We start from the raw sequence: 72,089 nt of genomic DNA on the forward strand, positions 1-72,089 counted from the left end.
TTTTCATCCTGAAAAATCAATCAAATGTTAGAAACTAGACCACTAGGCCAAGCCTAGGGTCCAAAAGCAACAAAAATGTCTAAACAGCAAGGGATCTCTAACCAAAGTCAAATTAATGTCAAACAAAAGCCAACACAATTAGTCCCATGCTTATATCATTCACCATATTCATTCCATGCACAAATTAAGCCAAACTAGTTCAAATGGAACATCAAACATCCAAACAGAACTATTGCATTCAATTCCATATCAAAACAATTCCAAAAATCCTCAAATAATTTACACCTAAACAGGACATATTCAAGGTATAGCATGTCAATTTTCAGCTCAATTGGACAAAAGGAACTATGTCAATGAAAACCAAGAAAAACAGACACAATTACATGAGCCAAATCACAACATCAACACATGCATTCACTTCAAAAATTCATAAGTCCATGAAAACAATAAAGAAATGAATGGGACCAACACAGGGATGTCCTATCATGTGTCTACAATCACCATACTAAATTTCATGGCCATTCAATATCATATGAGCATTTCACAAGGATATTCCCAACCTATGTCACACAAGCTTGCACATTTGACCACCAGAGATGAAAAATACCAATCAATTTGAAAATGCCACATAAAATTCCACAAAAATTCACCTAGCTTCTCAACATATCAATGAACACTCATGCAAAATTTCATCCCATTCTAACAAGCCTAGGCCATGAAAATAAATCCAGCAAGTTGACATAATGAGGTGTGACACAAATTGTCACACCTAGGTTCAAAAATTCATAACTCAATCACCAGGAATCCAAAATTCACAAAATGTGCATGTAAATCACCATTAGCCAGTCCACAATCATCACAAAATTTTTCAAGCATTTCTTTGTAAGCATGAGGATTTCACAATCAAAATGGCACAATGTATCAAAATGGCATGCATGTTAAACAACCCTAAGTCAAACTTAATTTCCACCAAACACAACTTCCAAAAATAGGTCAATAAAATTCTAGAGTCAATTAGGAAGTCAACAAAAAAATCCACACATTTTTTTGACTTTTAAAACATTTTTTATGAATTTTTTAAGGTGTTGGTGAATTTTTTAATAATTATTAAGATGTTATTATTTAATTAAGTGTTTAATGGCATTCCTGTAAATAATGTGAACAATACCGCGGGAAACGTCCTATTCAAATTTTCAAACAGGATTTCGGATCAAACAGCTTACATTTCCAGAAATCATCTCCTTCTTCCCCAGAATTGCTATGAACACGAAGAACATCGAACCATTACCAAAATCAACAAACGAGCATCCGTTGGAACCGTCTTAATACGTAGATCTCAAATATGACACTAATTTCACCTAAATGTTCCTAAATCTCACGGATCGAAGGAGTTAGGGTTTGGTTTCATACTTTCAAATCAAGATATCTTAACTTACGTTTCATCATAATCAAAACTAAGCATAGCATTAGACTCTACATTGAATGACCTTTCAAACGCATATAACAATTAAGCATATCTTGGAATTCGATTTTTACACACCTTGAAATTGCAGTGACGTTCTTGATGGAATTCGCGCGATTTCTCCTCAAACAGATGCAGTAGAGGGCTCAAGGTGTTAGATGAAATGCTCAGGTTCAGTTGAAGTCACTTCCAATGCACGAAAATTCAATTCACCATTGATGGAGCTTGTATGTACAGTCGCGAATGGTAGCTCCTTTTGATCCACTTTCCAAAAACAGTTGCAAATGATGATGAATGGAGATCAACACAACAAGAATCTTCGAATTTGATCAAGAATTCAAAGAGTTTTGGTCAATTGAAGTGTTATGTGGTTCTTGAGAATTTGAGAGAATGTGATGAATTTGAGATCTGATTTTGGGGAATTGTGTTTTCTGTTATGATTTAGATGTGATTAGGATTATATACTCAAGCTTAACCCATGTTTAATCACACTAATTAATCAAATGCCAATGATTAGTGAAATGGTTATTTTTCAAGCAAGGGGCAAAAGTGTACTTTCACATATAAGCCAATGCCAGCTCATTGACAGCTCACACACTCTCAAAATGACATGTGTGAGCTGTTGCAACTTGTCTCATGTTGATTGGATGCATATTTCTCATTTTCACTATGTGATGGCTTATGTGTTCATTTTCAAGTCCATTTCAAAAGCCAATTTCCAAACCATGAAGCCTTGGCATGTTATGAATATTCCAACAAGTTTCAAATGCCATTTGTGAAGTGTTGCAAAAATCCCCATCCAAAAATTCCAATTATTTCACAAGTTGGACAATTTTGCCCCTGGTTCATTTAACTGTACAGTTGAAATTTGACTTTTTGCATTGACCACTTTTGAAGAAATCCAATTATGCACCATGAAAGTACATGTCAAATGGAGTTTGTGCATATAAAGAACATCCAATTTGGACAATCCATGTGGAAGTTATGGCCTCCTGATTATGGGTCAATTTTGGAATTCACTGGACCATAACTTGACAACCATACATGGGATTTTCAAGTTCTTGGACTTTCTGGAAAGGTGAGAACAAGATCTACAACTTTCATGTTGAACAAATTTTCATTTGAAGCTTCCTTGGACACGTGGTCTTGAGGTCAAAAACTTTCCATTTTTGGAAACTTCCATTACAAGTCACTTTCTATTTTTGGCAATTTTTGTCCTGACTTGATTTTCTCCATTCTTAAGCTTTGAGATGTCAAATAACACTTGTTCCAACATGAATGAAATGTATCCAACTCATTTCCACCTCCAAATCCATCAGATCATGTACAGTTGACCACAGTTGACTTTTTCAACTGATAGATGAAGTTGGCCATGTACTGATCCAATTGAACCCCAATCTTCTGATGAAATGGCTCAAGGGTGAAACCCTAGCCTCAATAAGCTCCATATAACCACATTATGATCCCCATGTACATCATAGACCCCATCTCCTGATCATGCCCTGATTGGCCCAATGCAACTGATTAGGGTTGACCAATGGTCAAAACCCTAATCTCAAGGAATGTGCTTCAACACTTGATGAAATCCAACCATGATGATGATGATGTATCATTGTAAAACAAGATGAAGACCAATATCCTTGAGAATCACAAAACCCTAATTTGGACCTCCACATCCTCAGATGATCAATGACCAGTCCAATGAAACCCTAGGCTTGCACTTTGACTTCCTCAGATTCTGACCAAGACTTGAGAATGACTTGCACAATGTAACCACATGATATGCAATATGCAATGCCTAATGACCTAAAAATGTATGCAATATGTTAATGCTAGTCCCAAGAGAGGAGGGCAAATTTTGAGGTGTTATAGATATTATTCCTCATTGCAAAATCTTTATTATTGGATTAAGATAAGGATTTAAGAATTTATTAAATAAAAATATATATTTAGAAATCTATTTTCACCATCAAACACTCTTTCTTATTTCTAGAAGCAAAATCCAAAATTTCATTAACTACATTAACTACCACGGCTCTATCTTAAATGTGCCTCCCAAATAAGAATGTGGATCGAGTGTTGGATACCAAACTATCCATGACTTGATTGAGCATTGGGGATAATAATTTGTCTAAAATCCTATAAATGCCTGAGATCAAACAAGGCCTATAATCGCCTAGACTTTGAGGATTGTCCTATTTCGGAATGAGAGTAAGAAACGAAACGGTCACCTCCCTAAAATAGTTGGAATTAATAAAAAATTCACTCAAAAAATTCATAACATCTTGCTTGATGATTACCCAACAAGTTTTGAAGAAATTCAGATTAAAAGTGTCGGGTATTAAGCTTTTATCACATGTACTAAGCCAAATCACCTCTTTAACCTCTTCTTATCTAAAGGGAGCTTCCAACAAAGACAAAGATTCCTTCCTAATCTTAAAATCATATTAATTTTAGTTTTTAAAATTAAAATCCGTAGGAAAAAGTTTCAGATTTTTTTACTTTAGAGATTAAAACCAAATAAAATCCAACATTTAAAGACTTTATTAAAAAAAAAATAAAGAAACCAAAACAAAAACACGCCAACTTATCTAAATCAATTAGTTTTAACCTTTATGAAATTTAATAAGAATAAATGTGGGCACAATTTACTATTTGGAATTAAGCCAATCATCTTTAACCTTCATTATTTTTTAATCACCGAGTGGAATTCCTCAATTAGTACAAGAGTATTTTTTTGTTGGATACCTTTTCTTTTTCTTTTTTTTTCTTTCACTTTTTCAACATTTTTGTTGGATATCTTTTTCTTTCACTTTTTCAACATTATTCAAAGTTTCTATCTATGAAGAAAATAATCACCACCCCAAATTTAAAAGTATGTTGTCCATGAGAAACCCCAAATTTATAATTTTTTTAAGATTATATAAAATTTCTCATACCTAACTCTAAGTAAGATGTGTGAATTTCATTTTAAAACGTAGACTTGTAATGTGGTTATAAAACACAAAGAAATGAATACAGACTCAAAGTAGGTTGATAAAGATAAATTATTATTGCAAGAGTGATAAAAAAGACATTGGATACCAAACAACATGCCTTAGTGTATATAAAAGTTAAGAGTCAAACTATTCGCGTGACCGACTTCCTCATCCCTTAATCTTTAGGGACCAGAAGTGGATCTCTAAAGCTACATATGTCTATGTTTTTTGTTAGAACATGTCATATCCTTACCTCATCCCATAGATCTTTCCTTCTTTTGCCACAATGTTACTAGTCTTGGGTTTATAAGACCTAGGATGAGGCACACAATTAATTATTTCTACAAAATTTTAGGTGTAATGATTATTTAGGGAGACATGGAACTCCTTCAATTGTTACGTTGGATATAGTATGTTTGTATTCTCAATTTGATTGGCTAGCCTTATAAAAGGGAAAACCATTCCTTCTCAGTCTCATTTTACTTATAAAGTTTCTTTCATCCATCATATTTATTCACCTCATGCATTTATTTTCATGAAGTGCTTTCTTGGAGCTTCATTTCTACATTGGTTTGCTACGTAGTGAACTCCATTGGTCATCAATCATCCCTTCAACTTCTAATTCTTATTTCTATAATTTTGCTTTTCTATTCATGGCGAATATGCCCATGTTAATTCTTTGCATGAGCGTCTTCTGGTGTCTTTTCCCTGAGTCATGCTTCATTCATCTTCAATCATGGTGGTTATGGGTGATGCTACGCCCTGTCAACATTTTCAATCATATGCTTCAATCATATGCTCGATGGTTATCTCTCTTGTTTTTCTTTGCTTTAGTGGTGACACAATCCTATACATTGATGCCCCCTCCAAATTTGGTGAACGAGGATGGTAGTTGGACAAAGCTTGAAAGACAAAAACCCTTAGAGATTTGAAGTTCAACCCTAATTATTCTATAAGAGAGAAACTAGGTTATGGAGCCCGGAAGGGTGGGTAGGCAGAGTGTTTCTTAGTTACTCATGATCAAACATAGAAGATAAATAAAATAGAGTGCAGAAGAAGCTCCAACTCCATAGTTGAAGGGTGCATTATGTTCGTCTTCAACAATCCTGTTATATTTACTATCATATTCTTCTCTTCAAAATATGGTGATTTAGTTTCACACTTGGCATTTGCTTAAATAATAGTGCAATCGATTCTTTTATGGACAATGTTTATTGTAATTTTTATTGAGGAATTTCCGATCTCACATAAACACATTGCATTTTGAGTGATCACGCCACACCTAAAAACAGGGAAATGCACTGCATCTTTCTAGAGCACAATGCATTCTCAGGTTGACGTGCCTCCACTAGGTTGGGCCTAACTCGTCATGACCTTCAAATTTTTGTTGAATCAGAATTTTCCCAATTTATTATGTTTCACTTCCTTAAATCCATCGAACTCGATCTTGGCTTCCTTGACGTTTAGTCATATTTTAACATCATTCGGATAATATGTAATTTAACAAAAAATATTAAGCAAATATGAATAAATTCATTAGAAAATCACTTTCAATACACTAATTGCATTAAATGTAGTTACAAACAGTTATTAGTCAAAAAAGTAATAAAAATACACAACAAATTCTATAAAAATTATACAAAATACGCTATATGATAGGAGTCATCACAATCACAAATTTAAATTGTTATTGATCCTCTAGTAACAAAAACTACAATTTTTTAAAGTCAGACAAACAAACTCTTTTGTAGTCTGCAATGTCTTCTTATTCACTACCATTATCAAGTTTGAATCCTTCTTTCATTCTTGAAGTTGTCAAATACTAGTTTTCTTTAAGAAAAATTTCTTTTAGCCATTTTAAGAACGCCAACTTTCTTTCATTTTTTCATTCTTGAAGTGAGAATCCTTCTTCCATTCTTGAATCCTTCTCACATTCTCATATTCACTCAAGAGTTTATAGGCAATCGCTCAATCACATAAACTACCATTTAACAATAATCTTGTAATAATTTTCAATAGTTAAAGTCAATATAATAATAATATACACTTTTTGAGTACTTTATAGGTTATAACGTGGGTAGGGGGGAGACTGTCCATTTTTGAAAGAGTAGGCTGACAATTGGAGTAAGGTGTCTCCTATTTGGTATCCACAATTTCATTTTCTTTTGTTGTCACTTCTTACTATAAGCATTTAAGACGTCATTTTTTAAATGTTCCAATTTATCAATAATTTTTGTGTTCTTTTTTTTTTAATTTAAAATTTTCTTGAATGGATACCTTTTTAACAATTTTTCTAATCTCTTTTCTTTTTTATGACATCAATTACTATCATTCTAAAATTAAAAGGTTGCTATCCCAAGAGGCACTCGAAACTTACCACTTACAACAAATATGAGATAAATTTCTCTTACCTCACCCTAATAAAGGTTGGTTAAATTTATTTTTTTCACTCAAGAAATTTTCTTATAACGCAGTTAAAACAAAGAAAGGGTTAAAGACTCAAATGGAATTAGTTAGTAATGAATAAAAAATATTACATGGAATGGTGGTTAGAAAAGTCTTTGGGTACCAAACAACATACATTAATGTATATTATGTTATAAAATACATACAACTTATAAAGAATAAATAAAAACATGAAACTCTCTTTAATGCACAAGGAAATAAAATTGCGTTGCTGAAAATTCTTATCAATTTTGGATGTTTAGAGAGTTTAAGTTGGTAATATGCCAAAGATATCTCTTTGATTTTTTTTTACCTATCAAACTGCTTAAATTTTTATTAGACTTAAACTATCAAATAAAGCTCCAAAAGTTTATTGAGACAGTGATAAAATGAGTAAATTATTTGACTTACTGACTATTAACATATCGAAAATAATTTTTTGACAAGAAACTGTTAGAACAAGATTTAATTATACATATATATCTTGAGTTTCGAGGATAACAATGTTGTATTTATGTGAAAATAATTTTGATATCCTAATGATTTGTTATTGTGTAGCTTTAACAACCAGTTCTGATTCTGAGTATATGACGTGCAACATCATCAGTTTCTTAACTTTGTGCTCTAAATTTCGCTTTTACGTTAATCATGAGAAATTCTGAAAGATATCAAGTTGGTGTTGCAACGTTCTTTCTGCTTATGTGCTGATTCACTCCTGAGAAGTTTCTAAAGAGACGTCAGGTTGCTGTTGCAATATTCTCTCCACTTTTGCTTCTGGACGTGACTCTGATAGTCAAGTTCATGAATAATGGCAAGCTTCTAAAGTTTTGTTACTAAGCTAAAGATTATGGAGATCTCAAGTCATACGTTGAGGTTATCAAGGTTTTGACGGTAGATTTTGAAGACTTTGAAGATCTCAAACCAGACTGACGACACTGTCAATGTTCTGACCGAAGATCTTGAAGTTTCTGAATCCAACTGTATGTTTCTTTATTTCATACTTTATCAACTTTCATCAAAAGCTAATGAACTTGAAGATAGAATTAAATGGGTAAGTGATCAAATAGTATATAGTAAAAATCAAATATTCTTTCCACTATCTGATATCATGGGCAAGGACAATATTATTCATCACACCAGTCATTGAATTTGTGGGCGAAAGACAATATGTAGTATCACTCCTTTCACTTATCCAACAAAGGACAATTGCTCTATTTGGTTTCCCCATTTTCCCTCCAACGCTCTCTTTTCTTATGCTATATAAGTGTGACTTGGAGACTTGAAGAAAATGTTGAATGCTGAAGCACTATAACATTTGACAAGTCTATTTCTTTGTGAAAAGCTATCAATTTTGCACACAATTTTTCTTTAAGTGTTTGTAATTCATTTGTGTAGAAGCAACTTGTAATACACAAAATATTATTCAAATTGTTTGTTTGATTTTCCTTAAGGAGAGTGGGGTATGATCAGATTCTTGATAAGACAAATACGATTATTCTTTGTGATTCCTCAAGGAGACTAGGGTATAATTGGATCCTTGAGAAGACAAAGAAGGTCGTTCTTTATGATTATTGTAATAAGTTGATTATAGTGGATTAAGTCCTTGTGTATAAGCGAAATCACATTGGCGGGTGGACTGGAGTAGCTTTGAGTTTCAAGCAAATCAGAATAAAAATACTTATGTTTTTGTATCCATATATACTGTAGAAAAATGTTATTTATGAGAATATAGGTTTAAAATCACCCTTTTATAACACTAAGACCCTATATTTATACTGGATTGGGATAACCGTTTCTGATGGTTCTTCAATCACGTCAAGACACGTGGCGCCTTGCATGTATGTAACTATCCATTATGCTCCACGTGTCTTCTCAACAGTTTCCGATAAGGGCGAAGTTCCCTCCCTTATTTGAATTTGAATCTTTGATTGAAAACCATTTTCAACCGTTAAGAGATCTTTCTGGAGTCTCAACTGTATGCTGATTCTTATTACCCGTGTCCAGTCGAATCACCCCCAGCTGGTCGAATATCACCTCTTGGTCGAAAAATAGCTATACATATGATTTCCTTTTTTTATAATTCTTAGTGGACATCGAAAGTATGAGCTAACAAATTGCCCCCAAAAAATGTTATTTTCGACACTTTTTAGAAAAAGACATTTTTTGAGACCTTGTTTCGACGCCTTGACAACTCTGACATTATGCCAAGTGTCCCAATATTAGCAAAACTGTTTAGTTTCTCCAATTTGTATGGTGACGTCGGAGTCATCATTATCTTTTCCTAACCACGTCCTTTCAGCCCACAACCGAATATTTTCACTCATCAAGTTTCCTAGACTCTAGGAAATCATGGGCTAAAGCATTAATTGATATTTCCATCACACTGCCCAAGGAAGACACGTGTCCCACTAACTTGTCCACCATTGATACTGATTTGAAACGCTATCTCTTCTAAGCACGCATATAAAACCCACAAACTTACCCATTTCACATTTTTACGCCTTCTTAATTTTCAAATACTCTAGCTTTTCTTTCTTCAAACATCCTTCAACTAAACCCATATTTCTTTCAATCTCTAACAATGACAACCTCAAGCAAAGCTCTTAAGGAAACCGGTGTATCCATCAAAACCACCGCCACCAAGACAAAAGCTCCGAAGAAGATCTTAAAGCTTCCTCTGTTCACCACATTGTCTGCTCCACTCGCGGTTGGCAACCGATAATATATACTAGAGCCCCAAACAGAAGAATAACGCAGAATGTACGCTTCTCAAGTACTCATTCCTGTCTCTGTTTCTGAAAAGAACTATGCATTATCTGGACCTTTAGCTGATTTAGATGCTGATTCTAGTAAGCTTAGAGAATTTTTTCCTTCTTATCACAAATGTAAACTCATAGGGCAAGCAAGAAACCCTAGAACGGAAATCACCTCAATTGAAAACCCTAAGGCTGGTGATATTATAGATCTAAGATTTATGAATAATGGTTTTAGAGCTTTCTGTGCTACTCCCACCTTTAAAGTTCCTACTGATTATCTAGACTGGTTAAATAAGGTAGAGAAAGCTAAGGCACAGGCTTGGAAAGACATAGGAATTTATGACCTGATTATGCTGTCGAAGTTGAATTTAGAGTACAACACTCCTATATTGATTTCCTCATTGTACTTCTGGGACAGTACACACTACACTTTCCACCTTCCATGTGGTATGGCCACGCCAACCCTTTTCGACCTGACCGCTATCACAGGGCTAAAGCCTACTGGACACATTTATGATCCCGACATCAACGCTATGGATACCATCGCCTTTTCGACCACCAGAGCAACATATTCGATGCACATTGCTCATTATCATGATAAAGACACTGACGTCGTCTCTGACATGGAGCATATAGCCTTTTTGGCCTTGTGGTTATCCCACTCTGTTTTTTGTTCGAAATCCATGCAAGTTGCCAAGAAATACCTCACTTTGGCCTTGTGGTCATCACACCAGTCATTGAATTTGTGGGCGAAAGACAATATGTAGTATCACTCGTATCACTTATCCAACAAAGGACAGTTGCTCTATTTGGAATCACAAAGAATAATAGGTTCCTTAAGGAGACTAGGGTATAATAGGTTCAGCATTCACGGAATGTGGCCTGCTAACGAAACAGGTTCTGAGCCACGTCGGTGCTCTGAAGATCAAGCGAAGAAAACATTAACCCGGAAAATGGTGAGTTTACTTAGTTATAAAGATAAAGCTTTTTTGTTCTCTCGTCTACTCTACTTTACTTGACATGATTTATTTGTTTTTTCATCAGATTTCTACAACCCTACTTCATGGCCAAATTTAAGAGGAGACAATTTTAAATTTTGGGAAAATGAGTGGTACGAGCATGGAACCTGCTCATACTCGACACTTAACCGAACCCAGTATTTTGATCTAGCAAATAATATTTGGAAGGGGTTACAACTTTTTGATATATTTCAAAAAGAAAGTATTTCCCCAAGTACCACTACTAATCAGAAAAGAGTAGACTTTGAAAATGCCATAGCTAAGCACATTGGTACTACTTATAAGATTGCATTTTATTGCTCCAACAACTCCCCTGAGCTATTAGAGATTAGGTTGTGCAGAAATCATGCTGGGAATGACTACACAAACCGTGTAATACTGGGCAATTGCGGAAGTTCATTTAAATGGAAGCCATGATATTTTATTTGTAATCCGAATGTTATATTAAATGATAAATAAAGGAAATGAATTTCATGATTAGCATATGATATATATATATATATATATATATATATATATATATATATATATATATATATATATATATATATATATATATATATATATATATATATATATATATATATATATATATATATATATATTATTGGTGACACAAAAGTCAATGATAAATGTTATACCTAGGATGAATGAATACATAAAAGATAGAAAATCAATATTGTTACACTGTGAATGAATAAATGTTAAAGAGAAATTAGTACTAGGATTCTTACTATATCAGCCATTAAAATTTCTCTAGAAGTTTTTAAATTAATTCAGATTACACAAAAGAGAGCATAGGGAGAAGCACAACATTAAGTCATGAAGAAAACATTTGTATCAGTATTGACAAACATACACCCAATGTCTTTAAACACATGAACTTCTAGATTAAAATATTTTTCTGGTATGTAACAGAAGGATTTACAGAGGATAACACCCTAAATCTGCCAGAGTTAGGCTCCTATATGATGTTAAAGCCTCCTACTTAACTGAATTCACAATATTCAGAACACCCTCTCTCTAAGTAACTATACTCCATATATTCAGGAAAGGGTTAGCCGTCTAACTTCTCACTGCAATGTCATTGTGCTTCCCTCGTGATATTAGGAGTTCCCATCTCACCCTTTCTAGAATAAACCGGCCAAAACTTAGGCCCATTATTCCCTTGATGGATCAGTTGTTCACTTGGAAGCCCCTCGACTCATCGGCTTATCAATACTCCCTCCTGAAGCTTGAGCCTTGTCCTTAAGGCTAAATTACAGAAACTGACTTTTAATGGTTAATATATCCTCCCAAGTGGCCTTTTCAGCTAATTTCCCTTTCCAATGGATTAAAAAACTTGCATAATTTCTTCACCTTTGCCCTGCACCTGTCGTGTGGCTAGCACGGCCGCGGGTTCGAACAACTTTGGATCGTCCTCGACCATGTTTGCTAGTAGCTCTTCTTTTGCCCTGGAACTCTCCTACAACCCTCTTCAACAACACCACATGGAACACCGGATGCACCGTCCAACAAGAAATTTGAGTTTATATGTTACTGCTCACACCCTTTCCAAAAACGGATACAAGCCATAATATCTTGCTGTCAATTTAGCATTAGTGAGAGCCACCACAGATTGATGACGATGGGGCGTAAGTTAACAAACACCCATTCCCCCACCTTGAAGCTTCTCTCCACTCTTTTCTTGTCAGCTTCGGTACTATCTGTAAATGGACCCACGATTGTTTGTGGACCTCGTTACAGTCTTTCAATTCCTGCATGCCTCCACCCTTGTTTCCCCCTGCCCCCATCGTGTGATAGCATGAGCTTTGCGCACATACACGACTTCAAAAGGCATGTTGTACGTGGATGCATGATAGGTAGTATTGAACCAATACACAGCCTAATGGACCCTCAAAACCAATGACTTTGGCTGGTCTGTTATGAAGTACCTTAAATATGTTTTAAGGCACTGATTTACCACCTCAGATTGTCCATCTGACATTAGAGGAACTCATTTTGAGGTGGGTGCCTTGCAACTTAATCAGCTCCTTCCAAAAATGGCTCACAAAAACCGGATCTCATCACCGGTAATTGAGGATAGTACTCCATGTAACCATATCACTTCCTTTGCAAACACTTCCACAATCGTCATTTTGAATCATGGGCCTATCAATACTCCCTCCTGAAGCTTGAAGCTTGAGCCTTGTCCTCGGGGCTAAAATTGCAGAAACTGACTTTTAATGGCTAATGTATTATTCCCTTATAATAGACCATCAGAGTGTTGAATTTGTGATTATAAGTCAAAGATGAGAGAAAAATATTATTGATAATTATTATTGACTTTACATAGACTCAATTATATATTAAGAACAAATTTTGATAATAATAACTATAATCAAATCTGATACTAAGAAATAATCTAAGATACTCTAAATTAATATAAATGATATTAGGTTGAAATGCACTTTTGGTCTCTCTAATTTGGGCGTTTTAAACAATTGGTCTCCTATTACAAAACCTGCGATTTTGATCCCTTAATTTTGATTGTGTTTGGATTTGTATGATCCCCTATTCAATATTAATTGTGTCAATTCATTAATGACGTGACAGGTACTATTTGGATCCATGTCAGTATTTCCTAATATTTTAATTCCCAATTGAATATTTTAATGTAGAAAATATTAAAAAATATTTTGAAAATTAAAAAAACAATTTATAAATTGCTGAAAATAGAAAATAAAAGCATCTTGTTTCATCTTGTTCGTCTCCTTCATTGTTTTTCTTCAACCTTAGATTTCCTTCATTGTGTGCCTGCAAAAATGTTTCTCTTTATTCCATATCTAAAACAAAATTGTTAAAAGCCCAGTTCGCCGTTTCCATTGATGATGTCGCAATAATTTGATTTCAACCATGGAAGTAGATCTTCAAATCGTTCCAGGTACGTATGCAACTGTGGTTTGGATGCTCCATTGATGACATCATGGACAGATGTGAAGGAGAATTGCGGTCTAAAACGCAGCGGAAATTAAAATTTTCTCCTTTAGAGATCCTTACGAATGGTCATGATCAGTGATAGAATATTTACCTCTTGTGGCGATTGAAACCTTTGGTGCAGATCTCTTGTGACGATCAAAACCTTTGATGCAGATCCACTAAACGATCACGAACGTTGAACGATGACAACGTCTCTACTCAGTCCACACGAACGGGTTCCTTCAATCTCAGTGCTAGCTGGTACAAGTGAAGGCTTTGAGTGAGAGAGAGAGTGAGAAAACGAAAATAATGCAACCGCAATTAATGCTTCTGCACAAGGGTTCTATTTATAGAACCACTTGTGTGGGCTTCAAGCTAAAAGCCCACTTAAGTGTATTTTGGCCCATATCTTATAATATGCCCAAAATCACTTAAGCCCATGGTACCTTACCATATTTCGTATTCTACTCAAGTACACCGTACCTTACGATGTTCTATAATTCACTTAAGGGCACCGTACCTTACGGTATTCCTTAGTTACTCTATCTCTCATCAATCCGTCCTTTGTGTGTGACCCTGTAGGTTTTCGCGACGTTGGCAATTATATTAAATCACACATTTAATATAATAAACAGTGAGCGGTATCTAGCAACACATCACTGCTACCCAAGACACGAAAATGTCATGTGATCTGACAATTCCTTCTGTGATAATAATTATGTGTATAATTACCCTTTTGCCCTTATGTCTATATTGAACACAAGGCATAGACCGTGTCATCCTTGTCCAGTTCAATATTGGGCCCATAGACATTTATCCTTTTATGCAGGATGGGCAAATTCCATCTAGGTCACTCATGTCCCTCAGCATGCTTCGTGGAATACCCATCAACTGTCTTTATGGTTATCCAGTTACGGACAATGTTGGATCAGCAATAAAGCACTCGACTCCACATCTAGGATCCATAGTGGTTTCAGGTCGAAGAGTGGTATACACTATTATCACCATGAGAATATCTTATGACACTTTGCATAACTTTCTATATAGTATTCTCATAGCGGGTCAATCCGGTATAAATATTACTCCTAATATTCATACCTATGTTTAAGACTTGATAACTCTTTATCCATGATCCATGAGATGTGATCATCAGTCTACAAACATAATAGTCTTAATGCTTTAATGTTATCCCACTTCACACTACAGCTTGACTACGGATACTTTAGGAATAGTGTCCTTATGTTTAATGTGTTCTCATGATTAAGTCACACTTAATACATTAAACGAACTATCTATTCCAAGGACTTTATTAATCAACCATAATAAAGAGAATGCCTTTTATTATTCGATACAAGTACCAAAATGTATTGGCCTCTAGGGCTTACACCAACAAGATGGTAACCCAGGTCGTCGTTTCTATGGATGTGGATGTATAAGGATCTACATTGATGTTTACAGATTCAATGTTAATGGTCTGGTATGTTAATGTTTACAACTTCATCTCCAATGATACTTACAGATTCAAGGTTTCAAGAAATACAGTCACTTTGTTTGGTAGGATGAGGAGATGAACCCTAGGACAAAAGAGCTAATCTCTGCATTATTAAAGAACATAAATCCAGAGAAGGTGACGGTTAAATCTTACAAAGCAAAAGAGGAAGAATTGAAGATGAAAGTGAAGATGTTGAAGAAACAGTTGAAGATTAATTAGATGTTACTGTTCGTTATGTTGTTTGCATTTGTTGGGACAACATTGATGAAATAGGTTGTAGGTTAATTAGGTTGTAGATTATGTTCTTATGTTGTCTGATATAATATTGTGATACAATTTGAATGAAATTATTGGTTATGTTCTTATGTTGTCTAATACAATGGTTATGTTGTTATGCTGTTATGAGGATATGTTGTAGTACAATTTGAATGAAAGTAATTGTTATGTTCTTATGTTGTCATGAAAATATTGATCATGATATGAAGATAATGTTATGTTCTTATAATGTTATGTTATGTTCTTATTATGTCCCATAGCACCATATTTTGCACATGTGACAGATGAAAATCTCCTTAGTAGTATGTGGGGATTTCTAGGTTCATCATTCATCTTGTTCCTCTGTTTTTTTGGTCTGCCTATGGCTCTCCTCATCACTGGTGGTGTCATTGTATTCAGATCATCTATAGGCCATAATTGTGGTGTCATTGTATTCAGATCATTTATATCTTTCCATGCATCCTCTTTCATTGTCTTCATCCTCATCATTGTCCTTTCCCATGCTGCCCACAACACTTCCTTTAATTCCAACCTAGGGTGTTTCTTTTTCCAATTGCCATATAAATGTTTCACACATAATCTGGACTCCACATTAACATCGATGCCTTGAACAGCTGAAACTAGTCCTTATCACATGTAAACAAGTAAATGCATAATATGTAAACATCTAAATGCATAACATGTAAACAAGTAAATGCATAAGTATAAGTATAAGTGATTTACCTTTTCCTGATCTGATATAAATGCATAGGACCTCTGGTTGTGTCCTTCCAAATCATACATAAGAAGGTCTAAAAACCATTGTCATGAATCTTTTGTTTCAGCTTCAACTACAACATATGCACTTGGAATCCTCACTCTCATCATGAACCATCTCAGCCTGGTCTTTCTTGTTTGGGCAGCTAGAAACCTCACCCAGTCTCTTGAGGAAGTACCTTAGTCCAATCCATCTCACTCTCCTCAGATTCTTTACTAAATTGAAATTCATTATCCTCAAAACTACTCTTACTTGCAACATAATCCTCATCAATATTAGTAGTAAATTTTTCAGCAACAACATTAGGATAAATAGTGACTTCTTTTGCAACACCATTAGGATCAGTAGTGACTTTTTCAACAGAACCATTAAGATCAATAGTGACTTCTTTAGCAACAACATTAGGATCAATAGTGACTTCTTCAGCAACAACATTAGGATCAGTAGTGACTACCTCAGTAACATCTGCACTTTTAAATCCAATGCATTGTACATCATCTTCAACATCTAGTTCACTATCATCAATAATCTCAGGAATCCCCACACTATGCTCCATATACACATTTACTACACCATAGCCTACAACATCTTTTGAAAAGTGCAGTACATCTTGATCATTGTTCAAGGGTCTAAGACCACAAAAAAAGTTATATGCAGGGTTCCAATACCACAAGCACTTTATATTTACATAATCCTCACTCTTAATCATATCCTCTAAGACCATGTAAGACATATAATCAACATTCCAACTCTAGTTCATCTGAATAACTTCCCCATTCACATACCATTTTACAGGTGTCTCAACTAATTTTCTCCTATGATGTATTCTCAACCTAATCTTATTAGTCATAATAGGCTTGAATTTTTTTTGACAAAAATGGAATCAAACAAACATAAACTAACACCAGGGACCACAAGGGCCACAACCTAACTTTAGCAAAACTAAACTAACGGGATCATAAGGACAACAATACATGCTTTACATAGTATTTGACTCTTTTGTTCCTCTCCTTTTCACTTCCAGAGTTCTTCATTTTCGTAAATACTCACCTCTAAAACACAAGTTCACAAATTTCGACATGTACAAAACGCACATTTGAACGATGAAGGTGATTAGAAGATTAGAGGTTGCCAGAAGGGGATTAGAGTTTCAATTTCTGAAGAACGAAGAAAGTGCATGGATGAATTTCAATTTCTGATTTTATACTTTGTTTTTTAATTTTAAAACAAGTTTTTAACATTTTCTACATTAAAATATCCAACAAGGAATTAAAATATTAGGAAATGCTGACATGGATCCAAATAATATCTGACACGTCATTAATGAATGGACACATAATCAAAATTGGATAGGGGACCATACAAATCCAAACACAATCAAAATTAAAGGACCAAAATAGTTGATTTTGTAATATGGGGATCCATTATTTAAAACGCCCAAACTAGAGGAACCAAAAATGCATTTAAGTCATGATATTATAAAATATTTGATAATATTCTAACACATCCCCTCAAACTGAAGCTTACTAAGCTTTAAGTTTGTTACAAATTAACCTTAAAAATAAGGGATCAAACTAAACTAACTAATATCATAACCAACGGAAAAGAGCAATCAAATTAACCTTAAAAATAAGGGATCAAACTAAACTAACTAATATCATAACCAACGGAAAGAGCAACCAACAAGAAGAAGCATCGTAGAGAGAAACAACAACCCAAGAGAGAAGAAGTAGTCGTTGAAGAAGTCAAAGGAAGAAACCATCTGACGGAGGAGCATCCAAACCAAACCAAAAAGTCAAATCGACCAAATAAAGTTGAATTGAATCAAACTGAAACGAACTAAACCAAATCGAACCAATCTAATCCAAACCAAACTTAATTAATTCAAATTGAACCATATCAACTTGAATCAAATCAATCATACCATATCAAATCAAACCAAATTAATTTGAACAAAGCATATTGAAACGAACTAAAGCAGACTGGATCAAATCAGTTCAAATCGAACCAATTCAATTCAATCCAAACCAAACTGAATCAAATATATATATATATATATATATATATATATATATATATATATATATATATATATATATATATATATATATATATATATATATATATAGAGAGAGAGAGAGAGAGAGAGAGAGAGAGAGAGAGAGAGAGAGAAGAACCAATAAGGAGGAAGAATCAATCAATTGAGAGTTGACCGAAATCATATATAACTCAATTCTAATCTTCATGCACATAAAAGTGGAAGACAACCCGAGAAAAATTTAGCGATTCAATGTAAGAATTTTTTCTTCTTCAATAAACTTATTCTTATAAAATCAAAACAAACACATTCCCAAATTTTTGGGAACTCAATAGCGGAAGCAATAATTAGTTCAAGGAGGATCGAACCAAGCTCTAAATACCATGTTGAATTTGTGATCATGTGTAAAAGATGAGAGAAAAATATTTGTTAAGTAATGTGGTTGGGTCTAACTCAACCCTACAAAACCGGTTGGTAGAGTGAGGAGTTCCTCCACTTATAAACACATGTTTAAGTCATATATTTTTCGATTGAGACTCTTAACACACACGCTCAGGACTAGACATTTGGAGCGTGAAAATAAATGGTGGGTGGTCCGATAGCGGAAAACCATAATAGGTGACCCACCGGATCTTAAACAAGGTTTTGATACCATGTTAAGTAATATGATTGGGCCTAACTCAACCCTACAAAACCGGTTGGTAGAGTGAGGAGTGCCCCCACTTATAAACACATGTTCAGGCCATATATTATCCAATGTGAGACTCTTAACAATATTATTGATAATTACTATTGACTTTATACAAAAGACTTAATACTAATCCCTATTTATAGGATACATAGACTCAATCATATATTAAGAACAAATCTTAATAATAATAACTATACTATAATCAAATCTGATACTAAGAAATACTCTAAGATACTCTAAATTAATATAAATGATATTATAAAATATTTTATAGAAGGCCTATTGCTAACATATTATTTATAAAGATTGCCTTTTATAAGAGAATTAATTAATACTCCTAATTCATAAATGTTTTTCCGAATGGAGTCCAATAAAAATAGACAAAAAAATCTCAAAAATCTCATATATTTAGAGAGGGAAGTAGTAAATGATAATATAAACAAAAAGATTAGTTGTCTTTATGATTTTGATAGTTTCGAAATAGAGTAATAGATATTGAAGAGTTGGCTCGAGGCTTTCTACGGTACAACCTTCGCTCGATAGTTTAATTATCATATGATATGAAACTCTAATTAAGTGTAATTAAGCTTTTAGTTGAACTAAGCTGTCAATGCCAACGTCTGCTTTATCCTTTAATTAGGGAAACTATAAACTATTAGAGCAACTCTTACGGAGTTCAGAAGATGTGAAGGTGAATATCCGTATTCAGTAAGAAGAGTAAAGACAGTCTAGAATAGTGTCAGCTTACAAAGATAAGTCATTGCTTTGACATGTTGATTTCCATATATCATTAGATCAATAAACATACAAAAACATAAACATAAGAATATAAATGGCTAAAATTTATGTACAAACAAAAAGTGTGAGCGATCTTGTCATAAATCACGCATAAGTCTCGATAAAAGTTATCCATTGGGAAGAAAGGGAAGAATTATAACGCACCTCTGTTACATTGTGCCCTCTGCTAATTTAAGCATCTAGATGACATCATCATACACCGCAGTTCCTTTCAGATCATCTAGAGTAAAATCAAATCTAGCTCCTAAAAGTAATAAAACCCGTCTCTCTCTCTTCAATATACCAGGAAAAAAAATTCAAACTTAGCATATAAAGCATAGGACAAAGGGTCATACTGATAGCATACACAAAAATATAGAGGTCGTGAAAAATTAAAACTACCAAATCGAATGGCTCGAAGAACTCGTAATAGGTCATCAAGAAAGGTGGCCTTTGGAGGTTAAGGGATCATTATATTTCCAAACTTAAGGACTGAGATTCATGCAGAGCACCAAAGAAGTTATTCGATGAATAAACAAGTAGCTCTCAAAATAACTGTTTAGGTAATATAATCCACTCTGACCTCTTAGAGAAGTCTTCAACTGCGTCAGTGTTGATATTATAGAATAAGTTGTCACACAAATAAATTGTTTTATGAAACTATTATCTAAAATATGCAAAACATTGTGAATATTAGAGCACACTTAAATCAACAAGTAGAAAAGAAGGCCCTGTCCATTTTGGCAAAGTGAACTGCATCATTAGACAACCCTATATAGTGTCCTATAATCATTCAAAGGTGAATCTTTCATAATGGTTTGTGCTTTGATCTATAGTTTTTGTAAGTCTCCCTGGTAATTGGACTAATCTCCATACACCATCTGATCTACTTGTGGCTTCAACAAGCCTTCTCTTCTCATGTCACAATTAAGGAAAATGGATATCCTGACATCTTTTCCACATATTCACAATAAGTGCTACCCCAACTTTTTCTCCTAAACCAGCATATATATATATATATATATATATATATATATATATATATATATATATAAGAAAAATAGTTGATTGGTTGGCATATTTCTTAATTGTATCGCTCCATGCCAGTATTGTCGATGGGGGATGGTGGAGAGATAAAATCCTACCATATTGTCCGCTTTACGGCACCGTTATAGCGGATAATGGTGAAAAAACCCATAAAAATTACAAGCATTGAGGAAACCTACCTTAAGAGGAATCAAACTAGTTGGTTCTTAAGTGTGTAATTGAATATAAGAAAGAGTACAGGCTATCTTCGAACAACATAGCTAAATATTCTATATGACCAAAATGAACCAAAAAAGCAAGCAACCTAATAAAATGAGACAGGACAAATAAATACCTTAGAAGGAATGCGGATATCCTCGGCATATTGTTCACTCCTTAGATTGACAAAATCAATCCACGTATCAACAAACACATCCGGTCTGTTTCCAATTGTTTGGACAGGTTAGGGGAAATTATGCAAGTTTTTTAATCCATTGGAAGGGGAAATTAGCTGAAAAGGCCACTTGGGAGGATATATTAATCATTAAAAGTCAGTTTCTGCAATTTAGCCTTAAGGACAAGGCTCAAGATTTAGGAGGGAGTATTGATAAGCCGATGAGTCGAGGGGTTTCCAAGTGAACAACTGATCCATCAAGGGAATAGTGGGCCTAAATTTTGGCCGGTTTATTCTAGAAAGGGTGAGATGGGAACTCCTAATATCACGAGGGAAGCACAGTGACATTGCAGTGAGAAGTTAGACGGTTAACCGTTTCCTGAATATATGGAGTAGAGTTACTCAGAGAGAGGGTATTATGAATATTGTGAATTCAGTTGAGTAGGAGGCTTTAACATCATATAGGAGCCTAATTCTGGCAGATTTAGGGTGTTATCCTCTGTAAATCCTTTTATTACATACCAGAAAAATATTTTAATCTAGAAGTTCAGGTGTTTAAAGACATAGGGTGTATGTTTGTCAATAACATGATTTAATGTTGTGCTTCTCCCTATGCTCCCGTTTGTGTAAATATGAATTAATTTAAAAAGTTCTAGAGAAATTTTAGTGGCTGATACAGTAAGAACCCTAGTACTAATTTCTCTTTAACATTTATTCATTCACAGTGTAACAATATTGATTTTCTATCTTTTATGTATTCATTCATCCCAGGTATAACATTTATCATTGACTTTTGTGACACCAACAAAATATATATATATATATATATATATATATATATATATATATATATATATATATATATATATATATATATATATATATATATATATATATATATATATATCATGAAATTCATTTCCTTTATTTATCATTTAATATAACATTCGGATTACAAATAAAATATCATGGCTTCCATTTAAATGAACTTCCGCAATTGTCCAGCATTACACAATTTGTGTAGTCATTCCCAGCATGATTTCTGCACAACCTAATCTCTAATAGCTCATGGGAGTTGTTGAAGCAATAAAATTCAATCTTATAAGTAATACCAATGTGCTTAGCTATGGCATTTTCAACGTCTACTCTTTTCTGCTTAGCAGTGGTACTTGGGGAAATACTTTCTTTTTGAAATATATCAAAAAGTTGTAGCCCCTTCCAAATATTATTTGCTAGATCAAAATATTGGGTTTGGTTAAGTTTCGAGTATGAGCAAGTTCCATGCTCGTACCACTCATTTTCCCAAAATTTAAAATTGTCTCCTCTTAAATTTGACCATGAAGTAGGGAGCTCAACAAGTGTTGTGGTAAAAATCTGATGAAAAAACAAATAAATCATATCAAGTAAAATAGAGAACAAAAAAGCTTTATCTCTATAACTAAATAAACTCACCATTTTCCGGGTTAATGTTTTCTTCGTTTGATCTTCAGAGCACCGACGTGGCTCAGAACCTGTTTCTTTAGCAGGCCACATTCCGTGAATGCTTAACCTATTTGGTTTCTGAATACATGTGATGCCCTTGGTCCTGCATTAAGCAGCTGGCCACTGCATTGCCACTATGAAAAATTCATATTGAGCAGCAGAGCTCAATGCCAAGGATAAGAAGACAGCAAAAGAGAGAATAATTTGATTCATGATAATACTATTTAATTTATGAGAGTTGAAATAATGAATTTTGATGACACTATGGTACTGTATTTATAGTTGAACTCATATAAGTTAAGTTTATTCTTACTTATTCTTTTTGGTTTCAGCCTATTCCTATTATAAATTATAATGTATCTATAATTATTATGTATAAAGTTGACATATATATTGAGAAAGATAAAAAATTTACGATTTACTATCTTTCACCATAGACTCCATTTACAGTTTCAACCTATCATATAGTTTTAGTATGTTCATTAATTGTTTTGTTTTATATACAAATGTTAACAAAGAAAAGAAACAAGCTCCCAATGAAATTTATTTAATTTAAATCAAATGCTAGGATTATTAAAATTTATTATGTTATTCAATAAAAGTTTCAGAAATGTGATTTATATGCTCAATAATTTTTTTTATTATAAAAAATAATGATCTGGGACTTTTTCTTCTATAAGTGGATTTTATTGAATAACACTTATATAAAAAAATAAGAATAAGTAAGAATAAGTTTAACTTATATGAGTTCAACTATAAATACAGTACCATAGTGTCATCAAAATTCATCATTTCAACTCTCATTAACTAAATAGTATTATTATGAATCAAATTATTCTCTCTTTTGTTGTCTTCTTATCCTTGGCATTGAATTTTTCATAGTGGCAATGCAGTGGTCAGCTGCTTACTGCAGGACCAAGGGCATCACATGTATCCAGAAACCAAATAGGTTCAGCATTCACGGAATGTGGCCGACTAACGAAATAGGTTCTGAGCCACGTCGGTGCTCTGAAGATCAAGCGAAGAAAACATTAACCCGGAAAATGGTGAGTTTATTTAGTTATAGAGATAAAGTTTTTTTGTTTTCTCGTCTCCTCTATTTTACTTGACATGATTTATTTGTTTTTTCATCAGATTTCTACAACAACACTTGCTGAGCTCCCTACTTCATGGCCAAATTTAAGAGGAGACAATTTTAAATTTTGAAAAAATGAGTGATACGAGCATGGAACCTGCTCATACTCGACACTTAACCAAACCCAGTATTTTGATCTAGCAAATAATATTTGGAAGGGGCTACAACTTTTTGATATATTTCAAAAAGAAAATATTTCCCCAAGTACCACTACTAAGCAGAAAAGAGTAGACTTTGAAAATGCCATAGCTAAGCACATTGGTACTACTTATAAGATTGAATTTTATTAGGTTGTGCAGAAATCATGCTAGGAAAGACTACACAAACCGTGTAATACTGGGCAATTGCGGAAGTTCATTTAAATGGAAGCCATGATATTTTATTTGTAATCCGAATGTTATATTAAATGATAAATAAAGGAAATGAATTTCATGATTGGCATATGATATATATATATATATATATATATATATATATATATATATATATATATATATATATATATATATATATATATATATATATATATATATATATATATATATATACATACATACATACATACATACATACATACATACATACATATATATATATATATATATATATATATATATATATATATATATATATATATATATATTTATTGTTCGTGTCACGAAAGTCAATGATAAATGTTATACCTGAGATGAATGAATACATACAAGATAAAAAATCAATATTGTTACACTGTGAATGAATAAATGTTAAAGAGAAATTAGTATTAGATTAAATCATGAACTTTTTAAATTAATTCGGATTACACAAAAGAGAGCATAGGGAGAAGCACAACATTAAATCATGAAGAAAACATTTGTATCAGTATTGACAAACATACACCCTATGTCTTTAAACACCTGAACTTCTAGATTAAAATATTTTTCTGGTATGTAATAGAAGGATTTACAGAGGATAACACCCTAAATCTGCCAGAGTTAGGCTCCTATATGATGTTAAAGCCTCCTACTCAACTGAATTCACAATATTCATAATACCCTCTCTCTGAGTAACTCTACTCCATATATTCAGGAAACGGTTAACCGTCCAACTTCTCACTGCAATGTCACTGTGCTTCCCTCGTGATATTAGGAGTTCCCATCTCACCCTTTCTAGAATAAACCGGCCAAAATTTAGGCCCACTATTCCCTTGATGGATCAGTTGTTCACTTGGAAACCCCTCGACTCATCGGCTTATCAATACTCCCTCCTGAATCTTGAGCCTTGTCCTTAAGGCTAAATTGCAGAAATTGACTTTTAATGGTTAATATATCCTCCCAATTGGCCTTTTAAGCTAATTTCCCCTTCCAATGGATTAAAAAACTTGCATAATTTCTTCCATAGGGAAGAAAGGGAAGAATTATAACGCACTTCTGTTACAATGTGGTCTCTGCTATTTTTAGCAGTTAGATCACATGATCACACACTTCAGTTCCTTTCAGATCTTCATCTAGAATAAAATCAAATCTAGCACCTAAAAGTAATAAACTACATCTCTTCAATATAGCAGGAAAATAAGATCAAACTTCGCATAAAGCATGGGACAAAAGGGTCATACTCATAGCATATACAAAAATATAGAAGTCTTGAAAAATTAAAAGTACCAATCGAATGGCTCGAAGAACTCGTAATGGATCATCAAGAAAGGTAGCCTTTGGAGGTTAGGGGATCATTACATTTCCAGACTTAAGGTCTGAGATTCCTGCAGAGTACCAAGGAAGTTATTAGATGAACAAACAAGTAGCGCTTAAAATAATTGTTTAGGTGATAAAATCCACTCTGACCTCTCTAGGATTTATCAAAAGAATAACTTTATTTCATTCACATTCTTCATTGATAAGAATCATAACTTAACTGTAAGAAAAGTTTTAACACCCAAGCATAGTGAGTATACTAGTATTAACCATCAAAATCTTCAGTCTGCTAGTTCATTAAGCATGGGCTGTTACAAAATTGAATAAACTCGTCTCTAACATACAATCCAGTCAAACTCAACAATACTCATCAAATTCAAATTTTGAAGATTAATCTTAACAATTTTCAATAAGCTGCCTACTTAAAAAAATCAACAATAATCTTAATAATTTTCAATAATCAGCCATTTAAAAAAACAAACTAAATCAATTACAGAGTGCTGCAATGTGTCATCTTTGAATGCAATGTCAGAGAGAACGGACTTGTGCGATGAGTTATGGGACTTCTTTATTGAAATTGATTTAGGGTTTGGAGAGAGAATATCTCAGCGCATACTTGAGGTTCAATGCAAATATTGCCATAGAGCTACACCTTCTACAATGGCTTAATGAACAATACTAGATAGAAATAGAAACCATGTAAGTTTGCAAATAGAAAGAGAGTAAACTTTCAAAACAAAAAATTTGACAAATTAACATATCAACCAAATGGCTTCTTAATTTGTCATATACTTAATAATAACTATGACATGTGTAGTTGTCATTGTCAAGCCACTTTGCATATATACTGGAAATCCTAATGACCATAGTCATATGGCTCTATAGGAAGATAACAAGAAGACAACTAACTATTAATTCCTCCAATTGGAATAAGGTTTTCTTTGTAAATTCCCATCTGCCAACCATATATCGATCCTTTGACACCAACCTCTTTAGTTATCTGAGTGCTTAAATTAAACCAGACTAGTTCATCATTTTTTTGTTTGAAGCAAATGTCACCCTTCTTCCCTACTCCAATGGGACATTCAATGGAAGGTATGGGTCCAATAACAAAGAGTTTGGCCCATGATTCCTTCACACCGAGTTCCCCCAAAATCGAAATGTGAAAAGTAGTAGCCTTATAACAATTTGAAATAAAAGCAATAGACCCATTTAACACCACTAAGTGTCTCTCTATAAATATCAAATCACATTTTTCATTCATGTCTAGTAAAGGTGTTGTAAACAACACCTCATTGATCAAGTCAAATGACACCAAACAGCCTTCAACATCATATAAATCTCTAGTACCAAACCAATGACAAACTCCATCCACGTGCACTCCGGTACCATTCCACGTTGAACTATAAGTAAAATCATGAATATCAAGCATATCGATCTCGAGTATCCTCCAAGAATTACTCCTAAGACCATATATCTCTAACAAAGGGTCACAAGATCTATCTTCCAACGGCACATCTTCATCTTCGTCGGTTACAGGGAAAAACGACATATATCTAATCAGCTTATAGTCATCTTTCAGATGGTCATAACCAAATCCATGAAACTCAAAATATGGATTTCGATAGGGTGGTACATACTCATCAGGACTGGGAGGAATAACCATGAAATCCGAGGTAGCCGGATTCCATAATACAGCTCTAAAGGAGTTTACCAATCCTCGACTCGTATCTTGGCCGATGCAGAGAATTCCATTAATACAAACGGAACTTAAAACATAAAGTGAACAGTCATTCTCTTGAAATGGAGGTGGCAAATTAAATTTGATTCTATTCTCAAAGCTCTCATTGGAGAGCAGATAGAATGCGCCACGTGTAACAGGAAGATCAGCCTCACTTAGGAAGATGAATGTATCACCATCACCGTAATCAGAATTGTCATTGGATAAGAAATGATTGCGGAGCAAATTCATGAAATTAGGGTTTTCAAATACAATGGACCATGATTTGCGTACACATTGAAAACGCTTCAAGGATTTTAGAGGTAATTTAGATAGAATGGAAAATGCAAGATCGTCATGAATATGAAGATTGTTTCTTACCTTTATTTCTTCAATCGCCTCGGCCGCCGGTGGAGATTTCTCCATCTCCGACGCAAACCAAACGGGTTTAGTTTGCAATTGAAATGAGGGTTTGGGGTTTTGTGATTTTTCAATTGGAAATGAGATATTTAAGCTACAGGTCTTATATGATTTAGTAGCATATTTGCATTCAAATTTTGAAGCAATCGCGCATTTAATCGTATCTAAGCCATTGATGTAAAATACACCCATAAAAATCATTTGTTTATTTTAATGATTTAGATTAAATCTATAATATTTGATTTCGCTTTATACACGACTTAATTCACTATAATCAATTTATTACAATAATCATAAAAAATGATCTTCTTTGTCTTCTCAATGATCCAATTATACTCTAGTCTCCTTGAGGAATCACAAAGAATAATCTTATTTGTCTTATCAAGAATATGATTATACCCCACTCTCCTTAAGGAAAATCAAACAAACAATTTGAATAATATTTTGTGTGTTACAAATTGCTTCTACACAAATGAATTACAAACACTTAAAGAAAAACTGTGTGCAAAATTGATAGCTTTTCACAAAGAAATAGACTTGTCAAATGTTATAGTGCTTCAGCATTTAGCATTTTCTTCAAGTCTCCAAGTCACACTTATATAGCATAAGAAAAGAGAGCGTTGGAGGAAAAATGGGGAAACCTAATAGAGCAATTGTCCTTTGTTGGATAAGTGATATGAGTGATACTACATATTGTCTTTCGCCCACAAATTCAATGATTGGTGTGATGACCACAAGGCCAAAGTGAGGTATTTCTTGGCAACTTGCAGGGATTTCGAACAAAAAACAGAGTGGGATAACCACAAGGCCAAAAAGGCTATATGCTCCACGTCAGAGACGACGTCAGTGTCTTTATCATGATAATGAGCAATGTGCATTAAATATGTTGCTCTGGTAGTCGAAAAGGCGATGATGTCCATAGCGTTGATGTCGGGATCATAAATGTGTCCAGTAGGCTTTAGCCATGAGATATCGTTCAGGTCGAAAAGGGTTGGCGTGGCCATACCACATGGAAGGTGGAAAGTGTAGTGTGTACTGTCCCAGAAGTACAATGAGGAAATCAATATAGGAGTGTTGTACTCTAAATTCAGCTTCAACAGCATAATCAGGTCATAAATTCCTATGTCTTTCCAAGCATGTACCTTAGCTTTCTCTACCTTATTTAACCAGTCTAGATAATCAGTAGGAACTTTAAAGGTGGGAGTATCACAGAAAGCTCTAAAACCATTATTCATAAATCTTAGATCTATAATATCACCAATCTTAGGGTTTTCAATTGAGGTGATTTTAGTTCTAAGGTTTCTTGCTTGCCCTATGGGTTTACATTTGTGATAAGAAGGAAAAAATTCTCTAAGCTTACTAGAATCAGCATCTAAATCAGCTAAGGGTCCAGACAATGCATAGTTCTTTTCAGAAACAGAGACAGGAATGAGTACTTGAGAAGCGTAAATTCTGTGTTATTATTTTGTTTGGGGCTCTAGTATATATTAGCGGTTGCCAACCGCGAGTGGAGCAGACAATGTGGCGAACAAAGGAAGCTCTGAGATCTTCTTCGGAGCTTTTGTCTTGGTGGCAGTGGTTTTGATGGAGACACCGGTTTCCTTAAGAGCTTTGCTTGAGGTTGTCATTGTTAGAGATTGAAAGAAATATGGGTTTAGTTGAAGGATGTTTGAAGAAAGAAAAGCTAGAGTATTTGAAAATTCAGAAGGCGTAAAAATGTGAAATGGGTAAGTTTGTGGGTTTTATATGCGTGCTTAGAAGAGATAGCGTTTCAAATCAGTATTAATGGTTGACAAGTTAGTGGGACGCGTGTCTTCCTTGGGCAGTGTGATGGAAATATCAATTAATGCTTTAACCCATGATTTCCTAGAGTCTAGGAAACTTGGTGAGTGAAAAGATTCGGTTGTGGGCTGAAAGGACGTGGTTAGGAAAAGATAATGATGACTCCGACGTCACCATACAAATTGGAGAAACTAAACAGTTTTGCTAATATTGGGACACTTGGTATAATGTCAGAGTTGTCAAGGTGTCGAAACAAGGTCTCAAAAAATGTCTTTTTCTCAAAAGTGTCGAAAATAACATTTTTTGGGGGCAATTTGTTAGCTCATACTTTCGATGTCCACTAAGAATTATAAAAAAAGGAAATCATATGTATAGCTGTTTTTCGACTAGGAGGTGATATTCGACCAGCTGGGGGTGTTTCGACTGGACATGGGTAATAAGAATCAGCATACAGTTGAGACTCCAGAAAGATCTCTTAACGGTTGAAAATGGTTTTCAATCAAAGATTCAAATTCAAATAAGGGAGGAAACTTCGCCCTTATCGGAAATTGTTGAGAAGACACGTGGAGCATAATGGATAGTTGCATACATGCAAGGCGCCATGTGTCTTGACGTGATTGAAGAACCATCATAAACGGTTATCCCAATCCAGTATAAATATAGGGTCTTAGTGTTATAAAAGGGTGATTTTAAACCTATATTCTCATAAATAAAAAATTTCTACAGTATATATGGATACAAAAACATAAGTATTTTTATTCTGATTCGCTTGAAACTCAAAGCTACTCCAGTCCACCCGCCAATATGATCTCGCTTATACACAAGAACTTAATCCACTATAATCAACTTATTACAATAATCATAAAGAATGACATTCTTTGTCTTCTCAAGGATCCAATTATACCCTAGTATCCTTAAGGAATCACAAAGAATAACCTTCTTTGTCTTATCAAGAATCCGATTATACCAATTCTCCTTAAGGAAAATCAAACAAACAATTTGAATAATATGTTGTGTGTTACAAGTTGCTTCTACATAAATGAATTACAAACACTTAAAGAAAAACTATGTACAAAATGGATAGCTTTTCACAAAGAAATAGACTTGTCAAATATTATAGCGCTTCAACATTCAGCATTTTCTTCAAGTCTCCAAGTCACACTTATATAGCATAAGAAAAGAGACCGTTGGAGGAAAAATGGAGAAACCAAATAGAGCAATTATCCTTTGTTGGATAAGTGAAAGGAGTGATACTACATATTGTCTTTCGCCCACAAATTCAATGACTGGTGTGATGAATAATATTGTTCTTGCCCATGATATCAGGTAGTGGAAAGAATATTTGATTTTTACTATATACTATTTGACCACTTACCCATTTGATCATATCTTCAAGTTCATTAGCTTCTGATGAAAGTTGATGAAGTATGATATAAAGAAACATAAAGCTGGATTCAGAAACTTCAAGATCTTCGGTCAGAACATTGACAGTGTCATCAGTCTGGTTTGAGATCTTCAAAGTCTTCAAAATCTACCGTCAGAACCTTGATAACCTCAACGTCTGACTTGAGATCTTCATAATCTTTAACTTAGTAACGAAATTTCAGAAGCTTGCCATTCTTCATAAACTTGACTATCATAGTCACGTTCAGAAGCAGAAGTGGAGAGAATATTGCAACATCAACCTAACGTCTCTTTAGAAACTTCTCAGGAGTGAATCAGCACATAAGCAGAAAGAACATTGTAGCATCAACTTGATATCTTTCAGAACTTCTCATGATTAACGTAGAAGTGAAATTTAGAACACAAAGTTAAGAAACTGATGACGTTGCACATCATATACTCAGAATCAGAACTGGTTGTTAAAGCTACACAATAACAAACCATTAGGATATCAAAATTGTTTTCACATAAATACAACATTGTTATCCACGAAACTCAAGATATATATATGTATAACTAAATCTTGTTCTAACAGTTTCTTGTCAAAAAATTATTTTTCGATAAGTTAATAGTCAATAAGTTAGATAATTTATTCATTTTATCACTGTCTCAATAAACTTTTGGAGCTTTATTTGATAGTTTAAGTCTAATGAAAATTTAAGCAGTTAGATAGGTAAAAAAATTTAGAGAGATATCTTTGGCATATTACCAACTTAAACTCTCTAAACATCCAAAATTGGTAAGAATTTTCAGCAACGCAATTTTATTTCCTTGTGCATTAAAGAGAGTTTCATGTTTTTATTTATTCTCTATAAGTTGTATGTATTTTATAACATAATATACATTAATGTATGTTGTTTGGTACCCAAAGACTTTTCTAACCACCATTCCATGTAATATTTTTTATTCAGTACTAACTAATTTCATTTGAGTCTTTAACCCTTTCTTTGTTTTAACTGCGTTATAAGAAAATTTCTTGAATGAAAAAAATAAATTTAACCAACTTTTATTAGGGTGAGGTAAGAGAAATTTATCTCATATTTGTTGTAAGTGGTAAGTTTGGAGTGCCTCTTGGGATAGCAACCTTTTAATTTTAGAATGATAGTAATTGATGTCATAAAAAAGAAAAGAGATTATGAAAAATTGTTAAAAAGGTATCCATTCGAGAAAATTTTAAATGAAAAAGAAAGAACATGTTGTAAATATTAGATTGTAAATAGTAATTATTTCTATTAGTAATGAGGCCCATTAGTCAAAGTCCATTAGGTTTTCTATTCTCTCTTATTTAAAGCATGTAGATGTAACATGTAAAAATCACTTTTTAATATATCAGTAAAATATTTTACAACATGGTATCAGAGCCTCGTTTAAGATCCGATGGGCCACCTACTATGGTTTCCGCTATCGGGCCACCCACCATTTATTTCAACGCTCCAGATGTCCAGTCCTGGGCATGAGGGGGTGTGTTAAGAGTCCCACATCGGACAATATATGGCCTGAGCATGTGTTTATAAGTGGGGGCAGTCCTCACTCTACCAACCGGTTTTGTTGGGTTGAGTTAGGCCCAAACCACACATTCTTAACATGGTTTTTTTTTAATAGAAATATTGGGGGATTTTGGGGGATTCGCTTCCGCCTAAGCCCTAGCCGCCTTGTAGCGGAGTTTTTTTTTACTGCAGTTTGTTGTTGTTTTTGGGTGTTTGGGTCATTGTTGTTTTGCGTGCTTCTTGTTTTTTGTTCACTCATCTTTGAAACTCTAACCCATCCTGTTTCTTGGTTTGTTTTCTCTCGATTGTCCTTTCAATGGCTGAGATTATTAACACCCATCCTGGTTCTGGGTCTCTAGCAGTTACTGGTAAGAGTTTGTGTTCCCGATCTCTTACTGTTTGTGGTAATATTCCTAAGAATGCGTGGATTCTTGACTCTGGTGCTACTAATCATATGACATTTGATTCCACATTATTATGCTCTTATACCACACCTTCGAGTATTCCTTATATCACTGTTGCTGATGGCTCTCATGCTTGTGTTGTTGGCACTGGAAATATTGACTTGCAACCTCCATTCCAGTTGCAATCTGTGCTTCATGTTCCCACACTTTCCCACAATTTAATTTCCATCCATAAGCTTACCCGTGATCTGAATTGTAAAGTAATTTTTTCTATGTCCCATTGTGTTTTTCAGGACCTTACCACGGGGCAGACGATTGGAATTGCTAAGGAAAAGGAAGGGTTATACTACTTCTCTGATGACCATCCAAAGGTATTGTCCTCCTGTTTCCAGTCTCAGTCTTCCTCTTCAGCCTCACAAATTTGGCTTCAGCACAAGCGTCTCGGTCATCCTCCATTTTATATAATTAAGTCTATGTTCCCGTCGTTGTTCTTACACCATTCTGTTGAGTCTTTTAAGTGTGATGTTTGTCAGTTGGCAAAACACAATCGTGTATCTTTTCCTTCCAGTTTTAATAAAAGTGATGAACCTTTTGATTTGATTCATTCTGATGTTTGGGGACCTGCCCCTACCTCTAATATTTTTGGTGCAAAATGGTTTGTCTCATTTATTGATGATTGTACTCGGGTAACTTGGATTTTCTTGATGAATACTAAATCCGAAGTACCACAAATATTTATCCAATTTTATAATATGGTACAAACGCAATTTGGGAAAGGCATAAAAAGAATTCGTTCTGACAATGGTAAAGAATATGTCAATCATACCTTTTCCAACTTCACTAGTAAACATGGCATTCTCCATGAATTCACATGTGTTGACACCCCACAACAAAACGGTGTCGCAGAAAGAAAAAATCGTCATTTACTTGAAGTTGCTAGATCTCTCCTTTTTCAAATGCCTGTTCCTACCTCTTATTGGGGTGAGGCAATTCTTACTGCTGCCTATCTGATTAACCGGGTCCCATCTCGAGTGTTAGGTAATCAAAGTCCTGCCCAATTTATGCTTTCACGTTTTCCATCTGTTCCTATCTTACACACTCTTGAGTCTCGCATTTTTGGTTGTGTTGCTTTTGTTCATGTTCACAAACAATATCGCAACAAATTGGATCCCCGTGCTGTCAGATGTATCTTTCTGGGTTATGCACCCAACAAAAGAGGGTACAAATGTTATCATCCTCCGAGTCGAAAATTCTTTGTCTCCAAAGATGTCACCTTTCATGAAAATGTGTCATATTTCACTCGTTCTCAGTCTCAGGGGGAGAACATAAGTGACTTAGAGTCAGAGTCAGAGTCTGAGTCCGAGTTTCTGATCCTTGGTCCTAGCCTCCCTAGAACACCTATCAATGTTCCCTCTCTTGAACCCGAGTTGTCACCTAGTTTGAGTTTGAGTCCTAGTTCAACACCTGAATCTGAGCCAGTAAGTGTTCCTGGTCCTTCAAGGCCTTCTGTTTTACAGGAATCAGCACCTCCAGCACCAACTCTAGTGTATCAGAGAAGAAGTAAACCTGACCTTCTCCAGAAACAAATTCAATCGCCTGAACCGGAGGTAAGTACTGAAAATGATTCCTCTAGTGATGATTGTGCCATTTCTGATACTTGTGACACTAATCCAGTTGATTTACCCATTGCTTTAAGGAAGGATAAAAGATCTTGTCCCTCCCTATATCGACACCCTATCTCTCAATATGTCTCCACTAAACATCTTTCCACACAATATCAAAGTTTTATTGCAGCTGTTGATTCTGTGAAAATCCCATCATCTGTTGAAGAAGCATTGCAAAATAAAAATTGGGTCCAAGCTATGGATGAGGAAATGAGAGCACTTGAAAAAAATGGTACTTGGGAGATTATTGAAAGGAAAAGAGACAAAAGTCCAGTTGGATGCAGATGGATCTATACTGTAAAGTACAAATCTGATGGTACACTTGATCGGTACAAAGCAAGACTAGTGGCAAAAGGTTATACTCAGACGTATGGTATTGATTATGAGGAGACATTTGCCCCAGTGGCAAAGATGAATACTGTTCGAATTTTACTATCTCTTCCTGCTTCATGTGGATGGGAATTGCAACAGTTTGATGTTAAAAATGCGTTCTTGCATGGAGACTTAGAGAAAGAAGTGTATATGGAGATTCCACCAGGTGTTGGCATAACAAATGGAGCTAACAAGGTGTGTAAATTGAAGAAAGCCTTATATGGACTAAAGCAGTCCCCTCGAGCATGGTTTGGAAGATTCACAAAGGCAATGATGTGTTTGGGCTATAAGCAAAGTCAAGGAGACCACACTTTATTTTTTAAACATTCACAAGGAGGAAAACTGACTGTACTTCTTGTTTATGTTGATGATATTATTGTTACAGGAGATGATTTGACTGAGAGACATTTCCTCAAAGAGAAATTATCAGCAGAGATTGAGATGAAAGACCTTGGGCAACTCAAGTATTTCTTGGGAATTGAGGTAGCCTACTCAAAGCAAGGCATCTTTATTTCTCAAAGGAAGTATGTGCTTGATCTTTTGCAGGAAACTGGCAAACTTGGATGCAAACCTGCAAGTGTTCCCATTGAACAAAATCACAGGATAAGCTTTGAGGAGGAAAGTGACAAAGTTGACAAGGGTCAATATCAGAGATTAGTGGGAAAATTGATTTACTTGGCACACACTAGACCAGATTTGGCATATGCAGTCAGTGTGGTGAGCCAATTCATGCATGATCCGAGGGAGAGACATTTGCAGGCTGTAGACCGCGTTCTACAATATCTTAAAGCAACTCCAAGGAGAGGACTTTTGTTTAAAAGAGGTGGAAATCTAACTATGGAGACTTACACTGATGCGGATTATGCCGGATCAGTGAGTGACAGAAGATCTACGTCAGGCTATTGTACTTTTCTGTGTGGTAACCTTGTAGCTTGGAAGAGTAAGAAGCAAAGTGTAGTTGCTCGATCAAGCGCCGAGGCAGAATTTAGAGCTATGGCATTAGGAATTTGTGAGCTATTGTGGATGAAACAAATTCTAGAAGACTTGAAGATACAATGTGAAGGTCCTATGACATTGTTTTGTGACAATAAATCGGCTATTAGTATTGCTCATAATCCTGTTCAGCATGACAGGACTAAACACATTGAGATTGACCGACATTTTATCAAAGAGAAGTTGGATAGTGGACTGATACCTACATCTTACGTTCCTTCCGGGCATCAACTGGCAGATGTGTTAACAAAAGGCTTACCAACAGAAAGATTCAGGCAACTTACTTGCAAGCTGGGAATGATAGATATCCATTCACCAGCTTGAGGGGGAGTGTTGTAAATATTAGATTGTAAATATTAATTATTTCTATTAGTAATGAGGCCCATTAGTCAAAGCCCATTAGGTTTTCTATTCTCTCTTATTTAAAGCATGTAGATGTAACATGTAAAAATCACTTTTTAATATATCAGTAAAATATTTTACAACAGAACACAAAAATTATTGATAAATTGGAACATTTAAAAAATGACGTCTTAAATGCTTATAATAAGAAGTGACAACAAAAGAAAATGAAATTGTGGATACCAAATAGGAGACACCTTACTCCAATTGTCAGCCTACTCTTCCAAAAATGTCCTGTCTCCCCCCTACCCATGTTATAACCTATAAAATACTCAAAAAGTGTATATTATTATTATATTGATTTTAACTATTGAAAATTATTACAAGATTATTGTTAAATGGTAGTTTATGTGATTGAGTGATTGCCTATAAACTCTTGAGTGAATATGAGAATGTGAGAAGCATTCAAGAATGAAAGAAGGATTCTAACTTCAAGAATGAAAAAATGAAAGAAAGTTGGTGTTCTTGAAATGGCTAAAAGAAAGTTTTTTTAAAGAAATCTAGTAGTTGACAACTTCAAGAATGAAAGAAGGATTCTAACTTGATAATGGTAGTGAATAAGGAGACATTGCGGACTATAAAAAAGTTTGTTTATCTGACTTTAAAAAATTGAAGTTTTTGTTACTAGAGGATCAATAACAATTTAAATTTGAGATTGTGATGACTCCTATCATATAGCGTATTTTGTATAATTTTTATAGAATTTGTTGTGTATTTTTAGTACTTTTTTTACTAATAATTGTTTGTAACTACGTTTAATGCAATTAGTGTATTGAAAGTGATTTTCTAATGAATTTGTTCATATTTGCTTAATATTTTTTTTTAAATTACATATTATCCGAATGATGTTAAAATATGAGTAAAAGTCAAGAAAGCCAAGACCGAGTTTGATGGATTTAAGGAAGTGAAACATAATAAATTGGGAAAATACTGACTCAACAAAAATTTGAAGGTCGTGACGAGTTAGGCCCAACCTAGTGGAGGCACGCTAACCTGAGAATGCATTGTGCTCCAGAAAGATGTGGTGCATTTCCCCGTTTTTAGGTGTGGTGCGATCACTCAAAATGCAATGTGTTTATGCGAGATCAGAAATTCCTCATCAAAATTTACAACAAACATTGTCCATAAAAGAATCGATTGCACTATTATTTAAGCAAATGCCAAGTGTGAAACTAAATCATCGTATTTTGAAGAGAAGAATATGATAGTAAATATAACAGGATTGTTGAAGACGAACATAATACACCCTTCAACTATGGAGTTGGAGCTTCTTCTACACTCTATTTTATTTATCTTCTATGTTTGATCATGAGTAACTAAGAAACACTCTGCCTACCCACCCTTCCGGGCTCCATAACCTAGTTTCTCTCTTATAGAATAATGAGGGTTGAACTTCAAATCTCTAATGGTTTTTGTCTTTCAAGCTTTGTCCAACTACCATCCTCACTCACCAAATTTGGAGGAGGCGTCAATGTATAGGGTTGTGTCACCACTAAAGCAAAGAAAAACAAGAGAGATAACCATCGAGCATATGATTGAAAATGTTGACAGGGCATAACATCACCCACAACCACAATGATTGAAGATGAATGAAGCATGACTCAGAGAAAAGACACCAGAACACGCTCATGCAAAGAATTAACATGGGCATATTCGCCATGAATAGAAAAGCAAAATTATAGAAATAAGAATTAGAAGTTGAAAAGGGATGATTGATGACCAATGGAGTTCACTACGTAGCAAACTAATGTAGAAATGAAGCTCCAAGAAAACACTTCATGAAAATAAATGCATGAGGTGAATAAATATGATGGATGAAAGAAACTTTATAAGTAAAATGAGACTGAGAAGGAAGGGTTTTCCCTTTTATAAGCCTAGCCAATCAAATTGAGAATACAAACATACCATATCCAACGTAACAATCGAAGGAGTTCCATGTCTCCCTAAATGATCATTACACCTAAAATTTTGTAGAAATAATTAATTGTGTGCCTCATCCTAGGTCTTATAAACCCAAGACTAGTAATATTGTGGCAAAAGAGGGAAAGATCTATGGGATGAGGTAAGAATATGACATGTTCTAACAAAAATCATAGACATATGTAGCTTTAGAGATCCATTTATGGTCCCTAAAGATTAAGGGATGAGGAAGTCGGTCACGCGAATAGTTTGACTCGTAACTTTTATATACACTAAGGCATGTTGTTTGGTATCCAATGTCTTTTTTATCACTCTTGCAATAATAATTTATCTTTGCCAACCTACTTTGAGTCTATATTCATTTCTTTGTGTTTTATAACCACATTACAAGTCTATGTTTTAAAATGAAGTTCACACATCTTACTTAGAGTTAGGTATGAGAAATTTTATATAATCTTAAAAAAATTATAAATTTGGGGTTTCTCATGGACAACATACTTTTAAATTTGAGGTGGTGGTTATTTTCTTCATAGATAGAAACTTTGAATAATGTTGAAAAAGTGAAAGAAAAAGATATCCAACAAAAATGATGAAAAAGTGAAAGAAAAAAAAGAAAAAGAAAAGGTATCCAACAAAAAAATACTCTTGTACTAATTCAGGAATTCCACTGAGTGATTAAAAAATAACGAAGGTTCAAAAGATGATTTGCTTAATTCCAAATAGTAAATTGTGCCCACATTTATTCTTCTTAAATTTCATAAAGGTTAAATAATTAATTGATTCAGGTAAGTTGACGTGTTTTTGTTTTGGTTTTTTTATTTTTTTTAATAAAATTTTTAAATGTTGAATTTTATTTGGTTTTAATCTCTAAAGTAAGAAAATTTGAAGGTTTTTTCTACAGATTTTAATTTTAGAAACTAAAATTAAAATGATTTTAACATTCAGAAGGAATCTTTGTCTTTGGAAGCTCCCTTTAGATAGGAAGAGGTTAAAGAAGTGATTTGGCTTAGTGTATATGATAAAAGCCTAATACCCGACATTTTTAATATGAATTTCTTCAAAGCTTGTTGGGTAATCATCAAGCAATTTTGTGAGTGAATTTTTTTATTAATTCCAACCGTTCTAGGCAGGGTCGGTTCTTTTCCTGTGCAAGCTGTGTAGTAGCACAGAGCCTCACTTTTTGTGGGGCCTCAAATTAACTATTATTAGTGAATATAAAAAAATTAATAAATAAAAATATTTTTGTATCACATATAATAAATAAAATATTAAATGCTGAAAAATAGAATATTTGGAAACCAAAAGTTTTTTTCTCCTTTCTCACATGTTCTCACTTCTCTCTCCTCTCAAACATTATTCTCTTCTCTCTTTCTCTGTTAGAGCTGTTTGAAACCAGAAAAAAAATCTTATTTTTCCGTTTCAATCCTCTCTTTTATCATGTTAGTTTATTCAATTAGTTACTTTCCATTTATTTTTATTGTAATTATTTGATTTTGAAGGTAGAAAAAATAGTAATTTTAGATTTATTTTAAATTTTAGGGTGAAATCCTATTTTAGTTCCTGTATCAATATTGATTTTAGATTTTAGATTTTAGGGTGGAAATGAGGGTAACTTGTGTTCTTTATAAAATTATAATATATAAATAAATAAAATTTTATGGTGAAATGGGATACTAGTATACTGTATATACTACTCAGAAGTATCAAAATTCAAAACAAGAATACTGTTGGTGTTGGTGACGATTTTTATACCTACTTTTTCTCATAAGACCAAATTGCAATTTGGAATCTTTCAAAGCAAAATTAGTATGTATTAATATTGATATTTTTTATGATTAATTTATAATTTATTTAATTAAATGTAATTTATTTTCTTACTATTAATTTATAATTTGCTTTTAATTTATAATTATTAATTTTTTATGGTACTATATTAGAGAAGAACACAACATAATAAAATATAATTGAATATTAATTAAAGTATTTTCTCCATGATTTAATTATTAATATTTTTTGATGATTAATTTATAATTTCTTTTATTTAATGTAATTGTTTTTTTTTGTTATTGATATAGGAACACAATTCCACAATAGGATAATTAGTAGATCATCGACGGACACAAAAGACATTGTGAGAAATTTCAGATTTTTCTTATTATGCCTCCTAAGAATAGAAAATTTGAATGTGGAAATGATAAACGTAAGAAAAAGAAAAAAATTGAAGAGTTAATTCAATCTCAAGTAGGAGCTCTTGATAAATTTTTAATCAAAGAACCACAAGTTTCAAATGAAAGTCGTTATATTGATAATATTGATAATTTGCCTATTGAAAATGATAATCTTGATAGTGTGCCCATTGAAAATGATAATCTTGATAGTGTGTCCATTGAAAATGATAATCTTAATAGTGTGCCCATTGAAAATGATAATCTTGATAGTGTGCAAATTGTTGATGAAGTTAATAATGATGATGTTGATGATGATAATGTTGATTATGATATATTTGATCCAAGAAATTGAGATCGTCTTCAACCTAAACTGGTTGATTTATTAGTTGTGAAAGGTCCTAAAAGAGATAATTCTATTGTGAAGGGTCCTAGAGATAGTTTGAATAGACGATTTACGGTTAATTTGTATACTAGAGCTTTAGCAAATGGAGAGGTGTGTGATAGAGATTGGCTTGTTTATTCGAAAGAGCTTGATAGAGTATTTTGTTTTTGTTGTAAAGTTTTTAAAAATGGGATTGTTATGGGACAATTAGCAAATGATGGTTATAGTGATTGGGTACATGTTGGTGAAAGAATTAAAGAGCACGAGTTAGGCATGGAACATGTTAAAAATATGACTACTTGGTATGAGTATCGCAAAAGGCTGCAAAAATTTCAAACTATTGATAAAACAATTCAAAGATTAATTGAGAAAGAAAAGGATCACTGAAAAAATATTTTAAAAAGAGTTATTTCAATAGTGAAATGTCTTGTTAAACATAATTTAGCCTTTCGTGGTTCTAAGGAGAAATTGTACGACGATAGCAATGGAAACTTTTTGGGTTTGATTGAAATGTTAGCTGAATTTGACTCAATTATCCAAGAACATGTTAGACGTGTTACAACTCAAAAAGTTCATATTCATTATCTTGGGCATAACATACAAAATGAGTTGATTTCATTGTTTGGTTCTGTGATTAAAATTGAAATCATTAGAAAAATCAAACAGGCAAAGTATTTTTCAGTGATACTTGATTGTACTCCTGATGTTAGTCAGCAAGAGCAGATGTCTTTGATAATAAGATATGTGGATATTTCTTCAGCTTTTGTTAGTACTGAGGAATCATTTTTAGGATTTTTGAATGTGAATGATACAAGTGGTCAGGGGCTTTTTGATGTTTTACAAAATGAATTGAAAGAACTTGGTCTCGACCTATTTGACGTGAGAGGGCAAGGTTATGATAATGGTTCCAATATGAAAGGAAAACACCAAGGTGTGCAAAAGAGTTTTATAGACATAAATCCGAGAGCCTTTTATACTCCTTGTGGTTGTCATAGTCTTAATTTGGCATTGTGTGATATGGCTAACTCTTGTATTAAAGCTAGGAATTTTTTTGGAGTTGTTCAACGCATTTATACAACTTTTGCCAATTCTACTAAGAGATGGCAAATTTTGAAAGATAATGTAAAAGGGTTGACTCCAAAATCATTGTCACCCACTCGTTGGGAAAGTCGTGTAGAAAGTGTCAAAGCTATAAGAACTCAAATGTTAGAATTTACAAAAGCTTTGCTTGAAGTGTCAGAAAATGATCTTGATCATAAAATACAAAATGAAGCAAAATCCTTAGCAACAAATGAGTTTGGTGATTTTGAGTTTTTGATGGCTATAATTATTTGGTTTGAAATATTATCTGCAATTAATTCTGTTAGCAAGCTTTTACAGGAAAATGATATGCTTATTGATGTTGCTATGCAAAAAATTAAGGGGTTGATTTCGTATTTTGAGGGATATAGAGAAACAGGTTTTTATAAGGTATTGATTAACGCTAAGGAAATTGCGGTGGAATTGAATATTGCCCCAATATTTCCTCAAAGGTGTATAATTAAAAGAAAAAGGCAATTTGATGAGAATTTGAATATCCCATCAGTCGAGCTATCAGAAGAAGAATCATTCAGGATTAATTATTTTCTTTACCTTGTTGATCAAGCTGTTGTTTCTCTTAATAAGAGGTTTGAGCAATACCAAGAGTATGAAAGTATTTTTGGTTTCTTGTTTACTTCTCACAAGTTACAATCATTAGATGATGTAACTTTGAAGTCTTGTTGTACTAACTTTGAGCAGGCATTGAAACATAATGAGCAATCTGATATTGATGGGAATGAATTTTTTGCAGAGTTGAAGTTACTAAGAGAAATGTTGCCTGAAGAAACCATAAGATCTACTGATATATTATTATTTTTAAAAGACTTGGATTGTTTTCCTAATACAGTTATTGCATATAGAATCTTATTGACTATTCATGTGACAGTTGCTTCTGTAGAAAGAAGTTTTTCAGAATTGAAGTTGTTAAAGACTTACTTGCGGTCTACCATGTCACAAGAAAGGCTTAATGGATTGATATTAATAGCTATTGAAAATGATATTTTGGAGACAATAAAATGTGAAGACTTAGTTGATGATTTTGTTTCAAAAAGTGTTCGTAGGAAGGCTCTTTTTATGTAGTTAGATAATTTAAGTTGTAAGAAATGGTGTTAGTAGTTTAAACAATACCTTTGAACTTTTTGGTACTTCATTTGATTAATATATAATTTTATCTTTTGTTTGTCATTTTTAATCATTAAAATTATATATATATATATATATATATATATATATATATATATATATATATATATATATATATATATATATATATATATATATATATATATATATATATATATATATATATATATATATTTAGGCTCATTTTTAAAATTAGAACAGGACCTCTGAATTGATTGGGCCTGGTTCTAGGGAGGTGCCCGTTTCGTTTCTTACTCTCATTCCGAAATAGGACAATCCTCAAAATCTAGGCGATTATAGGCCTATTTGTTTGATCTCATGCATTTATAGGATTTTAGGCAAATTATTATCTCCAATGCTATGGATGGTTTGGTATCCAACACTCATCCACATTCTTATTTGGGAGGCACATTCAAGATGGAGTGGTGGTGGCTAACTAGATTTTGGATTTTGCTTCTAGAAATAAAAAAAGACTGTTTGATGGTGAAAGTAGATTTCTAAATATATATTTTTATTTAATAAATTCTTAAATCCTTATCTTAATCCAATAATAAAGATTTTGCAATGAGGAATAATATCATATTCCTTTATGGTTATAGCATTGCCAAAACACAAGTTCCCCTCTTGAATGATACCAAAGCATATAATTTTTCTTGAATGAGAGACTTGACTACAGAGAAAAAAACAATGTTTGCACGAAAAGAAAGTAATAAAATCAAAATAGTAAATCACAAAAACTAATTAAAAAATCACATGAACAATGCATAGTAATGTCCAACGGATGCATATAAAAGCAACACTGCAAGAGCTTTCATTCTCAAACATAAATACAAAAGTCTCAAATACATAATAATACCAACAAGAATGGAACAAATTCAAAAGTCACAATCAGCACCTGAACGTGTTTACAAAGATTTGCAACCTTATTTTGATTGGACTGAAGATGAAGCAAGTTCCACTCTTGTCCTAATGCTTCCAGGTATGGTTTAACCATTCAATTTGTTATTTACGTTTGGTTTAATCTCTTTGTAATTTTCTTCTATATGTATTTGTTTATATACTTTCAATTTCAAAGGATTCACAAAGGAACAATTGAGAGTGCAAGTGACTTCAAATGGTGTGTTAAGGATCAATTGTGAAAGGCAAGGGATTGAGAATATATGGCATCGTTTCGGTAAAGAATTTCCGATTCCTCCATATTGTGACACCAAGAACGTGGATGCCAAGTTTGAAGGTGGAGTGCTATCAGTCAAGTTTCCCAAGTTGATCACCCCGGAAAATAAGCCTCAACAACAAGAAACTATGACGAATCCACCACAAGAAGAAGCTTCGATGGCGCGTCAAAATAGTAATGAACCTAAGGCGCCACCACAAGCACAAGTGGTTGATGAACAAGAAGAGACGCCAAAGGAAAAAGAATCAATTAATGATGAAAAAGCAAAGAGCAAAATAGATGAACAAGTTGAGAAAGATCGAGAGAATGAGAGGACTAACGATGGGTTATCGGAGACGAAAGAAGTTGTTAAAGCCGTTGAAGGTTGGGGTAAGCGGCAAGGCAAGATGACACAAAGATTGAAAACAAGAATTTTGGATTTTAATATAAGTTTGAGATCAAGAGATGATAAGGATGTTGATGAATTGGGTTTTGGTGACACAAAGCCTAAGAAAGGGAAGATGTTGATGAACATGTTTGTGGCAACCTTGCTGGTTTTGGTGCTTGGTGTATATGTCAAAAATGCAGTGTGGTCATCATCATAAGCATCTCAAGGAGAATCAAATAAATTTTAATATCACTTACATTTCAATTTCAATTCTTGTAAATGCATATACAACTTCAATAAAGGAATAAAACAATGAGTTTGAATATATTTGTCTATTATCTTTATATCATATACAAAATATGATACTATTATCTCACTAACAGAATGTTTAACTTAAAATGGTCGAAGACAAAGAACATCATTTGCATGTCATTGCCAACAACAGGTTTCGAATCTCATACTGAACACATTGTTGGTGCAAAGGTAGAATGAATGGAAATATTCTATTAAGAGAATGACGATTACAAAACATGATAAAAGTTACAATGATTGTCACCCTATTTATAAGCTAAAACTAGGGTTACTAGAATAGGATAAAATACTAAAATACCCTCTAACAAACTTAGGGGCTAAGAAAATAGTACAACTAATAAATATGAATTACTTCTAATACCATCCCTTAATTCATATTCCATCAAAACTTATAACACCAATTCCATCCCTTAATCTGAGAAATTGATCAGTCTTGATAGCTTTCGTCAGAACATCTGCCAACTGTTTCTGAGTGCTGCAGTGTACAACTTCTAACACTCCCCTCTGAACTTGATGTCTCAGAAAATGATACTTGATCTCAATGTGCTTGTTTCTCCCATGCAACACTGGGTTTCTGGCAAGATTGATTGCAGACTTGTTGTCAATCATCAGCTTCAGAGGTTTGTTTACTTCAATCTTCAGATCCTGCAATAAATTCAGAATCCACACAGCTTGGCATGCAGTAACAACACCTGCAATGTATTCAGCTTCACAAGTTGACAACGCCACAACAGGTTGCTTCTTGGAACACCAAGAAATGGGACCTCCCAGAAATTTGAATAAGTACCCAGACGTACTTCTTCTGTCAACTCTGTCTCTACACCAATCAGAATCTGAATAACTCAGAAGTTCTGACTCATCCTTTCTTCCAGAAGGAAATAATACTCCATACTTCAGAGTTTCCTTGATATACCTCAGAATCCTGACAGCAGCTTGGTAATGCGACCACTTAGGTTTACTCATGAACCTACTAACCATCCCAACTGAATAGCAAATATCAGGTCTGGTATTGCACAAATACCTCAGAGAACCAACCAACTGTTTGAAGGTTGTAGCGTCCACATCCTTTCCATCAGAGTCAGAATCCAGTTTCTGATTTGTATCAGAAGGTGTGACAGCAATCTTACAATTCTTCAGATTAAATCTCTTCAGAATTTCTAATTCATACTTGAGCTGATGCAAAATAATACCTTTCTCAGAGTATCTGAATTCCATCCCTAGAAAGTATGTCATTTTGCCTAGATCAGTCATTTCGAATTCATTCATCAGAACTTTCTTGAACTTAGCTATCTCCTGTTCAGAACTTCCAGTCAGCAGTATATCATCAACATATAAACATACCAGAGTCATATTTCCTTCAGAAGTATGCTGAACATAGACACCGTACTCCATCTCACATTTCTGAAAACCTTGCTTCTTGAAAAATGAATCAATCTTCTGATTCCAAGCTCTGGGCGCTTGTTTCAATCCATATAGAGCTTTATATAATCTGTACACCATCCCTTCCTGATTCTTTTTCACAAATCCAGGAGGTTGTGACACGTAAACTTCTTCTTCTAATGGACCGTTCAGAAATGCAGATTTTACATCTAAATGCATCAGAGGCCAATTCCTGTTAGCAGCTATTGCAATCACCATTCTGATTGTTTCATGTCTTGCTACAGGTGCAAACACTTCAGAGTAATCCAGCCCAGGTTTCTGTAGAAATCCTCTGGCTACCAACCTTGCTTTATGTTTGCCAATTGAACCATCTGGCTTTAACTTCTGCTTGAAAACCCATCTGACGCTGATGGCTTTCTTGTCTTTTGGAAGTTCTGTCAGCTTCCAAGTCTTGTTTCTCTCTATAGCATCAAGTTCTTCTTTCATGGCCTTCAGCCAGAGCTTCTGCTTAAGAGCCTCTTCTGTACTTATGGGTTCAGAGTCTACTAACATGGCACACTGAATAACTTCTCCTTCAGAGTCTACTTCAGTGTCTTGCAGCATGTCAAATTCTGCATATCTTCTGGGGATGTTTCTGATTCTTTGTGGTCTCTGAACTTGTTCAAAGTCTTGAGCTTCAGAGTTTCTAGCTTCAGATGGTTGACTTCCTCCAGAGCTTTGACCATCTTCAGGGTCTGGCATATTTCCAGAGTCTGAATTGCCACCAGAATCTGGATTACCATCAGAGTCCGGGTCATCAGAGTCTGGATCATCAGAGTCACCTTCATCTTCTGAGTCTTCTCCAGAGTCAGAATCACTATCAGAATCAGAATCAACGTCAGAGTTTACTCCAACTTCAGAAATTCTTAACTCTGACCTTTCTTCAGAAGTTCTAACATCAGAATCAGATTGAGACTTATCCCAATTCCAAAATTTTGATTCCTTTACAATCACATCTCTGCTGAATTCAATTTTGTTGGTTTCTGGACAATAGAGCTTGTATGCACCTGTACTGTGGTACCCTATCAGAATCATCACTTTACTTCTATCATCCAGCTTCTGTCTTCTGGCTTCTGGAACATGTTTATAGCAAACAGAACCAAACACCTTCAGATGACTAACACTTTGCTTATCTCCAGTCCACTTCTGTATTGGAACTATTTCCTTTAACTTCTTCGTAGGACATCGGTTGAGTACATACGTTGCAGTGGCAACAGCTTCTCCCCAGAGCTTCTGAGGAAGCTTCTTCTCCTTTAGCATGCTTCTCACCATATCAAGCAAAGTGCGGTTTCTTCTTTCAGCAAGACCATTGTGTTGAGGGGTATAAGGAGCAGTAACCTCATGCTCAATTCCATTCTCCTCACAGAACTTCTGGAACTCTTTGGAGTTATACTCACCTCCACCGTCAGTTCTAAGAATCTTCAACTTCTGACCACTCTGATTCTCAGCCTTCATTCTGAACTTCTTGAATTCATCAAACACCTCGTGTTTAAACTTAATAAGGGATACCCATGTCATTCTTGTGAATTCATCAACAAATAACACAAAGTATTTATTCCCTCCAATCGATGCTACTGGAAATGGACCACACACATCAGAATGTACAACTCCCAAGGCATGTTTTGCTCTTGGAGAAGTTTCTGACGCAAATGGCAATCGTGGTTGTTTTCCTTCCATGCAAACTTTGCATGACTTTTCAGGCTTCTTAATTGCAGGAATTCCATGTACCAACTTCTTTGAATTCAGATGTTTTAAGCTTCTGAAATTCAAATGACCAAATCTTCTGTGCCACAACTCACTCTCCTTCTCAGCACTTGTTGCACTAAGACATTCTGAGTCTGCAGTTCTGACATTCACCTTGAATGTTCTATTCCTTCCCTGTTCTGACTCCATAATCAACTTCTGATTGCAGTCATACAGCTTCAGAAGATTGTCCTTCATGGTAACTGAAAAACCTTTCTCAATTAATTGTCCCACACTCATCAGATTGCTTCTGATGCCAGGTACATACCACACGTTCTGAATCAATGCTGTTTTCCCATTGTTCAGAATCACTCTGACGTTTCCCATACCTTCTGCATTAAGATATTTGTCATCAGCACATTTGATCTTTGTTCTCTTTTCAGAGTCAAAGTCAACCAGCCATTTCTTGTTTCCAGTAAGATGATTTGAACAGCCAGTGTCCATATACCACAAGTCTATCAGATCCATATCATCAGATTCAGAGGCCATCAATAGCACAGATTCGTCATCAGAACTTCTGGCTATATTTGCTTCTTCTGATTTTCTCTCCTTGTTTGACCAACAGTCTCTAGCAAAGTGACCAAACTTCTTACAACAGTAACATTGGATCTTCTTCTTGTCATACTTCTCTTTTCCCTTCTGAGCACTCTTTTGTCTATCAGAGGTTGAGCTTTCTGACTTCTGACCACCATCAGATCTTCTCCTGGCTTCTGACTGCTTCTGATACCTCCTATCAGAAGTTGCTTTCAGAGCCTGCTGCTCTACTTCCCTTTCAGAAGTTCTCTCGGTCAAACGCAACTCTTGCGCTTCTAGACTGCTCTGTGTCATACCCCAATTTTGTCCGGGCATATTTAAATTTTCATAGGATTGATTTCATTTTTATTTTTGCATTACATGCATAGCATGACATACATTGCATCATAAATAACACCTAAAACGTCAGTCAGAATGAATTTATTTGAGAATACAGAAAAATCGGTTGAATCGTTAAAATTTGAGGAAAGACTGTATTTTTAATAAGTATATTTTGTCCTGACAATTTTAGTGTGACCAGTTCGATTTCTTTTTCGAACAAAATTTGCATTCAATTTCTTTTTTAATTGGTCAATTTTATTTTAATAATTTTTGGCTTGGTTATTCAATTAAAACAATTAGAATGTGTGTAAATTAAATATTAATTAGGATTTGTCTTTATAATTTTTATAACAATTAAAACAATTTTTATAATAAGTATATCAAATGGTGCATTGGATTCCCTCTTTACATAAAAGACAAAAAATCTCATATCTCTCTCTTCACACTCACGTGACACTCCCTCTCAAAATCTGAAAAAAAATCTCACAAACTCTCCACTCCCCAACGTCTCTCTCCACTACTAACAACCTCACGCTCTCTCTCCTCAATAAACTCTCCAAACGTCTCTCACAATTCGGCAGACAAACCAAACACAAATCCCTCACACACAAACCCTATTCATCGTCTCTCCCTCACAACAACACCGCCTCCACTCTCACTCACAAAACGACCAGCTCACAACTCTCAACCCTCCGCCTCCATCGCCTTGCCGTCATCACCGTCCACAATCACCACACCGCCAGCGACACAACCATTCGCCGCACCCCTTAACTCCACCTTCGCAAATCTCCACCCTCGCGTTTCACCGTCAACCAACTGAAACCCTTCTTCTTCATCGATTTCCACCGCCGCAAGCTTAAAATCGCACAATCTTCACAAACCTTCGCGCTTCCTAAACCCTTCCGTCGGACCTCATTCACACCGACACAGCCAAAACAACCGTCCTTCACAAATTCACAAAACCCCCAAAATCTTCATCACCGTTTTCATCTAACACCACCATCTTCGTCATCTTCTTCACAACTCAATACCTCACCTCCGTCCACCACGATTTGGGCTTCCATAACCGCCGCGCATCCTCAACAACAACAACTCCTTCATTGTAACCATGAAATCAGGCATTATCATGTCGGTGATGTTGATGGCGATTTTCCAATCGTGCACATAGCTTGTTGTTATGCTGTTATTGTGATTTCGATGCAGGGGTTTTATTGAAACAGTTCCGGCCCATTGTGTCTTGAAGACCTTGATTCAAAGAATCACCGCGTACCCATTCAAATCCGCACAATAGCTTTTGTTCTTCCGGATGTAGCAGACATGAAACCTTGCTAGATACTTCCCAGTGGCAAAGTCAACACGACGACACGCCGGTAATGATTCGAAACAAAATATGTTATAGTCTAACTATGGATTCGAGTACGTTTTGGTTTGTGTACTAAACGGTAATTACAAAAGCGTGATGAATGCGTTTGTTTGTTTTAGTTAATTTTGATTACAAGTTCTGACTCAGATAATTTAAGACTATTGTGAATCGCTTATGAAATCCAAGTTCTGTTAATAATTTGCGGTTTGATGCGTATATAGTTCGTTTAAGAGATCCCGTTTGATTAAAGCTATGTTTGTGCCGGGATTCGGTCGTGTTAATGATGCGCTGTTGAAATGCACGGTGGTTGATGTCCCCCTAACGTCTCTGCAGTTTCTTTTCTTGCTGATGTTTGTTTCCAAGCATGTGTTACTATAGCTGTTAATATAATATTATGATGGCTTGTTTATGGTAGTATAATGATATTGTTAAGTGTTAATATACTGTTAATATTTTATTTCTGTTTTTTTCAAGCATGTGTTACTATACTATTAATTCCTGTTATTTCTGTTAATTATGTTTCTATTGTTAATATTGTTAAGTGTTACTATACTGTTAATATTTTTAAACATAAAATATTTTATTTCTGTGTTAATGATTTCTGTTACTATAGAATCAAGCATGTGTTACTATACTGTTAATTTCTGTTATTTCTGTTTCTATTGTCAATATTGTTAAGTGTTGCTATACTGTTAATATTTTATTTCTGTTTTTTTAAATGATTAAGATGATAACATTGAGCATGATTATTTCGGTTTTGGTCTTACATTGTAAACGTAAACTCCTGGATTTTTTGTTTCAAAACCAGTGATATTGGATTCTGTGAAATCTTAAATAAATATAATGTTACGAGTGTTTAGTTTCATGGCGACAAAAATCGAACAAAAGATATGGGTTCGACAATTTCATGTCGTGATACCACCAAATCTCAATAAATCAAAGGAATATTTTTCACCGCGTTACGACCTCGCGTATGACATCAATTTTATTGTCAGTTCGCCCTAACCGGTTCTTGAGCACATTTTGTAACCGATTCCGATTCAATTTTTGTAAATCAACATTGTCACTATTTTGTTTTCTTTAAAATAAATAACAATTAATTGAACTTTTTGTTTGATTAATTCTTTTTTAATTAATTAATCTTAATTAATTTAATTATTTGGGATAATTAAATAATTTTGATAATTAATCTTAATTAATTTAATTAATCAATTTAACCAAATTTTGATGAGTTAATAATTAAAGGATTTTCTTTTCCATCATCATTTCATAAACCTTTTTTCAATTTTATTTCAATTTCAATTCATTTCCAAACCAAGTTCATTTGATTCAAACCAATTTCAAAAAGCACAAATCATACAATTCTCGATTTAAATATCGAGTCCATTTTCAAAACACCCTTGTAAGTCGATTGCTCTTCGCATCGCCATCAACCTCACATAGCTTACTCTTGGGCTTCCTTACAATGAAACCTACTTGGTTATTGATTAATCGAGTAGATGAAATAATACACAAATAAATTCATTTCATTCATAAACACGAATTCAAGCCTTTTTTCCAAACCATTCAATTTCAAAAGAACTTTCTCTCTTAAACATAGATGTGGGATGAAAAGGAGATAGGAAGCGTACGCTTCACTATTTCTCAATTACTCGAATAATTGGCGTACGCCATATTGCGCGAGTTCTTGTCACCCAATTAAACCTTAATCATACATTTCAAATCACTTTTTTTCAAATCAAACATAGGTTCTAAATTCAAATCATTTCTAAACTTCAACCCTCATATTCAAATCATTTCTACAAATTCTAAATCCTTTTAATTCCATGTTTCAGATGAAAAGAGGATAGGAGGCGTACGCCTCACTATCTTTCGATTATTCGAATAATTGGCGAACGCCACATTGCTCGAATCTTCGTCATCAAATCAAAACCATAATCATACAATTTCAAATCATCTCTACAAATTCCAAATCACTTTTAATTCCATATTTCAGATGAAAAGGAGAATAGTGAGCATTCGCTTCATTATCTTTCGGTTATTCGAATAATTGGCGTACGCCACATTGCTCGAATCTTCGTCATCAATTAAAACACAATCGAATAAATTCAAAATTATCTTCGCAAATCAAATACAACATCCAAACATATCTTTTACAATTTAAACTTCGGATGATAAAAGATGAGAGGCGTACGCCTCGCCATCTCTCGATTATTTGAATAATTGGCGAACGCCATATTGCACAAATTATCGACTTCCGACTAAAACACGCTAAATAAACTTGGATAAAGGAATAAGTGGCGTACGCCTCATTATCCTTTGAATAAGCAAGTAGGAGGCGTACGCCTCACTACCGTGCATATTCAACATCCACAAACAAACTTTCAAAATAATCTGAATGAAGGAATAGGAAAATATTATGAGGAAAAAATTATGCTGGGGAAAAAATCACTACCGACCATCGCGAGGACTCGTATTTTTTGAGATGCGACAGATGGCGACTCTGCTGGGGAAAAAATTATGTTCGAACAGAGTCGCCACCGAACTTTATTTATCCCAATGAAGGAATAGGAAAATATCGATAAAACCTTTTAAAAAATGGAATAATGGTCATCGCAACCATATTCGGGTTCGGGAGTCGATTACGCAAGGGGAAGGTATTAGCACCCCTCACGTCCGTTGTACTCAACGGGAACCTTTTAGTCTAATTTGCTATTTGAATGTTAATTACATGTTATTTGCTTTTCTTCGGGTAATTAGAATTGATGATAGATATGGGTGAAGACCTCAGAAGGGGGAAATGGGAGGTTTTTTATTAGTGTGCTCGCGAAGATACAGCAATCTCCTGCCTACGTATCCTTATAGTGCAATAAGGAAATCAGAGCATTCGTAGTTCGGGCAACTACGGTTTTGGTGTGTTTTGTTTGATGGACGACTGTGTAGGTCGGCGTTCTAAAGGCTAAACGATGGCTTGTCTACTCTCGGCGGAGGCTTAAGCACTGGTTTGTTATGCGCATTAGAAAGGATTGACAGTGTCCTTTTTGAAAAGGATTTGGTCACGCGGGGGTGACGAGTTGAATTGATGTGTTTGGGTGTTTTGATTTGGTTGGTTTCGATCGCACGGGGGCGAGAAATTAGGTTTGATTGGTTTGAGATGTTTTGAAGAACGACGATAGATTGAGCAATGTGGTGTTCACCAATCGTCCAATTCTTTCGAGGAGTAATAAGGCGTCCGCCTTTTATTCCTTTTTCATTCAGATTATTTTGAAAGTTTGTTTGTGGATGTTGAATATGCACGGTAGTGAGGCGTACGCCTCCTACTTGCTTATTCAAAGGATAATGAGGCGTACGCCACTTATTCCTTTATCCAAGTTTATTTAGCGTGTTTTAGTCGGAAGTCGATAATTTGTGCAATATGGCGTTCGCCAATTATTCAAATAATCGAGAGATGGCGAGGCGTACGCCTCTCATCTTTTATCATCCGAAGTTTAAATTGTAAAAGATATGTTTGGATGTTGTATTTGATTTGCGAAGATAATTTTGAATTTATTCGATTGTGTTTTAATTGATGACGAAGATTCGAGCAATGTGGCGTACGCCAATTATTCGAATAACCGAAAGATAATGAAGCGAATGCTCACTATTCTCCTTTTCATCTGAAATATGGAATTAAAAGTGATTTGGAATTTGTAGAGATGATTTGAAATTGTATGATTATGGTTTTGATTTGATGACGAAGATTCGAGCAATGTGGCGTTCGCCAATTATTCGAATAATCGAAAGATAGTGAGGCGTACGCTTCCTATCCTCTTTTCATCTGAAACATGGAATTAAAAGGATTTAGAATTTGTAGAAATGATTTGAATATGAGGGTTGAAGTTTAGAAATGATTTGAATTTAGAACCTATGTTTGATTTGAAAAAAAGTGATTTGAAATGTATGATTAAGGTTTAATTGGGTGACAAGAACTCGCGCAATATGGCGTACGCCAATTATTCGAGTAATTGAGAAATAGTGAAGCGTACGCTTCCTATCTCCTTTTCATCCCACATCTATGTTTAAGAGAGAAAGTTCTTTTGAAATTGAATGGTTTGGAAAAAAGGCTTGAATTCGTGTTTATGAATGAAATGAATTTATTTGTGTATTATTTCATCTACTCGATTAATCAATAACCAAGTAGGTTTCATTGTAAGGAAGCCCAAGAGTAAGCTATGTGAGGTTGATGGCGATGCGAAGAGCAATCGACTTACAAGGGTGTTTTGAAAATGGACTCGATATTTAAATCGAGAATTGTATGATTTGTGCTTTTTGAAATTGGTTTGAATCAAATGAACTTGGTTTGGAAATGAATTGAAATTGAAATAAAATTGAAAAAAGGTTTATGAAATGATGATGGAAAAGAAAATCCTTTAATTATTAACTCATCAAAATTTGGTTAAATTGATTAATTAAATTAATTAAGATTAATTATCAAAATTATTTAATTATCCCAAATAATTAAATTAATTAAGATTAATTAATTAAAAAAGAATTAATCAAACAAAAAGTTCAATTAATTATTATTTATTTTAAAGAAAACAAAATAGTGACAATGTTGATTTACAAAAATTGAATCGGAATCGGTTACAAAATGTGCTCAAGAACCGGTTAGGGCGAACTGACAATAAAATTGATGTCATACGCGAGGTCGTAACGCGGTGAAAAATATTCCTTTGATTTATTGAGATTTGGTGGTATCACGACATGAAATTGTCGAACCCATATCTTTTGTTCGATTTTTGTCGCCATGAAACTAAACACTCGTAACATTATATTTATTTAAGATTTCACAGAATCCAATATCACTGGTTTTGAAACAAAAAATCCAGGAGTTTACGTTTACAATGTAAGACCAAAACCGAAATAATCATGCTCAATGTTATCATCTTAATCATTTAAAAAAACAGAAATAAAATATTAACAGTATAGCAACACTTAACAATATTGACAATAGAAACAGAAATAACAGAAATTAACAGTATAGTAACACATGCTTGATTCTATAGTAACAGAAATCATTAACACAGAAATAAAATATTTTATGTTTAAAAATATTAACAGTATAGTAACACTTAACAATAGAAACAATAGAAACATAATTAACAGAAATAACAGGAATTAATAGTATAGTAACACATGCTTGAAAAAAACAGAAATAAAATATTAACAGTATATTAACACTTAACAATATCATTATACTACCATAAACAAGCCATCATAATATTATATTAACAGCTATAGTAACACATGCTTGGAAACAAACATCAGCAAGAAAAGAAACTGCAGAGACGTTAGGGGGACATCAACCACCGTGCATTTCAACAGCGCATCATTAACACGACCGAATCCCGGCACAAACATAGCTTTAATCAAACGGGATCTCTTAAACGAACTATATACGCATCAAACCGCAAATTATTAACAGAACTTGGATTTCATAAGCGATTCACAATAGTCTTAAATTATCTGAGTCAGAACTTGTAATCAAAATTAACTAAAACAAACAAACGCATTCATCACGCTTTTGTAATTACCGTTTAGTACACAAACCAAAACGTACTCGAATCCATAGTTAGACTATAACATATTTTGTTTCGAATCATTACCGGCGTGTCGTCGTGTTGACTTTGCCACTGGGAAGTATCTAGCAAGGTTTCATGTCTGCTACATCCGGAAGAACAAAAGCTATTGTGCGGATTTGAATGGGTACGCGGTGATTCTTTGAATCAAGGTCTTCAAGACACAATGGGCCGGAACTGTTTCAATAAAACCCCTGCATCGAAATCACAATAACAGCATAACAACAAGCTATGTGCACGATTGGAAAATCGCCATCAACATCACCGACATGATAATGCCTGATTTCATGGTTACAATGAAGGAGTTGTTGTTGTTGAGGATGCGCGGCGGTTATGGAAGCCCAAATCGTGGTGGACGGAGGTGAGGTATTGAGTTGTGAAGAAGATGACGAAGATGGTGGTGTTAGATGAAATCGGTGATGAAGATTTTGGGGTTTTGTGAATTTGTGAAGGACGGTTGTTTTGGCTGTGTCGGTGTGAATGAGGTCCGACGGAAGGGTTTAGGAAGCGCGAAGGTTTGTGAAGATTGTGCGATTTTAAGCTTGCGGCGGTGGAAATCGATGAAGAAGAAGGGTTTCAGTTGGTTGACGGTGAAACGCGAGGGTGGAGATTTGCGAAGGTGGAGTTAAGGGGTGCGGCGAATGGTTGTGTCGCTGGCGGTGTGGTGATTGTGGACGGTGATGACGGCAAGGCGATGGAGGCGGAGGGTTGAGAGTTGTGAGCTGGTCGTTTTGTGAGTGAGAGTGGAGGCGGTGTTGTTGTGAGGGAGAGACGATGAATAGGGTTTGTGTGTGAGGGATTTGTGTTTGGTTTGTCTGCCGAATTGTGAGAGACGTTTGGAGAGTTTATTGAGGAGAGAGAGCGTGAGGTTGTTAGTAGTGGAGAGAGACGTTGGGGAGTGGAGAGTTTGTGAGATTTTTTTTCAGATTTTGAGAGGGAGTGTCACGTGAGTGTGAAGAGAGAGATATGAGATTTTTTGTCTTTTATGTAAAGAGGGAATCCAATGCACCATTTGATATACTTATTATAAAAATTGTTTTAATTGTTATAAAAATTATAAAGACAAATCCTAATTAATATTTAATTTACACACATTCTAATTGTTTTAATTGAATAACCAAGCCAAAAATTATTAAAATAAAATTGACCTATTAAAAAAGAAATCGAATGCAAATTTTGTTCGAAAAAGAAATCGAACTGGTCACACTAAAATTGTCAGGACAAAATATACTTATTAAAAATACAGTCTTTCCTCAAATTTTAACGATTCAACCGATTTTTCTGTATTCTCAAATAAATTCATTCTGACTGACGTTTTAGGTGTTATTTATGATGCAATGTATGTCATTCTATGCATGTAATGCAAAAATAAAAATGAAATCAATCCTATGAAAATTTAAATATGCCCGGACAAAATTGGGGTATGACAGTTGCCCCTATTTAATTACCTTGAACCAGAAAGTATGAAAGACAGCAGTCTTCGTACGTTCATGGTGGAAGATAATTAAATACAAAAGACCCGAATTTTGTCCTTCGAAATGCAATGGAGAAATGCAGAAAGAAAATGCAGTGAGAAATACAGTAAGAAAAATTATTAGAAGGTAAAATGAAACAGTCAAGACTCTCTGGGAATCGTCAGAACAGTATCTTGGATGTCATAATCGAGATATTCCAATAATGGAATGATACCTCAACTGTATCTAAGACTTTCTGATAATTAGCAGATCAGTGTCTCGATTTGAACGCACGAGATTCTCTGAGGATCAACGAAGCAGTACCTTATGTGATATAATTGAGATATTCCGACAAGGGAATGATACCTCAACCGTATCTAAGATTCTCCGAGGATACCTAGAGCAGTATCTCTAAAAAGGAATGAGACTCTTCATATTGATGAAGCAGCATCTCAAACAACGGAAATGAGATTCTCTGTATCGAGTCGAAGCAGCATCTTATACGATAGAATTAAGATATTCCGAATAAGGGAATGATACCTTAATTAAATCTAAGACTCTTCGAGGATACCAGAGCAGTATCTCTAAAAACTGAATGAGACTCTTCATATTGATGAAGCAGCATCTCAAACAGACAACTAAGATTCTCCATATAAATGAAGCAGTATCTCAGATGTTTATCTGTTGGGGGAAATATTTTGGAAAAGACTCCCTTTGGAGGAGATTTACGGGCAAAGCTCTGCAGGAGGGAAAGCTCATAAGAGACTTTTTATGGTAACCTCTGCTTTGGGAGCAATGATGGAAAAGATGCTGGAGAATATCATTATCAATCACTAAGTTGAAGAATGACTGGCTGGGAAATAATTCCACGAGCACATGCAAGATAATAACTTTATTGAATTAAATGAGGAAAGTCCGGGATACATATGAATGACCCTGGATCTTGATATTTTGTTATGTTTTTTTGTATGATGGTCCACTCTGGGTGGAAATACCATGCATGGGATGATGCATGAGATGTATGCAAGTATGCAATTGTTGGGAATATTTAGGATGTGTATGTATGAATGCGAGTAATTTTATTTATTTTTTTATGAGATTTCCGTTTTGACGGGAGTGCTTATGCATGGGTATGCTGATGATTGATAGGATTGGGTTTGATGAATCTTCCTAATTGGCAGGAAAGTTATGCATGGAATGATGCATGTGATGCATGTGGGAATGCAATTGGGTAATTGGATGTTTTTGTAGGGTTTTATTTTTTTAGATTATTGGGGAATATCATCACCAAAGAGTTGATGGAAAGGCAACTGTCATCGTCAAAGGGTTGACGGAAAGGAACTAAAGGATGTCGTCACCAAAGGGTTGGTGGGAAAGAAACCTCACTAGGGAGTGGCATCACTAAAGGGTTGGTGGAAAAGAAACCTCACTAGGGAGTGGCATCACCAAAGGGTTGGTGGAAAAGAAAACCTCACTAGGGAGTGGCATCACCAAAGGGTTGGTGGAAAAGAAACCTCACTAGGGAGTGGCATCATCAAAGGGTTGATGGAAGTAATTAAAAGAAGTCATCACCAAAGGGTTGGTGGAAAATAATTCGTCATCGTCAAAGGGTTGACGGAAAAGATTGTCATCATCAGAGGGCTGATGGAAACAAAACTTCACTATGGAGTGACATCATCAAAGGGTTGATGGAAGTAATTAAAAGAAGTCATCACCAAAGGGTTGGTGGAAAAGAAACCTCACTATGGAGTGGCATCATCAAAGGGTTGATGGAAAATAATTGTCATCGTCAAAGGGTTGACGGAAAGAAACTAAAGGATGTCGTCACCAAAGGGTTGGTGGAAAAGAATAATCGTCATCAGAGGGCTGATGGAAAAGAGACTTCACTATGGAGTGGCATCACCAAAGGGTTGGTGGAAAAATTTGGTCATCGTCAAAGGGTTGACGGAAAAGAGACTTCACTATGGAGTGGCATCACCAAAGGGTTGGTGGAAAAGTATTATCATCAGAGGGCTGATGAAAAAGAAAGATCAGGTTATGTCCATCAAAGGGTTGATGGGAAAGAATTATGATGTTGTGTATGCATATGATGCATGTTAATGAAAATTTCTTATTTTTGTGTAGGAGATTTTTGATATGCAACTTCCTTATTTGGAAGGAAAGTCATGTGTGTTTATTGTATGCAATGCATGTGGTAATGCAAGATGAATATTGGTTATTTCTGGATTGATCTCCCTTTTGAAGGTGAGACTTTCTGGGTACCAATGTTGATTGGATTTGAGTTTATGAAGACGCCAGCAAAGTGGACTTTTTATTTTTGGTAGCTGCCAATATGGATTGGACTTTGTTTTTTTTTGCAATTGCCAATTTGGATTGGACTTTGGTTTGTGAAAGGTTTTGACTCCCCGACACTCGATATTTTGAAGATGCGATGATCAAAAGATAGATGTGGATGCTTTTGGTGCCCCAAGTTTGATCATTTGCTGATAGACTGTGTATTTGTTCTTGAGAGAACCTCAACTTCTTTGACTGATATGCCTTGATGGTTTATAAATAATTTTGTGAGCGTAGCGACGTAATCAATGCATGATGATTGTGCTTTTGCTCTGCCCCAAGGCTCTTTACAACTTGTCTTCCACAGCCTGCATGGTCTTTGAAGGAATTCTCTTTTGAAAGGAAACCTTATGATTGATTATACTATGGCCTGAACCAAATTTGCCCAAGTGTATGGGTCTTTCAGTAGTTTGCCCCTGGTTGAGCTTTTGAATGGCTTACCCCAGATGGACTGAATATTTTGAAATTATTTGCCTCCTTGATCAACTGATGCCTGGAGTTTGTCTTTTGACTGGCCAATTCATAGTCATTGGATACCATGCCCCTAATCCATAGGGTCAGGAAGTAGTCTTGATTTGGGTCAGCATTGACGAATGATCAAGTTCTTCTCTGACTGCTTCTTTGAAGCTCCTCGATATCAAGTACTTACTTGCAGTTAAAATCGTTTATTTAATCAATGGTAATTTTAATGTGATATTCATGCAGGTTTGAAAAAATCATTTATTGATGTGATGTGATAGTGTGTGACGAATGAACCATTAGTTCAAACGCATTGCTGATTTAGCTAGTGTGTGAAAGATACAATGAGAATATGATGCCAACACAGGTGATTAGCAAATATTTAGGAGTCAGTTTACGCAGCCTCGTTGTAGTATGCTTTCAGAATAAACCCTACCTCAATTAGGTCTTTTAAGGGTTGTAACGTAGCTTGGTTCATGGTTATCGAAACAAAGGATGTAAGGCTCAAATTTTTTTTTAACCCACCCCTTCTTCATGATGATCTTCAATCCTACGTTCAGTTAAGTGAACACACACATTCAACTTTTAAGAGAGTTTGGAAGTGTAAGGTCTCTTGAAATGGCAGTCATCTTATTTTGCTCTTCATGGATGTTGGTGACCCTTTGATTTTGGTATGATGGTCACTGAATCTTGTTTTGTTTTGTTGAGGGTTTTCGTGACCTCTTTTGATTTTTGCTTTGATCCCTAACTTTTGCCTGAACTGCTTTTTTTAAAGCTTCGGTCCACCGGGATTGCCCTAATTTTTGCCTAAGTTGCCTTTTGGGGTATCAACTTAGCGGGCTTTTTCTTTGATGATTTTTGAAAATTATGACTGCCAAGTCATTGGTCATTGAAGAATAACCGACATAAGATTTGGATTTGTATGGTTCCTTCGACACTTCAGGATGTGTGCGAAGAATATCATGTGATTGGTCCTTGTACGAGATATTTCATCTTGTAATTTGAATGCGTAGTCAAATCAACTGAACACTACCCTGCCCCAGGTTAAATGTAAGGGTTTGTAAATCCGAAAGAAACTCCTACTTCTAGGCTCGAAGTGGTTGACTAGGGATTAACTCCTTATCTCTCCAGTGTTTGGGGATTTGAAACAATGCATGTACATCATCAGCAAGGTTTTATCCGAAAGCATACAATCAACAATTATGGGTATTTCGTTTTCGTCATTCTCCCTTCAATCTTTGCTAAAACAACAGTTTGATAAGTGAATGGGAGAAATATTTTTCATATTAATGGAAAAAATGAGTGAATACGAAAGGATTCGTTCAAAACATGCATAATTATTTCATTAATATTACCATTAAAGGAAATCAACAATACTTGAAAGCAGATAAGTACTTAACATGCAAAGAAAAATACAAATGAAATGCGAGGAGTAGCCAAATGGTTGCCAGTGTAGAGGAAACTCTCTCGTGTTTGGTTCACTGTTGGGCTATCCTTCTTCATAGTGGTGGTAGTTCTGCTCGTCGAGACTAGTATGACAATCATCTTCAGACATATTCTCGGAAATCTCTTCCATGGTTTGGACTGATGGACCCGCATAGCTAGGCGAAGAAGTATTATTGATTTGTAAGCTTCGAGGCGTAAATGAGAACATCTTGGAATCAAGCAGGGTTTGTACCTTACTCTTGAGCACCTTGCAGTCTTCAGTTGAATGCCCTTGTGCCCCAGCATGGAAGTCACACCGGGCGTTGGCGTCATAGCCTGGTGGATATGGAGGACTTACTGGTTTTAGCTCCTTTGGCACTATCAATCCCCTCTTAATCAAATATGGAAGTGCTTGACTATATGGCATTGGGAGAGGATCAATATGTCTCTCTGGCTTTCTTGGCCTTTGTTGAGCATGTTGGCGCTGCTGATGTGGAGTGTTATGTCGTTTGTATGGCTGTTGAGGTGGAATCCATCGTTGATATTGAGGAAGTCCTTGAGTTGTAGGATACTGACCATGTGGAGAGAATGTTGTCTGGTATGAAGCTTGTGGAGCTTCCCAGACTGCATTAACTTCAACCTCTTCTTCCTTTGGGGAACTGGCAATAGATTCACTCTCAATGCTCTGGCTATTTGAGGTGCATTGGATTCTTCCACTTTTGAGGCTGCACTCGATACGTTCTCCGATTGACACCAAGTGAGCGAAGTCTGATGCTGCACTGCTAATCATCCTTTCAAAGTAAGGACTTTGCAAGGTATCCCTGAATAATTCCATAACTTCTTTGTCTAAGAGTGGTGGTTCGACGCGACCTGCTAATTCTCTCCATCTTTGGGCATACCCTCTGAAGGATTCGTTGTTTGAGACAAGGCCCTCAGCTGCATGCGATCGGGAGCCATGTCCAAATTGTATTTGTACTGCTTCAAAAAGGCATTAGCTAGGTCTATCCATGACTGAACATGATTCCTTTCTAACTTCATATACCAACTCAATGATGCCCCAGTCAAACTGTCCTGAAAACAGTGAATCATTAGCTTATCATTGTGGGCATGAGAGGTCATTTTACGGCAAAACATCACCAAATGGTGCTTTGGACAACTACCCCCTTTGTACTTCTCAAATTCCGGTACTTTAAATTTTAGGGGTATAACTAAGCCAGGTACCAAACACATGTCTAAGGCACTCTGTTCAACAGTATCTTGTCCTTCTATGGCCTTGAGTCTTTTCTCTAGCACGCAACATCTTTTAGCAATCTCATCATCTTGTGATTGTTCAGTATTAACCACAAGGCTTGTCCCATGGGAATCTGGCACGGAGAATGCAAAGCTATGATACTCAACATCATCATGATATGAGGAACCCTTATCTCGAACAATATGACGTTCTTGTACAACCGAGTTATTAACTAGGGTTCGCGCAAGCTGAGGTTGGGTAGGACTTTTTACTGGAGCTAGGATAACATTTTCGATAACTGCAGCTTGCTGAATGTTGTCCTCCCTCTTTGCCAAAGCTATCATAGCGTCTACAAGTTGGTCTATCTGGTTTTTCATCGAGTCAACATCTCCTCTCAATGCAATGTGGTCTTGCTCCAACAAATCCATAATCTTTTCAGAGCTACTTCAAGTCTGATACGAATGTCGGGAATTCAACTGCGGGTTATGGACAAAGGATGGGATGAGTTTTTTTTGTTTATGGAAATGATATGCAGTTCATGCTGATGAGATGAGAATGCATGAAATTTTGTATTAAGGTATGGAAAGGAAATGTAATTCAGGTATAGTTAGGATCCAGGATATCACGAGTATCATATGGTACACCCTATAAAGAGGTTATATGTTCTCTACCCCACACACAAAGGATGGCTCCTAAGGTTATCCATTTTCATGATAAGAACTTAGAGTCATGGACCAAGTTCAGTCTTCCATCGCAATAATGGGCTAGCCACATTGAAATGGAAGTTTTGAATCGGTCTACTCTAAGTGGGATCCTCATATTGTTCGAACAGGGTGTACACTCTTCGGTTCAATACTACACGATCGCCAATCATGAAGACGGACTTCAGTTTAAGATGAGGTTCCCAGAGTCATGGACCATGTTCAACATTTCCTCGCAATAATGGGCTAGCCATATTAGGATGGAAATTCTGAACAGATCTACTCTAGGTGGAGTTCTCGTATTGTCCCAATGAGGTGTACACCCCCCGGTTCAACACTACACAACTCCGGGTTCTAAGTTCTTCTCGAAGCTCGGGTAGGGAGCTTATCTCACAACAATGTATCAAGCACCATAGATCACCCAATATAATAGTAGGATAAATCATATAGCATAAGTAATACATCAAGCTATAAAGAAGCACACAATGAAGAAAAACATTATTTTAACATTCATAGCAAATTGACTAAGTTAGGCTTGACTCTCTCTAGCTTGGAGCATGATTCCCCAGCAGAGTCGCCATCTGTCGCATCTCGAAAAATACGATTCCTCGCGATGGTCGCGGAAAAATTATGTTCGAACAGAGTCGCCACCGAACTTTATTTATCCCAATGAAGGAATAGGAAAATATCGATAAAACCTTTGAAAAATAGAATAATGGTCGTCGTAACCATATTCGGGTTCGGGAGTCGATTACGCAAGGGGAAGGTATTAGCACCCCTCACGTCCGTTGTACTCAACGGGAACCTTTTAGTCTAATTTGCTATTTGAATGTTAGTTGACTGTTATTTGCTTTCTTCGAGTAATTAAGGCTGATGATAAATATGGGTGAAGACCTCGGGAGGGGGAAAATGGGAGGTTTTTTATCAGATTTTGAGAGGGAGTGTCACGTGAGTGTGAAGAGAGAGATATGAGATTTTTTGTCTTTTATGTAAAGAGGGAATCCAATGCACCATTTGATATAATTTTTATAACAATTAAAACAATTTTTATAATAAGTATATCAAATGGTGCATTGGATTCCCTCTTTACATAAAAGACAAAAAATCTCATATCTCTCTCTTCACACTCACGTGACACTCCCTCTCAAAATCTGATAAAAAACCTCCCATTTTCCCCCTCCCGAGGTCTTCACCCATATTTATCATCAGCCTTAATTACTCGAAGAAAGCAAATAACAGTCAACTAACATTCAAATAGCAAATTAGACTAAAAGGTTCCCGTTGAGTACAACGGACGTGAGGGGTGCTAATACCTTCCCCTTGCGTAATCGACTCCCGAACCCGAATATGGTTGCGACGACCATTATTCTATTTTTCAAAGGTTTTATCGATATTTTCCTATTCCTTCATTGGGATAAATAAAGTTCGGTGGCGACTCTGTTCGAACATAATTTTTCCGCGACCATCGCGAGGAATCGTATTTTTCGAGATGCGACACTCTGCAGCTCTTCAATTCTCATGGTGCTCAGATCTTTGGAATGTTCTATTGCTACCACAATGTAATCAAATTGAGAGGTAAGGGATCTCAATACCTTCTCCATGATTGTTTCTTCAGAAAGAGTTTCTCCACACGCTTTCATCTCATTAGTGATCAGAATCACTCTGGAGATGTATTCAGAAACTTTCTCATTATTCTTCATGTTGAGATTCTCATATTGCTTTCTCAAGGACTGAAGCTTCACCTTCTTCACTGATGCGTCACCACCATAACATCTAACCAGTGTGTCCCACGCAACCTTTGCTGTCGTTGAATCTGCAATCTTCTCAAACACATTTACATCAACACATTGATGAATGAAGAACAATGCTTTCTGATCCTTCTTCCTTACTTCCTTCTGCGCGTTTTTCTGTTCATCCGTCGCATCTGCTGCTACCGGAACATAACCATCAGTGACAAGATCTAGAACATCTTGAGCACCGAACAGTACACGCATTTGGATCATCCAACGATTCCAGTTTTTACCGTCAAATACTGGAAGTTTGGTGTTCATGTTGCCGTTTGTCGCATTACGCGAAAAATCAACCGGCGAAGCTCAAAAGAAAACACAACACAGAGCCGCCACTGCGCGTTATTTATCCCAAGATAGGGAAAGGAAACGCTCAGAGAAACCTGGAAAGGAAATGGTCTTGCGACCAAAGAGAAAGGGTAAGGGAGTCGGTTACGCAAGGGGAAGGTATTAGCACCCCTCACGTCCGTCGTACTCGACGGGATCCACGTTCTAAGAAAAGAATAGGTTGCTAAAACATCACACACACAGGGAACGCAGGTGGGGTTAGGAGAAGGGAGCTCGATAGGACATCGCGTCCTATGCCTACATATCTTGTCTGGAACAAGAATCAGAGCCACTGTAGTTCGGCTTACGCACGCCAAACAAGCAGACAAACACAATGGCAAACATGGAGCCCGACAACCACTTAATGGAATTACGTCGGCATCCGAACCAACTGACACAAAATGGCAAACTAGGAGCCCGACAGCCAATCACTGGGCTTACGTCGGCATCCGAACCAAACACGCAATCAGATAACAAGCAAACACACGCAAAAAAGAAAAAGGTTGCCCGGAGTGGTCTCGCACGACCACCTGCCTACATACCTCGTCTAGAACAAGGATCAGGGCGATGTAGTTCCCCTACGTAGGGACAAAGGATCTAGCCTAACCAGATAACAGAGGGAGACACAACACTAGGGAGACTACGACTCGAGCCTAGATGTTGTCATGCAAAGTCAACCCTAAGTTAAGGTTTCTAGCTAGATGGCACAAGGGCCAACCTATCCTAAGAAGACTTGCACAGGAAGCAAGGGTCTCGATTGCAACTAGGGCAAGAGAAAGGGGAGGTCTCAATCGCAACGAGGGCGAGAGAAAGGATTAGTGTTAGTTGTTAGTCAAACTCGGCAAGACATCGCGTCTCGTGCCTACGTATCTCATCTGAACATGAGAATCAGAGTTGCCGTAGTTCGGCTAAACTATTCCTGTTGGTTTGTGTTTTTTAAGTGGACGACGTCACTACGCAATCTACCGGATGCTCGACCTTTGGAGACTTACTCACCTGTAGTAGAAGGAGTTGACGTATCCTTAAGAGAGGATAATGTTTGTTTGTGTTTTAGGAAAGCTCAAGCAAGAAAGGAAGTCCTATACGAAGGAACCGTGCTACCTTAATTGTCATGCAAACGAGACTACGCGGAGTCTAGCAAACCTAGGGGATACAATCACACCACACAAACATATACAGCATGAAATGAACACACCAACAAGGGGCTCAAACATCAGGGTTAGGCTTTAGTCGAGGGGTCATATCAACCTCAACAAACAAGCCTCTGTATCGGGGTCAGGTTAGCTCTTAACCTTGCCATTGAGGGGCTAAGGTGAAGCCAGATGAAAGGTGATGAGGGGTGTGCCTCATTGCTTCTATCTCTGGTCAGAGAGAGCATCAGACAAAGGAGCGTGGGTCCAGAATGGGGGGACCCTTCTACGCTCAGGACATAGACTCGACTGTACAATGTACAAGATCTTGGGCTTGGATCTCAATGCTACAACCATGTAATGGGAGCAAGGAGAAGACTCACAGAATAGTGGGGGATAGATTGCTTATCCCTACCTTCCACCAATTGCCTCAAATGAGGACTTTTCCTGCTTGGGACAAATATAAACATACACAAGCATTGCCTCTTAAGGAGGACTTCAGACAGTTTGCCCGGTCAAATAACAGACCGGGTCTCCAGACTACATGAAGTTAGGAAGTTATACCTCAATGCAAGTTGCTTATAAGCAAAGCAATGCAAGTTCTTAAGAGAACTGAGCAACTAGGGGTACCTGGAAACAGTCAAACAGAATCAGCATCCCAACATAAACAAAACAACCACAATAAGAATCAGTCAACAATCAAACAATGAGGTGCATAGCACCAAGTCCATGTGAACCAAGCTCCCTACAACACAAACAAATTAGTATACAATGATCAAAGGAAACAACTCAATTATGCATCAACCTCCTTAAGGCATTAGCTTTTTAACCTGAAAAGTCAAAGTCAAGCTCAAACATAAGTAACTAGACCACTAGGCCAAACCTAGGGTCCAAAGGAGGAAAAAATCTTAAAACAGCAAGCCAATCATGATCAAAACCAAGATATTTCAATTACAAAGGGACTCCAATTGGTCCCATATCCAAACTATACACCTATTTCAATTTATGCAACATGTAAGGCAAAGGAAGCAAATGTAAACCACATATGAGCAACCAGCAAGATCACATCCAAAAAAATATCAAAACAGCATGGAAAATTCCACAAAAATTATATCCTAAACAGAGGACATTCAACAAGCTACATGTCAATTTTCATGCAATTTGGCCTAGTGGAACTATGGGAATTAATTCAACATGTCAAGGCATGCAAAAACACAACCAAATGAAGTCACAAAATATACACTAACTTCAATCACATGGTAAACAGTGGCCTTAAATGGTAAATGGATGGGACCAAAGCCAATTTGTAGCTTAATGTGTTAAGAAACACTCTACCAATTTTCATTATCATAAGGTAAGGTATGAGGATATTGCAACATATATACAAAAGGTTACACAAGTAAAGCCCTAAAATGCTAGGCAGCACTCAAAAATCCTAATCAATTAAGAAATGGATTATAAAAATCCACGAAAAATCATAGTGAATGTTAACATATTAAAGGCACTTCATGCAAAAATTCAAGGCCATAGGCCAAAGGGAAGCATGGTAAAAAATTCAGGGAACTCAACATATCATTTTGTGTCACATTTTGTCACACTCAAGTTCAATAAATCATAGCTAAAAGACCAGAGGTCTAAAAAATACAAATCCTATATCAAGAATTCCAGAAATGAGTCAAGGATCTACATCTAAAATTTCATTTAATTTGGATTAGGCATGATGATTTTATGATCAAAATAGTAGAACATGTAAAACTTGCATACATTGTAAAGACCTCTACACCAATTAAAAATTCCACCAAGCACTATTTTATTTTTTGATTCTAAAAAAAAGTAGATGAAAAATGAAGATTAACACAAAAAATCTTGAATTATTCGGATCAATATTGAGTAATATATGATTTTTTGAAGTTTTTAAATATTTATTGAAATATTTATTTAGGATGGATTAGGATTAATTAATTAATAGTGCAGTGGATTAATCATGGAATTGCCTTACTGTTACAGCAAATGACAGTAACGTGGAATCTATAGCCAAGGCCAAAAACGGTGCCGTCCAAATTAATGCGGTGGCGGCAATTGATTTGTCCAGGCCAAGCGGGAAACACTATTTTGAAAAGAAGCCAGGCGGAACAGGATTGAACGCAGGAAATTCCAGAAAATTAAGCGTTCTTCGCGTTCATGTTCATCATCACCGGCAAATTCGGTTACGGCTATTTCTTGACCAAATCGCACAAACCGCATACCGTTGGAAAGGTTTAACCGAGTAGAACACGGATATCCTAATGGAAACGTCCAGAACCTCGTGTACGCAGCGAATCGATGGAAAGAAAATACGGCACATAAACTTCAAACGACGATAACTTAATCAATTCACAACGAAATCACAATCTACAAGTTCCAGAGTGCTCTACGATGAACAAACTACCAAATCCCTAACAAAATCGAAGTAATCGCGAGTTTCGATTTCCAACCTTAAGATTGTGCAGCAATGGATTCCGTCGGATTTTGGCTGTGGATTCCGGAAACAGATGCTGGAAATAGCTGTGGAAGATGAATGGTGATGAATCGTTAGCTCCAGAATGTTCGAATCAGGCAAGATCTTTAACCGCCATGGAAGAACCTTCTTGCTACAGTTGCGAATTGGCTTCAATTTCGCCTCAATCTTGCTCAACAGAAGTTCTATTTCACCTGCAGATTATGAATCAACAAAAGATTTGCACAAAAGCTGATGAAATCTTGATGAAGGAATCAAAAAAAATCTTGTGAAATTTTGAGCAAAATGAGAGAGTTTGAGAGTTTTTTCTTGTCGATTTGTGAATTGTGATTCCAAATTGTGATTAACCTCCTGCAATTTCTGTTATAATTAAATATATATATGAAGCTCTAATCCCAGCCTTAATCATGATTAGTGAAAAAATGAAATTAGCCAAATCAAGCTTATGATGCATTTGGCTCTTATGCCCTTGGAATGGTTAGAAGCATTGTAGCAGCAATTTCTCACTTTGAACAAGTTGCAAATATCATTTGGAAGCTGATAGAATTGGTCTCATGTCCAAATTCCTCATATTTTGCATTTTGGACCATTTTGCCCCTCACTTTTAATTGTTTCACTTCAAAAATGGCCTTTTGCATGGAGCATTTTCAAAGAAATCCAATTATGCACCAAGAAAGTACATATTAAATGGAGTTTGTGCATATAAAGAACTTGCAATTTGGACAAACCATGTGGAAGTTATGGCCTCCTGATTATGGGTCTCTTCTGAAATCCACTGAGCCCTAATTTTCCAACCATGCATTGGATTTTCAAGTTCTTGGACTTTTTGGAAAGGTGAGGTCAAGCTCTTCAACTTTCATGTTGGACAAAATTCCATTTGAAGCTTGTATGATGAAGTTATTTTGAGGAGAAAAAGTTTCCATTTTGGGCAGCTGAAATTACAGGTCGCCTGCTATTTTTGGAAACTTTCTGTCTGACTTCAATTCCTTCAACCTTGGTCTTTGATATGTCAAATGAGACTCATATAGACATGAATGAAGCCTTTCAAACCATTCCCCACCTTCCAATCCATAAAATCGGGCACAGTTAACCACAGTTGACTTTCTAGGGTTTCTGGTTGACTGAACAATGACTTGTGACTTCTGAGCATCCAACCTTTGGCCAAACCACTTCAAAATGATCCTTGGACCATATGAGCTTGATAAATCAACCCTAGGGCCTTGTCCCAATGAAAATGGCACTCACTTGCTTGATTGAATGATTCTCCTGATCAGTCTGACCCAATCCATCAATTGAGCTTGCACTTGGGCAAATGGACAATGCAATGTTATGCAGTGGACATTGTTAATGCTATGACCTAATATGAAATGAATATACAAAATGGTAGGGTGCAAATTTGAGGTGCTACAGCTGCCCCTATTCAATCAACTGGGAACCCGAATGGATGAGAGCAACGGCTGTCAGACTTTCAGGGTAAACAGGGATTGAATACCAAGAACCGTAGAATTTGCACACTGCTGGGATTTGTCTTTCTTGTTTTTGTTGTTTTTTTTTTCAGAGGTACAAGCACATCCAATCATCGACACACGATGAATGGGAACAGAAATCATCTCAACTAGATGCCAACGGACAACTAGGAAAAACTCAACGTTTACCAAGACCAACGGAGAGGTAAATCAACTCTACTGGGACGACCAGGACAGGTGCAACTAGACGTCATAGGACGAATAGGGAAAAACTCAACGTTTACCAAGACCAACGGAGAGGTAAATCAACTCTACTGGGACGACCAAGAAAGGATACAACCATACGTCAGCGGACGCAATGGGAAAAACTCAACGTTTACCGAAACCAACGGAGAGGTAACCAATCATTAATGAATGATTGGAAGGATAGTGATACAACCATACGTCAGCGGACGTAATGGGGAAAAACTCAACGTTTACCAAAACCAACGGAGAGGTAACTAATCATTAATGAATGAATGGAAAGAGAAATACAACCATACGTCAGCGGACGTAATGGGAAAAACTCAACGTTTACCAAGACCAACGGAGAGGTAACCAGACATCATAGGATGAATGGGAAGACTCGACCAGACGTCATAGGACGAAAGGGAGAAGCTCGACGTTTATCGACACCAACGGAGAAGGAGAAAACTCAGCCAAGACGTCATAGGACGAAAGGGAGACTCAACGTTTATCGACACCAACGGAGAAGGAGAAAACTCAGCCAGACGTCATAGGACGAAAGGGAGACTCAACGTTTATCGACACCAACGGAGAAGGAGGAAACTCAGCCAAGACGTCATAGGACGAAAGGGAGACTCAACGTTTATCGACACCAACGGAGAAGGAGGAAACTCAGCCAGACGTCATAGGACGAAAGGGAGACTCAACGTTTATCGACACCAACGGAGAAGGAGGGAACTCAGCCAAGACGTCATAGGACGAAAGGGAGAAGGAGAAAGCCACTTCACGAGGGAAAGGCACCACAACCGGAAACCGAATAGGACGTCTACTGGGAATTCTGGTTGGGAAGTCAACCAGACATTAATGAATGACTGGGAATGAGGTATACAATCAGACGTTCATGGACGAATGAGAAAAACACAACGTTTATCGAAACCAACGGGGAGGTAGATCCACTTGGGGAAAGGTACAACTAGACGTCATAGGACGAATAGGAAAAACTCGACGTTTATCGACACCAACGGAGAGGAGGAAACTCTGAGGGGAATCATATGGTATTACCAAAGGATCTGCGGGGAATAAGCAACTATACGTCATCGGACGCATAGGAAAAACTCGACGTTTATCGACACCAACGGAGAGGAGGTTCAACTGGGGAAGACCCTGTGGGGAAAGATATCAACTATACGCCAACGGACGCATAGGAAAAACTCGACGTTTATCGACACCAACGGAGAGGAGGAACTCTTCTGGGGAGAGAGAACACAACCAAATCATCAGCGGATAATTGGGAAAAACTCGACGTTTATCGACACCAACGGAGAGGAGGAAAATCACTGGGGATCAAGGTCCTGACAGAGAGTAGACAGGAAGGAACACCAAGGATGCCAGGTTGTAGGCAGAAAACAGGTGACCGACCAAAACGTGAATTGGTTTGTGTTCAAAAACACTCAACATCCTGAAGA

The 72,089-nt window shown here is 35.7% G+C and overlaps 4 protein-coding genes and 1 long non-coding RNA gene across 5 annotated transcripts; 3 read left to right on the plus strand and 2 right to left on the minus strand.

The window, feature by feature from the left end:
• Positions 1-19,558: 19,558 nt before the first annotated feature.
• LOC127117947 (uncharacterized) lies at positions 19,559-20,636 on the minus strand. The gene is made up of 2 exons (XR_007802066.1): positions 20,052-20,636; positions 19,559-19,890 (listed from the first exon to the last, which is right to left on the minus strand). It is a non-coding gene; the product is annotated as an uncharacterized LOC127117947 (long non-coding RNA).
• Positions 20,637-26,047: 5,411 nt separating this feature from the next.
• LOC127117946 (F-box/kelch-repeat protein At3g06240) lies at positions 26,048-27,678 on the minus strand. Its single transcript, XM_051048073.1, has one exon. It carries the CDS (start codon positions 27,500-27,502, stop codon positions 26,261-26,263), a length of 1,242 nt encoding a protein of 413 aa, XP_050904030.1. The 5' UTR covers positions 27,503-27,678; the 3' UTR covers positions 26,048-26,260.
• A 12,442-nt stretch (positions 27,679-40,120) lies between these two features.
• Positions 40,121-40,900, plus strand: LOC127121818 (uncharacterized). The gene is made up of 2 exons (XM_051052253.1): positions 40,121-40,310; positions 40,518-40,900. The coding sequence occupies exons 1-2, from the start codon at positions 40,121-40,123 to the stop codon at positions 40,898-40,900; spliced, it is 573 nt and encodes a 190-aa protein (XP_050908210.1).
• A 123-nt stretch (positions 40,901-41,023) lies between these two features.
• Positions 41,024-42,673, plus strand: LOC127121819 (uncharacterized). The gene has a single exon (XM_051052254.1). It carries the CDS (start codon positions 41,024-41,026, stop codon positions 42,671-42,673), a length of 1,650 nt encoding a protein of 549 aa, XP_050908211.1.
• Positions 42,674-43,514: 841 nt separating this feature from the next.
• LOC127117948 (uncharacterized) lies at positions 43,515-44,602 on the plus strand. Its single transcript, XM_051048075.1, has 2 exons — positions 43,515-43,715; positions 43,812-44,602. Exons 1-2 carry the CDS (start codon positions 43,601-43,603, stop codon positions 44,492-44,494), a joined length of 798 nt encoding a protein of 265 aa, XP_050904032.1. The 5' UTR covers positions 43,515-43,600; the 3' UTR covers positions 44,495-44,602.
• The last annotated feature ends 27,487 nt before the right edge of the window (positions 44,603-72,089 follow it).

The sequence above is a fragment of the Lathyrus oleraceus genome, chromosome 2, assembly GCF_024323335.1.
Source record: "Lathyrus oleraceus cultivar Zhongwan6 chromosome 2, CAAS_Psat_ZW6_1.0, whole genome shotgun sequence".
NCBI lineage: Eukaryota > Viridiplantae > Streptophyta > Magnoliopsida > Fabales > Fabaceae > Lathyrus > Lathyrus oleraceus.

Coding starts and splice junctions, on each gene's coding strand:
- LOC127117946 (XM_051048073.1), bottom strand. CDS start 27,502: ATGGAGAAATCTCCACCGGCGGCCGAGGCGATTGAAGAAATAAAGGTA.
- LOC127121818 (XM_051052253.1), top strand. CDS start 40,121: ATGCCTCCTAAGAATAGAAAATTTGAATGTGGAAATGATAAACGTAAG. Junction 40,311..40,517: donor TGAAAATGATAATCTTGATA/GTGTGCCCATTG, acceptor TTGATTTATTAG/TTGTGAAAGGTCCTAAAAGA.
- LOC127121819 (XM_051052254.1), top strand. CDS start 41,024: ATGTTAGCTGAATTTGACTCAATTATCCAAGAACATGTTAGACGTGTT.
- LOC127117948 (XM_051048075.1), top strand. CDS start 43,601: ATGGAACAAATTCAAAAGTCACAATCAGCACCTGAACGTGTTTACAAA. Junction 43,716..43,811: donor TCTTGTCCTAATGCTTCCAG/GTATGGTTTAAC, acceptor TCAATTTCAAAG/GATTCACAAAGGAACAATTG.